Here is a 72,089-nt window from a genome sequence, read left to right on the forward strand (position 1 = left end):
CAACACCGGAAGCTTCCACCTTCCTCAGAACCAAGTCACCCTGCTTGAAGAACTTTTCTTTAACCCTTAGGTTGTAGTAGAATAAAGCCTTTTTCTGATATTCCACTATCTTCGCATGTGCGTCATCTCGTACTTCATCGATTAGATCCAAGGCTAATATTTGCCCCTCCTCATTTTCTTCATCATTAAAAGCTTGGATCCTGGGAGACGAATGTGATATCTCCACAGGAACAACCACTTCTGCCCCATATACTAACATGAAGGGAGTCACTCCAGTCGTGACTCTAGAAGTAGTTCTATAAGCCCATTGTATTGGGAGTATTTCATCCACCCAGTTATTCCTTGATTTCTCGATCCTCTTCTTCAATCCATCCAGGATTATTCGATTTGCCACTTCCGCTTGCCCATTGGCTTGCGGGTGAGCTACGGAGGTAAAGCGCAACTCAATATCATTCTCCTCGCAATACTTTTTGAATTCCTCATTGTTGAATTGTGTTCCATTGTCGGTAACCAGGATACGGGGAATTCCATATCGGCACATGATATTTTCCCACAGGAATTGTGCAACCAGCTTAGTTATGATCTTGGCTAAAGGTTTAGCTTCAATCCACTTAGTAAAATAATCAATAGCTATAATCAGGAACTTCCTTTATGCTGTGGCCATGGGGAAAGGCCCAAGTATATCCATTCCCCCCATGGCAAAGGAAATGGGAGAGTTGATGGAAGTCAACATCTCAGGGGATTGTCGAACAACCGATGCATGTTTCTGACAGCGATCACACTTCTTCACATATTCTTTGCCATCGACCATCATCTCTGGCCAATAAAAGCCTAAACGGGTTATCTTATGAGTCAGTGCTCTACCCCCAGGTGTTTCCCACAGATACCTTCGTGTACTTCTTCAAGAGCCAAGCATGCCTCATCGGTCCTGAGACATCTTAAGTAAGGAACCACATAAGATCTTTTGTACAAAATGCCATCGATCAAAAAATATCTCAGTGCTCGAACAACCAATTTTTGTGCTTTATTCACATCATTTGGAAGCCAACCAGTTTGAATATGGGCCTTAATGGGATCTATTTACGATGCCCACAACCCTATGGAAGCTACAAGTTTAACATCAATGCTCTGTGTCTTTAAAACACGGAAGTACACACTTCCTGAGCTCTTCTCTATCTCCGATGAAATGAACTTAGACAACGCATCTACCTTAGCATTTTCTTCCCTTGGGATGTGCTCAACATGGCATTCATTGAACTGAGTCATCACAACCCTTACTAGGCGGACATACTTAGCCATTGTATCATCCCTTGCCTCAAACTCTCCCTTGACCTGGGATATGACCAACATCGAGTCTCCATAGACTTTTAAGTTCTTGACTCTCAGTGTCCCTGCCAGGCCGAGACCAGCTATCAGAGCTTCATATTCTGTTTCATTATTTGTAGTTGGGAAGTCTAGCTTCATAGCATATTCAATCAAGAATGCATCTGGGCTTTGTAAAACTAGCCCTGCTTCGCTTGAACTTGTCTTTGATGCTCCATTAAAATAGAGAACCCAATATTCCTTCTCCTTAACGTCCTTTTCTTTGTCTCCTTTATCACCTTCTGTGTCTTGAGGTATAATATCTTCCTGCCCCCCGACTTCTTGGTTGGGTATGGTACATTCTACCACAAAGTCAGCCAATGCATGGGCTTTTATTACCGTTCATGGCTTGTACTTGACGTCAAATTCTCCCAATTTAATTGCCCACTTAATCATCCTCCCACTAGCTTTGGGACTATTAATGATGTTTCTCAAGGGTTGATTTCTTAGCACTTCAATTTTATGAGCCTAAAAATAAGGACGCAACTTCCTTGAAGCCATTACCAAGGCTAAAGCAAACTTCTCAATAGCCGAATAATTCAACTCAGCTCCATGCAGAATTTTGCTAATATAGTATACGGGTTTCTAGACTTTAAGTTCCTCCTTAACCAATACAGTACTAAAGGCATTTTCTGAAACGGCCAAGTATAAGTACAAAGTTTCATTCAGAGCTGGCTTGGCCAACAACGGGGCTTGAACCATATATTTTTTTAATCCTTCAAATGCCTCCTGGCTTTCCTCTGTCCATACAAAATCTTTAACCTTCTTCAGGGATTCAAAGAATGGCAAACACTTGTCTCCGGATTTAGAGATGAAGTCCTAAAGCTGTAACTCTTCCAGTGAGTTTCTGAATGTCCTTTATGGAACGCGGTCATTCCATGTCTAGGATAGCCTTTATTTTATCAGGATTGGCCTCGATTCCCCTCTTGGAGACCATCAGACCTAAAAACTTTCCAGATCTCACCCCGAAAGCACACTTTGCAGGATTTAGCATCATTTTATGATATCTCAGGACCTCAAAAGCTTCCCTCAAATGGGTTAGGTGGTCAGTCTTTACTAGACTCTTGACTAACATCTCATCAATATAAACTTCCATATTTTTGCCTATCAGGCCCTTGAAAATCTTATTCACCAACCTTTGATAGGTGCTGCATTTTTGAGACCAAACGCCATAATAAGATAACAAAAAACACCAAAGTCAGTAATGAATGTTACCTTTTGGATGTCATTCTTGTGCATTTTGATCTGATTTTACCCATTGAATCCAACCATGAAGCTCAGCATCTCATGACCAGCAGTAGCATCTATCAATGTATTTATCATTGGCAATGGGAAACAGTCCTTAGGGCATGTGTCATTCAGATCGGTGAAATCCACACACATCGTCCATTTTCCATTAGCCTTCTTTACCTTCACAGGGTTTGCTAACCATTCTGGAAACTGTATCTCCTCAATGAAACCAGCCTCTAAGAGCTTCTCTACTTCTTGCTTAATAGCTTTTTGCCTCTGTGGAGCAAAGCTTCTTTTCTTTTGCTTTTCAATCTTTCAATTTGGATCCACATTCAGCTTGTGAGTGATCAGTTCTGGGTCTATGCCTGGCATATCAGCTGTTGACCATGCAAACACATCACTGTTTTCTTGTAAAAATTTCACCAACTTCCCTTTAAGGGGCTCCTCTAGTGTTGCTCTAATAAAAGTCATTTTCTCAGGATCCTCGGGAGCCAAAGGGATCAGAAACAGATCTTCTGCTGGCCTCCCTCTTTTCTCATCATTCTCATGGATATCCAGGTCTTCAATAGGCAGAACCTGCCCCTAACTCCATCTGCCCTAAGAGAGGCCACATAACAACTGATTGCCATCTTTTGATCTCCTCTTTCTTCTCCAATCCCATTCCGGGTGCGAAACTTCATCAATAAATGGTAGGAGGAAGGGACTACCTTGAAGGCATGTATTCCTGTTCTTCCCATGATTGCATAGTAAGTTGATCCAGCCTTTACCACTACAAAGTCCAACATTTGTGTTGCTTGTCTTGGCTCTTAACCTATGGTCATTGGCAACTTAATTATCCCTTTGACGGGGCACTCCACTCCTGCGAATCCATATATGGGCATATTGGTCGGGGTTAATTGAGAATCATTATAACCCATCCTTAAAAAGGTATCATGGAGCAAGATGTCCACCGAGGCACCGTTATCTACAAGGACCCTCTTCACCGGGCTGTTCCCTATTATCAGTGTTATGACTAGCGGGTCATCATGAGGAAATTTCTCACCCTCCAAGTCAGAATCATCAAATGTCATTGTCACTCCTGTCTTAGCCCTCTTCGGGGCTTCCCCAATAATATGCATAACTTCTCTAGTATATGATTTCCTTAAATTCTTGGATAATCCAGCAGCAATTGGTCCTCCAAATATTGTATTTATCACAGGCCCTCGGGGTCGTGGTCCTCCAAAGATTACATTTATCACCGGTCCCATAAGCTGGGGATTTCGCCCCTGATCGTCTTGGTCCCTCCTACGATCATCAAAGTTTTTTCTCCCATTGTTATTCCTATCTCCTCCATCTTCAGTGTACTTGCTCAAACTTCCTTTTCGAATGAGGAACTCTATTTCATCTTTAAATTATCTACACTCATCAGTGTCATCACCAGCATCCTTGTGAAATCTGCTATATTTACTCTTATCTAGCTTGGTAGGATTAGCCTTCAGGGGTTTAGGCCAACGAATATCTCTATCTTTCTCAATTTCAATCAAGATCTGGCTTCTAGGAGCATTTAACTTAGCATATTCAGTGAACTTTTTCCCAGGTCCTCCCTTCTTCGGGGTCGAATCAGTGTTTTGCTCAGTTCTAGGATACTTGTCCTTAGCAATATATTCCAGATCAGTCTTTCGCTTCTTACCACCAGCGGGCTCGTTATTCACTACTGTCTTCCTCATGCTCTCCTCCACTTTAATACATTTCCCGGCCCTATCTTGGAGCTGTAACATACTTTCAGGGGGATGCTTGGCCAATGACATCTTGAAGAACTCGTCCCTAGTTCCCTGTTGCAGTGCTATGATAGCTACCTTGTCATCAAGGTCAAGGACTTTTAAAGCTTCCTTGGTGAAACGATTCAGATAGTCCCTCAAGGACTCTTTTGCTCCCTACACAATGCTCATGAAGGATCCTGAACTTTTCTCATGCACTCTCCCACTGATGAACTGCTTAATAAAATCTTGAATTAACTCTGTGAAAGACCCAATAGAATTCGGAGGCAAACGGCTATACCATCTTTGAGCCATTCCCGACAGGGTTTGTGAAAAGGCCCGACACTTAATAGCATCATTCACGGGCTGCAATAACATTACATTAGAGAATGTCCTGACATGATTGGCGGGATCTCCAGTGCCATCACAGGCTTTGATAGTGGGCATCTTGAACTTCCTTGAGATATGGGCATTCATTATCTCTTCAGTGAATGGTGGAGTAGGATCATCAGGATCTCCAAGGGGGAGAAGGTTTCTTGGATCAGCTCTTGGGAAAACAGTCCTTCTCTGTAGTGGACCATCCAGGTCTATGATTGGAGGAGAATTTCTCCCCCTTGGAGGTAGTGGGGGTCGGGAGGTCTGGTGCGCCTCCAAATCACGCTTCAGCCTTTGAATCTCAGCCTCGTGAGCCCTGATTATCTCCTGCACTTCTTGGGGATTTATCCCTCGGGTGCTCCAAGGGTGCTGGTTTCCATCAGGCATCGGCTCTTTACCAGCACGCCTCCTTCTTGGGGCCACATCATCATCCGAAGATTCGGAGTCTCTCTCAGTGTAAGGACCAGAGAATTCTTGATCCTCTGGGATAGGAGCCAAACCACGTATATATTGGGGCATCTGTCCTTGTACTTCACTCCGATTAGCATGTCCACTTCCTCCAACCTCGAGGTAAAGGGGCATCCCATAAGGGGGGTTAGTGGTCACAATATTTGAATACTCATACCCAACGGGTCAAGAATTCACAAGTATATGAAGCTGCTGAATTTGGGAATTCGTCCCTTGAAGAGCCAGGGGAATCGTCCCTTGTGGCTGAGGTGCAGTTGCCCCTACCTGGGATCCTCCTTGGGTGGTGGCATAGGTCGAATGTGGAGATATCTCCACCGTTGATGAAATTGTTTGGGTCGTTCCAGCTGGTGTACCTCCAAGGGCGCTGTTTTCACTCTGTGTTCTCGCCATGGTTGTTATTAAGTTTCCCATAGACGACGGCAAATGTTATGGATTAAAAACTAGGGTATATTATTTGCTGTATTTAATACTTGGGTTTGTGAGCTTCGAGGCTCGATTTGACTGCTCTTGTGTCTCGCGACTCGAGCTGCCTTAACAGGATGCCTACGTACCTTGCTGATTGCCAAGGATCAAGTCAAAAAACATAATTCTGATCTGTGGGGTGAGGCCCCTTATATAGATGTTGGGAGTCGTCTCTGAATTAGAATGGACTTTGGAGTCCTAAGAGGTAGGAAACTGATTCTTATCCCATGAGGTTCCTTGGAGGCCAATCTTCAAGGAATTGTATCCTTAACAGGACTTTATTTACCAGCTGATTTATCCCTTATTAATTAATTATGAAAATAATTAATATTTAGGGTTTTGGGCCCTTTCTAATGGGCTTAGCTGTCAGCCCAATTATGGTATAATTAATGCGATATTAATTATGCAGTCAGGGTTTATTTTATTCACTATCATTTTCCCCCTAACTTCTGGGAAACCGTAAAAAGATTTTGCACAAGTTAAGTTCATTCGTTCCCTTACAGGGTATCGTTTTTGCGTAAAGTGTGGAGCGACCTACACGTTTACAACGATTTGCCTTGTACACGGCTTTAGAGATATCTTGAAATTTTCCTATCACTTTTTCTTTACCTTTATTCCTATTATTTAGGAATTATCTAGTATTTTTCCTTTAAATCTCTCGATTTTCAGGAATTTTTCTTTAATTTTCAAGAATTATTCATGGAATTCCCTTAATTTACATAATTTATTCCTAATTTCTAGGATTTTTCCTTAATTTTTAGGAATTTTTCCCTAATTTATGGGAGTTTTCCCTTAATCTGGGATTTCTCCCTTAATTTACAGGATTTATTCCTAATTTTCAGAATTTATCCTTAATTTCTAGACTTATTCTTAATTTTTCAGGAATTTTCCCTTAAATCTGGGATTTTTTCCTTAATTCTCAGGAATTTTCCCTTAATTCTGGGGTTTTTTCCTTAATTTATAGGAACTTTTTAGGAATTTACAGGATTTTCCAGAAAATATTCATAATTATTGAAATTTTCTAAGGTATTTCTGTTTCTCCGGAAAATGTTCTTGCTTTTCTAGAAAATATTCATAATTTTCCCCTCTCTTTTTTTTCTTTTTCCTTTTTTTTTTCTTTTTCCATTCTTTTTTTTATATATAAATTCGACCATCGAATAACATACCATTATTTTCTAGGTCAACAGCAACTTCGAGCAGGAAACATCGATCAGGATCCTGACCGAAATTCGATAAGGATCTTTCCTGCTTTAACCGAATTATCCCCCCATTTCATCCTGGTCGAAGTAATATTCGAGTAGAAGCTTTCGATCAGGAATTCGGTCAGGATTCTGGGTTATTTTTCTGGTCAACTGTTTATTTCTATCAAAGTCTTCGACCAGGTACTGTCCTATACTTTGGTCAAAATTTTTGAAATTTTGACCGAATTACAAGTCTGTAACTCCTGGTCGTGACGCTTTTCGATCAGAATCCTTCGACCAGGACTAGGTCAGGATTTGTCTTGTTTTTGCATGAGCCTTTTTATAAGGCTTCTTTTTTAATTGGGCTTTTATCAACTCAACCCTTTTTTTCTGGGCTTTAACCATAATTGGGCCTCAACTCTTGTTCTTCCAAACATTTGGGCTTCCAATTGGGCTTTTTCTTATGTTTGGGCCCTCTTAGTAATCTTTTTTAGAAAATCCTGAATTCTGGGCCCTGATACTGGGCCTTTTTGGGCCCTTCATAATGGGCTTGTTATACCCTTCAGGCCTAAAAATCACTTGGGCTATTTTAGGTTTTTATATATTTTTTGTCTAGCTTGTTTCGGAAATCTTCCAGAATTTGGGCCCATATGTTGGGCTGGGCCTCTATTTTCAAATCCAAATTCAAGAACATTCTGGAATTCTGAAGCTTCTTCCATATTTATCACTTTTATTTCCAAATTTTTCTGGTTTCTTCCAGAATTTCCTCAAATACATATATCTAAATCAAATTTGTATTTCTATTATCCCAAAAATCCTCTAGACTCTTTTATATCTTTCTGATTTTTGGGCCCAAATGGGCTTTTTTCAGGCCCATTGGCTGGTTCGGGAGGCTATATAAGAGTGGAGGGGGAGTGTGATTTCACTCACACTTCTCATTTCGCATTCCTCACCTCTCAAACACTCCTCTCCTCTAGAAGTTTTCCGGCAATCTTTCAGCTTTTTCCGGCCTTCTTCCTCTCCTTCCCGGGTTTCAAGTTCTTCTTTTGTATCAATGGGAGACAAGAGTTCTGAGAGAGCGGCTAAGATCGCTTCTGCTTCAAAACGAGGTAATGATATCAAAATCCGCTTTTCTTATATGTCATTGCTAGACATGACTAGGGGGATGAATACCCGTCCAATGCTCATCTAGATTTATTCGATTATTATAACATATGGCACAACATAGATTTTGATAAAATGAACACACTTTATAATGTTCGTCCCACACTTAGCCTAATTCCCGCTGATGGTGGTGATCGTACTTGCCACTGGAACCCCGGCACTCTATTCATTTATACAGATGCCCTTAATTTTGGGCTTAGGTTTCCTTTCCATGATTTCATTCCTGTCTTACTAGCAGACTTACAAATTAATCCCTGTTAGCTTCCTCCTAATGCTTGGAGAAGCATTCTATGTTTCATGGTCTCGTGTCTTAGGGGAGGTTTCCCTTTGTCAATAGCAGTCTTTAGGAAAATCTTTCAGTGTTATAAGAGTTCTCAAAACACTTGTGGTTGGGTCTATATTAGACAAAGGCCCAAATATAAACATATATTTATCAGTGCTTCCATCCCCGACAATAACCAACACTGGAGGAGTAATTTTGTCGGGCTAAGGTGGGAGAATGGGGACTGGGGCACCCTCTTTAGATTTTCCTTTGGGAAGGTCAGCGACGGTAGCCTCAAATCCATTCACCTAACCCCCGAGGAGACTATCATCTATAACGAGCTCATTCGGGATGATGGTGCCACTCCAAGCTGGACTCTATTAGATGAGTTTTCCCTTATCCAATTGGGGCTCTCCTCAGTTTCTGTACAGGGTATTTTTATTCCCTTCTTGTTTTTACTTTCTTTCATGCATTATTGACACCACTTATTTTTGTTTCTTTTTTATCTTTGCAGCTGCTAAGGAAATCAACGAGGATAACGTGCCTGTCGTTGAAGAAACTGCGAGGATGACAAAGGCTCGGCTCGCAGGATTGGATACTCGGGGAAAGGCTTTGGAGCCTAGCTTCTCAATAAAGCACAAGGAGCCTATGATGGAGGCTTCTTCTGAGGGAACTGAAGCCCCAAATATTCTTGTTTCTGCTGTTGCTCCCACTTCTGTTGCCACTGGTGCCTTCCTTCCTCTTTGGGGGTTCCGTCGTGGGGATACTGTGGTTGGATCCATGAAACATACATAGGATTGGTCCTATCATGGTGTGACCCCCAAGGACTTTACTGATATTGTGGCTGGCCCAGACTTGGAGAGGATAAAGCTCATGGGTGCTCAGTCCTTGGCCTCGGTATGATCCTTTCTTAAAATCCTACTTCTTTTTTATATACTCGTAGCATCTGATTGCCTTACATCTTTGTTTATTGTTTCGTTTTAGTCTAATGCTTACTTCCAAGCTGCTGTGAGGCAACCTGAAATCGTGGACGAAGGCCTCAGATAACGCTGATAATGCTCTTAGGAGGCGGCAGAGGATGTACGCTTCTTTGGAGAGGAAGTTGAAGCGTAAAGAGGAGGAGCTTGGAGAATCAAATGCTGAGCTGGTCGTGCTGAGGGCTGAGAAGGACAGGGTGATCGATAATTATTTGGACTCGGAGGAGTTCACTCAGTCTATGAGGGTGAGGGACGACTCGGCGTTCCCTGGGTGTTTTAGGAGTGGCTGGGACACGGCCCTTATAACCGTGAATGAGGCTTGTCCCGATATTAATCCAGCGGACTATGTGTGCCCTGACGATGAGGATTTACTACAGAGGTTTTGCACCAGAGTGGTTGTTTCAGGCCGTACTCCTCAGGACCCACTTCTTCCTCATCCCGAGTCATCTTCTCGGCCTACAGCAGATGATTATAGCTCTTCTTCCTCCAAGACCACCGAAACATCCAGCGAGAGTGGCGGAGATGATGATATGGATGCCGAAGGGACCTCTGCTCCTTAAAGTTTTATTAGCCCTGCGTGGCTTATTTATCTTATTTTGTTCTTGACAATCTTATTTATCGAACTTTGTAGTGCTTATTCGAATCTGGCTTATTTATCAAACTTTTATGCTTCTATCTCATGCACTTAGTTTACTTGTCATGCCATATGGATTTTAAACACATTTCGGAAACTTTATAAATTTCATAAACTTTTGGGACTCATCCCTTACACAAGCCTTAATAAACTCCAAACTTGAAAGAGTAGCCTTATAAAATTTAAAACATAAAATCCTAAGCAAGCAAAGCTTCAAGGTGCTTTTCAACCTACTTGTCATCTTGACAAGTGAGAATCGTGCTCAACCATTTTACATATAGTAAATCTTTAGGTTCTGCGCGTTCCAGGTTCTTGGGACTTCAAAACCATCCATAGTCGCCAGTTTGTAGGTTCCACTTCCTTGAACACTTTTGACCTTGTATGGTCGTTCCCAATTTGGGGAAAGTTTTCCCTTCTGCCCAACACCAGAAGCTTCCACCTTTCTCAGAACCAAGTCACCCTGCTTGAAGAACCACCCTTTAACCCTTAGGTTGTAGTAGAATGAAGCCTTTTTCTGATATTCCAGTATCTTCTCATGTGCCTCATCTCGTATTTCATCGATTAAATCCAAGGCTAATCTTTGCCCCTCCTCATTTTCCTCAGCATTAAAAGGTAGGATCCTAGGAGACGAATGTGATATCTCCACAGGAACAACCGCTTCTGCCACATATGCTAACATAAAGGGAGTCACTCCAGTCGTGACTCTAGAAGTAGTTCTATAAGCCCATTGTATTGGGAGTTTTTCATCCACCCAATTATTCCTTGATTTCTCGATCCTCTTCTTCAGTCCATCGAGGATTATTCGATTCGCCACTTCTGCTTTCGCATTGTCTTACGGGTGAGCTACGGAGGTAAACTGTAACTCAATCTCATTCTCCTCGCAATACTTCTTGAATTCCTCATTGTTGAATTGTGTTCCATTGTCGGTAACAGGATACGGGGAATTCCATATCGGCACATGATATTTTCCCACAAGAATTGTGCAACCTACTTAGTTGTGATCTTGGCTAAAGGTTTAGCTTCAATCTACTTAGTAATAATCAATAGCTACAATCAGGAACATCCTTTGTGTCGTGGCCATGGGGAAAGGCCCAAGTATACCCATTCCCCACATGGCAAAGGGAATGGGAGAGTTGATGGAAGTCAACATCTTAGGGGGTTGTCGAACAACCGGTGCATGTTTCTGATAGCGATCACACTTCTTCACATATTCTTTGGCATCGTCCATCATCTCTGGCCAATGAAAGCCTAAATGGGTTATCTTATGAGCCAGTGCTCTTCCCCTCAGGTGTTGCCCACAGATACCTTCGTGTACTTCTTCAAGACCCAAGCGTGCCTCATCGGGCTTGAGACATCTTAAGTAAGGAACCACATAAGATCTTTTGTACAAAATGCCATCGATCAAAGAATATCTCAGCGCTCGAACAGCCAATTTTCGTGCTTTATTCACATCATTTGGAAGCCAACCAGTTTGAATATGGGCCTTAATGGGATCTATCCACGATGCCCCCAGCCCTATGGGAACTACAAGTTTAACATCAATTCTCCGTGTCTTTAAAACGCGGAAGTACACACTTCCTGAGCTCTTTTCTATCTCCAATGAAGTGAACTTAGACAACGCATCTGCCTTAGCATTTTCTTCCATTGGGATGTTCTCAACAGGCATCATCGAACTGAGTCATCACAGCCTTTACTAGGCGGACATACTTAGCCATTGTACCATATCTTGCCTCAAACTCTCCCTTGACCTGGGATATGACCAACATCGAGTCTCCACAGACTTTTAAGTTCTTGACTCTCAATATCCCTGCCAGGCCGAGACCAGCTATCAGAGCTTCATATTCTGCTTCATTATTTGTAGTTGGGAAGTCTAGCTTCATAAAATATTCAATCAAGAACCCATATGTGTAACGTCTGGGATAATTACGTTTGTATTATATCAAATTTATAATAAATATGTGTGTTAATATGTCATTTATGTGTAATTAGTTATAAAACCCTAAATGCTACGTGTTACGTGTACTCTGTATCATCTGGGTATTTTTAGGTTATTTTTCAGATATTTTATTTTGCATTTATAGCTTTAGTATCAAAAGTTATACGAACCGAATCATGATTTTATAGCTGATATTTCAAATAAAATAATGGGCTTGATTTTTCATCAAACGACTTGTACCATCGTGTTATTCCGAACATCTAGGCATTTTATAAATTTTCTCGTTTCGCGAAAAATGACTTTTCCGGACACAATTGGGTGTTAAAAGCCCCCACAAAAATCACATTTTTATTTTTATTAAATTACAGGACTTTCATTTATACCATTTCTTTGTATTTTTGTATTATTCACAATTTTTGGAAAATTTTGGCATATATATTGTATATATAAAATATTTAAAAATTAAATTTTAATACTCAAAAATTATAAAATTAGGGGCCAATTAATTTTAAAAGATGTATAATTATGGCCTTAATTTTAACTAGGAGTATTAATTTTACTAGTATAAATAGCCTAATTTTTATTTAATTATTATTAATTAAGTAATTAAAAATCAGAAAATTTGGGAAATTCTCTACAGTCGGGTTAGGGTTCGTAATTCGGGTCAAGAATTCGAGCAGTGATTCTGATCAGTTTCTGGAATCAATTACAGACATGTAAGTACTCAAAACGAAGCTTTTGATTTGTTCTCTCGGTTGGTATCATCAATTTCATGTTTAAGTTAGTATATTTTTTATTTCGATTCTAGGGTTCATAACTGGGATTTGGGGTTTTTATTTGTAGGGGTTATTGAATGATTTTGATGGCCGATATAACTTCCCTGTGTTGTAAGCAATCGATTTACACTAATTAATTTAACAAACGATACTTGAATCGATGAATTCGATTTCTAGGGTTTATGCCTAATTTTCAATTAGTCGTTTCAGATTTTACAGATAGCTGAGGTATATAGTGATATAGGGGTTTGATTGTGTATGTTTCAAACTTTATTTTAAGCTATAGATTATAATTTTTCATGTACAAATCTGTGATTTCGACTTTTGATCGGAAAACTTTGAAGTTTGGCCGGAAATATTGATTCCAGGATGATTACGAGTTATTTTTGCCAGAAATAGATTGCTGAAGTGATGAGAAACGATTTGGCATCGAAAATACTATCAAACGGTACACGTTTGGTCGATATCGGAGCATCGCCGGAGTCCGGGGACTCGCCGGATTCTGGGTTGATTCCGGCAAGTTCATCCCGACCCGGGATGTTCTTCCCCAACCCGTTTCAACCCGGTTTTGATCCTTAACTGTCAGAAATGGATTTCTGACAAATGATTCTGAGAATTATTTTTATTTTTATTTTATTTTAATTATAAAATCAGTTTTATTTATTTTATAAATTAATTATTTAATTAATTAATTAATATTATAAATAATTCTAGAATATTTTCTAAAAATCAGAATTATTTATTTTATTAATTATTTATTATTTAATTATTATTTATTAATTATTTAAAAATGATTAATTATTTTGATAATTAATCAAATAATTTTCAATAAATCATAATAAATTCAATTTTAATTCCAAAAATTATAGAAAAATCATTTTTAATTCTGATTTTTTCCAAATAATTATTTTAAAATATTTTTAGGGTTTAATAATTAGTAATAATTATTTATATTAAATAATAAATTAAATTATTTGTGTTTAGTTGATATTAATTGAACCGTTTGTCCGATTCGAGCGAAACGAAAGCCCTTTAACTCAGAAAAATGATTTATTTTTATTAAAAATAATATTAAATCCTAACTTCTTTTAGAAATTAGTTGACTTTTGATATTTATTTGATTATAAGATGAATCGCAAGTAGAAACGAGTCTGATAAATCCCAAAAAATAGCAAACGAGCCAGATAATGATCAGTTAAGCGAACAGCGAGTCGATTTTGATTCTAAAAATTATTTTAAACCTAAAAATGATTATGTGGCTTATGTGTATTATGTGGTTAATCGAGTCTTTCCTGTTAATAAATAATATACGAGTCGATAATACGCGTATGGGTAGATAATAGAAGCTACGTGAAGCCGGTTTGAGACGCAATTGAGATGCGAGATGATTAAGTCAGTCTATTACTTTGATAGAAGCCAGGCCAGCAAGGCGGGTCGAGCCGGTGATAGACGAAGGTGAAATATTTGGAGTTAATCGCGTGAAAGGCAAGTTTTTCCCCTATTCTAATTTCGGAATAGTGATGTTTCTTCAAATTCTTATCACACTTGCACTCTTTTGATTCTTATTCATAAACACTTATACACAATTGCTATTCTCTTGTTCATATCTCATTTCGATTCTTGATTTCTCCTTTTCCTTTGAATTCTCTATTCATATCCAATAGTTACACATACACATTGGTATATTCTGGTGATTAAAATATATCAAAGCATACCGATTTTTTCGGTTTCTCCTCCATGGACTGGATAGTGATGTTTGGGATTAAGTTTATACTTGATCCTAAGGACCGAGACATAACCGGATCCTTGATATGGGCCGTAGAGCCTGGGTACCCGACTGGATCTATATCGTGAGATATAGATCTGCATTGTATCCTGGCTTATCAGCAAGGTATAGGTGCGAACTTGTGTCCAGTTTAGTTTATTTGTATTCGCCAATAATGGCCTTCGTTCTTTTCTCGTGTGGTTATATCTTTGCAGATATAACCAAATTACCATTTCATTTAAATTACTTTAACAATGTTTATATATTGCGGACTTGTTGAGAAATTGTTGGATCACCCCTTTTTGTTGTTATTCACCTTATTGTTTTCAGTTAAGAAGGAAAATGAAACATATCGGACTCGAGTAGTAAAGAAGCGAGTCAAATTGCGGGACCCTCTCATACCCAATGTGTTGATTCCAATCCAGAAAGAAAACTTTTAGTTACCTGAACAGGTGGAGTGTAGATAGTTAATGTGTGTGTTTGAATAAAGATGAACTTAGCTTAAAACTGGTTAGACAATGGTTTGTAATAAAGAGAGTTTGTAAGATTTTGAATTTGGTTTGTAATAAAGTAGTTAGTGGTTCTTGTTTTCATACTTTAACCTAAAAAGATCTTGGTTAGTGTTAAAGGGGTTTAGATATATTTCATTATTATTGTTATTCAGGTTGTACAGGTTTGGAGATTAGCTAGTAACCCCCAGACTTATACCTCGGGTCTGGAGGGCGTTACAATCTGGGCTTTGTAAAACTAGCCCTGCTCCGCTTGAACTTGTTTTTTATGCTCCGTCAAAATAGAGAACACAATATTCCTTCTCCTTAACGTCCTTTTCTTTGTCTCCTTTATCACCTTCTGTGTCTTGAGGTATAATATCTTCCTGTCAACCGAATTCTTGGTTGGGTATGGTACATTCCACCACGAAGTCAGCCAATGCCTGCGCTTTTATTACCGTTCATGGCGTGTACTTGATGTCAAATTCTCCCAATTATATTGCCCACTTAATCAGCCTCCCACTAGCTTTGGGACTATGAATGATGTTTCTCAAGGGCTGATTTGTTAGCACTTCAATTTTATGAGCCTAAAAATAAGGACGCGACTTCCTTGAAGCCATTACCAAGGCTAAAGCAAACTTCTCAATAGCCGAATAATTCGACTCAGCTCAATATAGAATTTTGCTAACATAGTATACGGGTTTCTGGACTTTAAGTTCCTCTTTAACCAATACAGCACTCAAGGCATTTTCTGAAACGGCCAAGTATTAGTACAAAGTTTCATTCAGAGCTGGCTTGGCCAACAACGGGGCTTAAACCATATATTTCTTTAATCCTTCAAATGCCTCATGGCTTTCCTCAGTCCATACAAAATCTTTAACCTTCTTCAGGGATTTAAAAAATGGCAAATACTTGTCTCCGGATTTGGAGATGAAGCGTCCTAAAACTACAACTCTTCTAGTGAGTTTCTAAACGTCCTTTATGGAACGCGGTGATTCCAGCTGGTGTTCCTTCAGGGGCGTCGTTTTCACTCCGTGTTCTCGCCATGGTTGTTGTTCGATTCCCACAGATGGCGCCAGATGTTATGGATAAAAACTTAGGGTATATTTATTGCTAGGGTTCGTGAGCTTCGAGACTCGATTTGACTGCTCTAATGTTTCGTGACTCGATCTGCCTTAATCAGATGTCTACGTACCTTGCTGTGTACCAAAGATCAAATCAAAAAATGTAGTTCTGATTTGTGGGGTGAAACCTCTTATATAGATGTTGGGAGACATGGTGGGTAAGTCTCTGAATTAGAACGGACTTTGGAGTCCTAGTAAGTAGGAAGTTGATTCCCTATCCTATGAGATTTCTTGGAGGCCAATATCGAAGGAATTGTACCCTCATTTGGACTTTATTAATCAGCTGATTTATCCCTTATTAATTAATTACGAAATTAATTAATATTCAGGATTTTGGGCTCTTTCTAATAGGCTTAGCTATCAACCCAATTCTGGTATAATTAATGCAATATTAATTACTCAATTAGGGTTTATTTTATTTCCTATCAGCATATTATACATGCGTGTTCAGTTTTGGTTTTTAATGAATACGCATCACAAAGATGTGTATTCCTTTTTGGCCAAAAGTTGAACATGCACGTGTAGCATGCGTGTTCTTTATTAAAATTAAAAAAGTTGAATACGCATGTCTGTAATGCGTATTTTGTAGGTAGTTTGGGCGGAACGTACCATCAGTTAGCATTTTGAGCAGTTGGGGCTGAGAACTAGTGTATTTTGAGAATTCATTTAATAACTAATATATATTATTTTATTTAACTGGTTGAGTTATATTTTAATTTTAATTTTATTTTATTATGATAAATTCTATAAATTTTTAGACCCGATAAATAATATATATGTTATTTCGTTTTAGCTCGATGCTACATACCGACCAAAAATCATATCTAATTTTATTTTAATAAAACAACATAGATGTTACAGACATAGAAGCATGCATGTGCGTAATTTTAAAAAAAACTCTCTAGCGCACATCAAAATTATATATTATTTTATTTTAGTACAACGCTAATTACATCGACCAAATCCAACTAATTTTATTTAATTTGCTTTCAGCTCAGTTAACTATTATTTTATTTTAATGCATATGAATAATATGTATTATTTATTTTACCCAACGCCATTATACAGAGTAACGAAATATCTTTTGATTAAAATTTTGTTTTATCTCGGTTAAATATTATATATTTTTTTAATCAAATTAATAACATTTATTAGTTTGTTTAGCCCAAAATCAAAGATAAATCAACTGATTATGCTTTATTTGTTGTTAATCTTATTCTAACTCGGTATAATAGTATAATTTTGTCTTAGTTCAGATGAATAATATATATTATTTTGTTCAATTCTGAGATCGTTAAACCGACAATTGGGTTTAAAAAATAGTTTGAATAATATAGATGTAGAAATAATATCATGAATACAAAAAATTTGAAAAAACCCGCTAGGTCCATTATACCACCAACAAATTACCCGGTTTGTCTCTAATTTTGTATAAACTGTGATTTGTAATGCACATTAATTTTTTTATGGTTAGGCACATCATATCAACCAATGGAATATATTATCTCTTATTTTGATTTTAACTTCGTTTTAATCCGGACCCATAATTACGTTAATTTTATTTTAATTGGATAAGCCTGTAATATGCGTTAATTTTATTTTAATCTCTTAAGCTTATTTTTGCTGTTGTAAACCTAAACCCTTATTCTTGTAAATGTGCGTATGTGACCGAGGGAGGCTTAATAACAAAAACAAACTGTGGAAGCGGTGGTGTAGTAAAATTGGTTGGCCAGGGAGAACTTTGCTGATAACATGTCATATGCGAGTAAAAGTCTTATTCGATCGAGATATACATATAATTTATAAGAGTTTATAAACGTTTATAAGTAAGGGTAATAAAGTAATTTCAGCAAGTATTGACCGACCGACTATCAAAATTTTCAATATTTTATTTTTTATAATATAAATAGATATAGATTTCTCAATCCGGACCATCATTAAAGCAAGTATTTTCTAATATTGCAAGTTCTCCATATGTTGAGTGAACCTATATTGACATATGGGGTTTATATAATCATGTGGCATTGATCAGATTTTCACTAAGTAGTGAATAATATATATGAGTAGAAACATAGCACTTTGATGAGAAACAAATTTTAAGAACTTGCATGAGAAACATCAAAACCAAAAAACTTAATGCAAGATCAACATACATAGTTCCAGACCCCGTCCTTGCATAATCTTTTTACCTCTGAGATTGAAGGGGAAAAAGACACTGATTTGGCAACTCCATTTAAAGCCTTGAAATTCGAAAGGTGCTACTGTAAGATTTTATATATGAATTATTTTAAATAATACATGTATAATCTTCTCGAGTAAATTTGACTCTTTTCAAACTACTTATTAAAGAGTGATCTATTATTTTGCAACTCATTTGAGTGCATTTATTTGAGGATCCTTGACCAGTTTTTTATTTTTTGAAATTAGTGTTCACGTTCTTTATATAACGGAAATTTCTATTTAATATAGGAGTAGCCTTTAGCTTAATTTTTGCTTGGCTTTGATGTCATTTTTTGCTATAAATAGATGAGGAGTTTTGTTATGTAATACACATTCTCTAGCACGTTTTTGTTTATTATATATTGTTTATCTCTCACTTCTCTTATATGCTAGAAAAGTCAGTGCAAGCTACAAGTATCACAACTAGATACTCCTGTATGTGTATGCCTCTGTGGTGTTCCACTCTTATACCTTTTTATATCTTCACCTAAACATCTCTTGTGCTACAACTATATTTGCGTTAGTCTCCTAGAAGTCCTACGAGAAGGCTCCGAGTATTATACATATATTTTTTCCGGTTCTCTTTTTTTTAAAACATTTGAGCAGTCTTATTTGAGATGTAATTTGATTGATAATCTTTTGGTGCAAAGATTAGTCAAATAAGAAAAGAAATTTTTCGGGCTGTTTTATCTTAGGGGCGTTGTGGCATACGTGATTGTCATGCACTCGGAGTATAGTCGCGAAATGTGTTAAAGAAAGCGCGATATGTGACTCATCTCAGAAAAAATTCGGTAAACACGTTTTACTTTCGGTTTTTTAATAATCATAAAATATTCTTTCTCCAACGTATTTGTTTTTTACAAATATTTTATAACAATTTTAAGACGTTTCGGAATTTTGCGATTATTAAAAAATTGCTTGCCATGTCTATCGTAGATTTTTCTGGTAATGTAGCTTTTAATATCCTGTTTTGAGGGTGTGCACTTTAAGCGTTGGAAACAAAAAAAGTTATTTTTATTACCATGCGTAAAGTAGCTTCTGTTTTATCGACCCCAAAACCTGTTATACTCGCCCCTGGTAGTAGTGAATCTTCTGAAACTGTGACACCCGCTAATACTGAAATTGCTAAGGAGATAGATTTGTGGGTAGAAAATGACTTTCTTTGTAAGAATTTTATATTGAACAGCTTATCCGGTAATTTGTACGATTACTATAATTCTGATAAGTCGACCAAAGAAATTTGGGAAGCACTCCAAAAAAAGTATGATATGGAGGAGGCTGGCGCCAAGAAGTATGCGGTGAGCCGTTATCTCAAGTTCCAAATGACCGATGATAAGTCGGTGGAGGAACAATCACATGAGCTACAAAAGATCGCACACGAGACCATCACGGAGGGGATGCCAGTGGATGAGCAATTTCAAGTAGCTGTGATAATAGACAAGTTGCCACCAAGATGGAAGGACTTCAAGAATATCCTAAGGTATAAGACTAAGGAGTTCTCCTTACAGATTTTTATCACTCGCCTCAGGATTGAAGAGGAAGCTCGGAAGCAAGATAAGAAGGAAGATGTGTTGGTTATGTCCAACAATAAGCAAAGGAAGAACTCTGGTGCGGGTCTGAAGCCTAAGACGAAGAATTTCAAAAAGGCCAACCGTACAAGGAAACTCCCAACCTCCGAAGAATCAGACAACGCAACAACCACCCAAGAAAGCCGTTGGAGTGTTTCACAGTTTCAACTGTGGGAAGTCAGGACATATGGCGAAGAAGTGTAGACTCAAGCGCCAAACTCTCCCGCAAGTTAATAACACTGAGGAAGCCTTTGTAGCTATGATCACGGAGGTTAACTTTGTTGGGGGAGCTGATGGGTGGTGGGTTGACACTGGTGTTTCCCGTCATGTCTGCTATGACCGTAAAATGTTCAAGACATATACGGACACTAAGGACAAGATAGGAGACTCCCGCACCACCAATGGTGCTGGAATTGGAAATGTGGAGCTCAAGTTTACCTATGAAAATACCCTATTATTGAAGGACGTCTTGCACACTCCAGAGATGCGAAAGAATTTGGTGTATGGGTTTTTACATAATAAGAGAGGGTTTATCCAGACTATAGGTTGTGATTTGTACACCATTACTAAAAATGGTACTTTTGTGGGTAAAGGGTATGCCGTAGATGGAATATTTAAGTTGAATGCTAAAGTTAATAATATTTCTATTTCCTCTTACATGTTGACTCATTTCACAACCTGGCATACTAGACTCTGTCACATTAATAAACGAAGCATAATAAATATGAGCAACCTAGGATTAATTCCCAAGTTGTCTCTCTCTGATTTAGATAAATGTGAGTATAGTATTCAAGAGAAAATCACAAAGACTCCCCATAAGTCAATGGTGATTAAGAAACAGAACCATTAGATCTAATTCATTCTGATACATGTGAATTATATGGAGTTTTAACTTAAAATGGTGAGAGGTACTTTATCACATTTATCGATGATTATTCTGATTATACTTTTGTTTATCTTATGAAAAACAAAAGTGATGCATTTGACATGTTTAAGTTATTTGCGAATAGAGTTGAAAATCAGTATAATAGGTAAATCAAGAGACTTCGTAGTGACAGGGGAGCAGAGTACGAATCAAATCTATTTACCAAATATTGTGACTTTCATGGAATTATACATGAGAGAATTGCTCCTTATTCACCAGAAATGAATGAAAAAACCGAAACAAAAAAATAGAACTCTAACAGAGTTGGTAATTTCCATTATGCTTGGTTCTGGTGTTGCATCTCAATGGTGAAGAGAAATCATATTAATAGTCTGCCATGCACTTAATAGAGTACCCAAATCCAGAACTATGATAACTCCCTATGAGATGCTTAAGCGTAGACAACCCGGTATTTCCTATCTGAGGACTTGGGTTGCTTAGCTTATGTTCGGATCCTGATCCTAAAAGTCTTAAACTTGCGAGTAGAGTCTATGAGTGTGTATTTTTTGGATATGGCCTCGATCGCATAACCTACAGATTATTTGATTTAAATGCATGAGTTATAGTAGAATCAGTTGATATTGATTTCTATGAAAACAATTTCCATTTAAATTGAGGAATAGTGGGGGTGCTTCAACGAGTATTACTCCTATATTAAAGGAGAAAGAACACACTGAGGATTCAGATATCGAACCGAGGAGGAGCAAGAGAGCTAGAGTCGCCAAAGATTTTGGCCCCGACTTCTATGCTTATAATCTAGAGGAAGATCCTACCAGTTTTATAGTAGCCATGACTTCTTTAGATGTTGATCTTTGGCAAGAAGCCATTAATGATGAGATGGATTCTTTAGAATCCAATAAAACTTGGCATTTGGTGATTTACCTCCTGGCTGTAAGTCGATAGGATGTAAATGGATCTTTAAGAAGAAGTTAAGACCTGATGGTACTGTTGAAAGGTACAAGACTCGTTTAGTAGCCAAAGGCTTTCGACAGAGAGAAAATGTGGATTTCTTTGACACATTTTCACCAGTTTCTAGGTTGACGTCCATCAGAGTTTTAATTTCTATAGCTGCCATCCAGAATCTAGTGATTCACCAAACGGATGTTAAGATTGCGTTCTTAAATGGTGAACTAGAAGAGGAAATTTACGTGGATCAACTCGAAGGTTTCGTGATTCATGGGCAGGATAGACAGGTGTGCAAGTTAGATAAGACTATATATGGTCTTAAGCAATCACCTACTTTATGGCATGAAAAGTTTGACAAACTTATATTGTCCGATGACTTTAGAGTCAATGAAAGCGACAAATGCATTTATTACAAATTTGAAAATGAAATTTGTACTATTATCTGCGTGTACGTAAATGACCTGCTGATATTTGGTTCAAATATACATACAGTAAATAAAGTGAAATTATTATTGAATGCCAACTTTGAAATGAAAGATCTTGGAGAAGCAAGTGTATTTCTTGGTGTCAAGATTACTAGGTCAGAAAAGGGACTTTCTTTAGATCAGTCTCGATACGTTGAAAAGATCTTAAAGAAATACAATTACTTAAAGATCTTAATAACAAGTCATGAAGTGATATGCGAAGAACATGAAATATTAATTTGTTAGAGCATATTTCCTGAAATGATGAAAGGCTAATTTATTTAATATTCTTAATGAGATCTATATTCTATTTGGAGGGAATACCTAACTTCAAGTCTCTTGATAGACTCATCAATGTGAATGTAGAAGTGGAGGCCGCTCCTTACGAAATTTCGGGCATGAATTCCTAGAGCGTTCACATACTGGGATAGACGTGCATGGCCTAAAATGCACGGGCTAATTGAATAAACCTTGAAAGGTTGTGCGTGGTTTGATGCCTGGGATAGAGTTCAAGACTTCAGGTCACTCTTATTTAACTCAGGATCTTATTCACTACATAAAGGTTCAAGTCTAAAGACACCTTTATTTATGTGCAACCTTATTTTCTCCATATACTGCTCAAAATACATTTTTTTTATATATTTAAAATATTCAAGTGGGGGATTGTGAGATTTTATATATGAATTATTTTAAATAATACATGTATAATCTTTTTGAGTAAATTTGCTCTTTTTCAAACTATTTTTATTAAAGAGAGAGCTATTATTTTGCAACACATTTGAGTGCATTTATTTAAGGATCCTTTGTCAGTATTTTATTTTTTAAAATTAGTGTTCAGGTTGGAAATTTCTATTTAATATAGGAGTAACTTATGCAGATTTTGTAGCCTTTAGCTTGATTTTTTCTTGGCTTTGATGTCATCTTTTGCTATAAATAGATGAGGAGTTTTGTTGTGTAATACACATTCTCCGACACTTTTTCCATATTATACATTGTTTATCTCTCACTTCTCTTCTATGTTAGAAAAGTCATTGCAACCTACAAGTATCACAACTATACTTGTGTATTCATATGTCTATGCGGTGTTCCACTCTTATACATTTTTATATCTTCACCTAAATACCTCTTGTACTACTATACTTCCGTTAGTCTTCCAGAAGTCCTACGAGAAGGCTCCAAGTATTATACATATATTTTTTCCGGTTTTCTTTTTTTTAAAAACATTTGAGCAGTCTTATTTGAGGTGTAATTTGATCAATAATCTTTTGGTGCAAATATTAGTCAAATAAGAAAAAGAAATTTTTCGGGTTGTTTTATCCTACGGGCGTTGTGGCATACATGAAGTTCTTACACTATTCGGAACTTAACCGGGAACGTCTTGAAGAAAGCGCAATCTGTGACATACCCCAGAGAAAAAATTCAGTAAACTCTTTCTATTTTTGGATTTTTAATAATCGTAAAATATTTTTTCTCGAAAGTATTTGTTTTTTTACAAATATTTTATAACAGCTACTTTTAAAACACGCCTTGAAATTCGAATGGTTCAACATTGAATTATTTCAATTTCGCAGAAACAAAGGGGTCATTTGATTCCTAAGTTAAGCTTTTCCTGTAAGTAATTATAGTATGAGCATGCATGCCTGTCAATATAAGACATCAAATGCTTTGGAATCAATGAAGTAAAGCAACTGCACTCGTAAAAACTGAAAACAAATCGAACATGTCAATTTTCTATTTCAGCATCAAAACAAAATCTTTTGAGTTTTCTTATACAAATTTCTTTTCTATATACATTAATAGCAAGCTAAAAACCTCACATCTGCAATCTATAACAAGATAACATACAGTTTATATATATATTTAAGCTAAAATTCATATAGATCATGTACCTAATAAACATCTACTATTATAATAATTATAAAGATGAAGTAAGGAACGGTAGATAGTCCATTGAGACGCCTGAAGTTGCAGAGCCCAAGATGACGGAGAAGTCGAAATAGGACATAGCATTCACCAGGGACTCCGGTGAGCTGTTCTTGATTCATCAACTTTATAAACTTTATAATTGTTTAAATGATTTTGCTTATTTGGTATGCGATTAATATGATAGGATACTTAAATATATAGAAATAACTGTTATGTGAACTACACCCTGTAAAATTGCTATGAAATTTATGTAAAGGTAAACATATCAAAGCTACGGAATCAAGAAAAATTAATCTTTAACAAACATGTACTAGCGTGTTAATGCATTGTGACAGTGCCCTTTGGTAGTTAAACAATTCACATCCCAATAACCGCATCCATACGAGGCCATGATTACCACAATCCAGACAACTAGAATTGTTATACATTCTGCATTATGATGTAGGCTAAGAACATTTAAACTGTTGGCACTTTAAACAAAAAGCTTTTCTTTGTGGAGATATATTCAACACTACAGTGGTACAGACTTGGGGGCTAAAGCAACTCCATTTTCCAAATATGGATTTCACTTATTTCGGAGTCTCTTCCTTCTTCGTTTCTTTGACATGTTGCGAATCACTTCAGCATAGAAAGACCAAGACGGATCCGATTTTATAATGGGCTTTTGACCAAAGGGATTTTGCTCTACATATTCCTGAACATCCTCTGCCAAAGCTAAACCCTCCAAATAAACACGAAGATCGCCTCCATGTCCTGCTATGAAAAATATACAACAATTAGTAATTGTACAAAATTTCCAATTGAATAAGTACAAAAACCAAAGTATAAAGCTTCAATAAGGACAACAAAATAGAAAAAAAACCTTCATCACTATCCAGGAATCAGAGGACAAAAGAAAAAAAGCCTCAAATTGAGCAATAAATTAGAATTCCAGCCGCATGCGAAGTCAAAGCTCTCTCAAAAGTCATCTAAAACTCTCACGTAAAAATTAAGTGCATTTCTTAGGTATTGAACAAGGAAACTTTGGCCACAGGAATATAAGCTTCAGCACTATTTTGATAAACTTAAACAAAACCCAGAAACATGTTATTTGAGGTTTACAAATGATAAATTAACAGTTATATGTGAAACTAGGCATATTAGGTTACCCAATAAAACTTACTGCACCAAAGTCCATACAAATCTTAGAAAGAAGGAACAACTGATTTGATTATAAACCCATATCCCAATCAGGAAAGGCCCCACGGTTCATTGAAATAGCCGAATTGTTAACCAAAATACCCCCAGTAATTTGAAAGCAAATAATAAAACAAAGATTTATCAATAAGAAATGAATTATACGATTCCCAGGAATAAATATTCAACATTATTCCCAAGAACAGTGTATAATCAAAGCTTTGTACCAATGTGGGGATTAAAATACTTATATAGGAATAGAAACCCTAATAAATAACCTAATGCACTAAGGCCTGTAACAACTGGGATTTATTTTAAATAACCTATTTTCCAGCGAACCGTGGTTTCTGTTCCGACGACTGTAAATGGAGAAAAAAATGAATAAAAGATAAGTGTTTAGTGTTTCTTGGGTTATAAGGGTGATAAGTGATGGGTGATAAATGACGACTCAGGTGTATATATGTATGTATCTATCAATTTTTCTGCAGAAACATAATCAAGAAGAGGGCTACGCGGAGAAGACAAAAGGAAGAAAGCAAAGAGACGCACACCGAGGAGTGATTGACAAAGACAGATGTATATTTGTATTGTAATTTGTAAAAAAGTAAATAGTAATTTTTCCTTCATTTTTTCCTTTTTCCACCGTTTATATTGAAACTTAAAATATAATAAAGGAGCATCTTTTATTTCAAGAAGACGACTTTTGTGTTTTCTATAACTAATTAAAAATTAAATAATTTATAATTGATATACACTTAAATCTCGATAATAAATATTATTAGAATCGAAATATTTTATTCATTAATCGAGATTATTTATTTATCGAGATCAAAAATACTTTATCTCTATCATGTTGGAACCGAAAAAAAACTTATTTGACGAGATGATTCGTTTATCAAATCTTCATTTATTGCAAACTTACTGTCATTTATTTTAAATGAAAATGGTGCAACTAACAAAAGATGATTTCAAAAAATATTCTAAAATGACTATATATAATTTCATTCGTGATACTAATACATATGTACGAGGATTCTATATAATTAAAAAGTCAATAATCAATAAGATATCAACAATTAAGTTTAGACCGATTTTTAAAACATTTTTTTGGGATACTAATATTTCTCATAAAATAAATTGAACACATAATTTGTGTAAAAATATTTGTCTAAAAAATCAAAGATTATTTTTAAATTGATTCTTACTCAATTCATGTTAGCTTTATATTAAATTCATTTTTAATTGATTGCGGAATCTTCGTAAATTAAAGGAAAATGTTATTTTTAGCACATTTATTTTATGACGTATATAAATCAAAAGCATACATAAATGCAACTTAAAAAATCAATAATTATAATCATCTTGATCGTTCACAATTTGCACAGACTAAATTAAATGTATGTAAAAAGAATTTTAATAATTTTTCAAAAACATAAAAAAGATCGTATTCGATTACTTTTTGATATATGATCCCACATTCGGTACATTGTTTGATGTTCAGTTTGAAAAAAGTACAACTCAAATTCGGTTTGATGTATAAATAGATTTTACGAGCATGTGGTCTAGACTGAGTACAGTTTATATACAGGTCGGTAAACTAGCTTGTTGATAAATTTTGTAAATCAATAGATAAAAATACTATTATATATATACACATGTATAGGGGGTTACTCCGATATAAACCAATATTACAATGGAAACTAGAAACCAAATATATTTTTTTTAAATTACTTTGAAATATAACACATATGGTATGCAAATCGATCATTTAGAGATGGAAAAAAATACAGTGAAGTCGGATTTTAAAAACAAATTACGGTTTGACAGGAAAAATCAAATTAAAAACGGAGGGAAAACAATGAAATTGTGTGCGGAAGGGTGTAGCTTAGTTGGGTGTAGTGCTTTAGGGGCGACCATTAGATAAGAATAATCTAATGACTTAAGATTAGTTCTTAGTTTCCATTTTAATTTTAGTTTTTATTTGATCATTTCCTTATATATATATTTATATATATATATATATATATATATATCCCTGAACAGATTTTACGAACATATGGCCTAGCTAGACTAAGTACATTTTATATATAGGTCGGTAAACTAGCTCGTTGATAAATTTACAAACATATGATATAGTCTGAGACTCTGAATACATTTTATTTATTAGTGAAAAACCGGATCGTTGATATAGTTTGTAAATAATAGATTAATATTCCACTTATACATAATGTTACTCGGACTTGGTTACAAATATCCGAGTGTCCATTTCCGACACGGGTACTCGAACATAAAATGAAGAATTAGAGTAACATAGGTTATATATATATCCTTTAACATATTTACAAACATATGGTTTAGACGGAGTATAATTTATATATATGTCAATAAACCAAAACATAATAACCGAACAGGGGTATAATTTGTAGTTTGGTTAACCACTGTGTTTGGTTATCCCTTTCGATTACGACCGTCAAATCTTTAGCCAAATGATCATAACCGTTAGATCGAATACTAAAAAAATATACCACCCAAGCTTACAGGTTCGAATCCCGCCAACAACAAACATTTATATTATTATTTATAAAATTACAAATAAGTTTCTTGGTTTGGATCCCACCAAGAACAAATATTTATATTAATATTTATAAAATAAAATACACTAACCACTCTAACATCAAACATTTAATTTTTATTTATGAACTAGGTTAATCGTTCAAATCTCATCAACCATATACTATTTTATACTATATTATTTAATTTAACTTAAAGTTATACATAATCAAATTTTAATTATATAGTTGTTAATTTAAGTATTTAATTATTTATATTAGAATTTTAATAAAATTATATAAAATAAAAATAAAAATATATAAATATTAACGGGAACCCGTCCGATAAACTAGTAGTTTGTAAATAATAGATTAACATACCAGTTATATACTAGGTTACTCGGACTCGATTAAATCATTACTAACTTCTTTTCATTTGATTTGTTTTGTTTAAATTTAAAAATAATAATTTACTTCCTTTTTCGAACAAAACATATTGTTGTACATCTCATTAACCAAAATACAAAAAAAATTAAAAGGGAATCAATTTATGCCTCTGTTTCTCACTAGTATTGAAAATAACGTTAATTTTATTATAGAATGTGAATCAATTTTGTCTATTACACTTCTGTGTCCAGCCTCTATACACACATAAAACCCTATAGCTGCTGCTATATATACATATCAAACTAAGCTCTACACTGTACAAACATACAATCAAAAATGGCTTTTGGAAGCGGTAGTAAAAGGCGCTCTGAACAAATCTCCCAAGATGGTGAGTTTAATGAGCAGGATCAAGATGAAGAAGTACATCCAACAGAGACACCCACAGATGATACTGATGAGCCAAATCCAACCCTTAAACCACTACTCTGTGAGGTAGAAAATCAGGCAAAGGCTACTGGAAAAAATCCCGGAGGCTCGAAAAATGGGTTTGCAAGCATTGCAAGAAATCTTATACAAGTTCTTACACAAGGATCCATTATCACTTTCTTGGTGCTCCACCTGGGAAAAAAGCACAAATTCCCTTGCATACCCCTGGAGGCCTTCAAACTTTTCACGGACATCCCCCTCCTTGACCGTCTCAAGGAGGGAATTCTTCAAAGAGTACATGCAACAAATATGTTAGTAAAAACAATCTTCATTCCTCTTTCCATGCTTGCCCTGTCCTCAAGATATCCTGGTCTGCCTTGTCTTAGGTAAAGACCAGCCCAACTCATTGAATAGTATGCATCTCCCAACATCAGGACGCGTCCTCTATGTTTCAAATGCACACAATTCCCTTGCATTGCAACTTTGTCATGTGGATAATCCATCTTGCCAACTTTACCCAGGCAAGCGCGCGCCCTAAATTCCAGACGCGTCCTAGTCCCCTTGGCATGGCAATCTTGGCTTCAAACAATTCAACTCACACAATGCACTACAGGTTGGACGCGTCCCATGTACAGAAGGCGCGTCCTCCCTTAGTACATTGCAGCCCACAACCTTATCCTTCATCTTTTTGCCCCAATCCTATTCCAATTGACCCGTTCCTGACCCGATATGACCCAATGCCAAATTTTGGGTATAACAACTACCCCAAATTCCATACTCAGTTGAAAACAAAGTTGGAATTTTATCCTTAAAATCAAGCAGCAAAATTTGGCTTTCAATCACAGGACGTGTCTTTGGAGGTGGACGCGTCCTTCCTTGAACCAATAGCCACCCAAACGCCCTATAGTCGTTGCGTTACAACTATTGCATACGTCATTATGTCCATTCCCCTATAAATACCCCAAAACAAAAACTACATCATCATTTTACTCTCTCAGCCATCGTCGTCGCCGCCATTCAAGCAGAGGCTTTAAGTTCAAAATACAGTTGTTTCTTCGTTCATTTTCAGATTTCTTCAACTCAATCGATTCCCCAACTCACAAGGTATGTAGATCCCTCTTTATTTCTTCATTTCATCGAGTAAATCGACCGTAATAAGCATATATGTATGTATCTGTTCGTATACTTCTTTTCTCCCTGAACTGTTCTTCATTTTTGTATGCATATATGTATGTATCTATAAAAGTGCCATCTTTTGCTTTTTTGATTCTCAATTAAATATTTTTAGGGTTTAATGAATTTTCCCCAAATTGACCATGATCGATTGAACTTCTACTGTGTTTCAGTCTTTCTGGACGCGTCTTCCTTATAGGGCGCGTCCTATTGTTTGTTTATTGCATAGTTCAACTGACATAAGCTAATTTGTCCCAACTAGAACAGAGTAGACACACTATCAGACTATGATGCGTTTTATGCCATATTTTTCTAGACCATTAGCTATTTCCTCGCGACATATTCTCTAGGACACGTCCTCGCACTTCCCCTATCTTTATACCTTTTTCTACGTAATGGACGAGTCCTCAAAAACATTTCCCTTCTTGTTTCAGCTGGAGGACGCGTCTTCATCCTCTCCGTTTCATCCTTTCAAAGCTTTCAATACACGTCTTGGGCTTGATTCTCCACTTCCCCTTACTTTCAGTCCCGAACTACCTGAATATCATAGGACAGACTCTTTCCCTGAAGCAGAATCTCGCGTATTTGAATCTCTGAAATCAAAAACTTCAATCATGTCAAGCTCAAGCTCTGAATCCATAGACAATACCCCCCCTAAGTGCAAGAGTTGGAAAGTAGAAGCTAAAACGCAAGAGAACTTCCCAGACTACACGCAGCTTGGCAATTGAAGATTGGACTGACGATGAAATTATCCCATCATCCAGTAAATCTCACGAACATAAAATCAACTCTGATGAGGGCGCGTCCCCATCTGCTCAAGATGCATCTCCTGTTCAAGACGCGTCTCATGTTCAGGACGCGCCTTCTCCTCACAGTGAGAGTGAGTTTGAGAAAAGAGCTCCCGAGCCTGAAAAATACCCCATCTCTCCTCAACAATTTGTCTCCCCACTGGAGCATTGGGAGCCAAGCGATGTAGAGCTTGATTTCGACCGGAAAGAGCTCGAAGATCTACCTAAGGCAGAAAAGAATGTCTGGAGAAAGAAAGAAAACAAACTAGCTTGTGTTGGCATGAAATCTAGTGCAACAGACCTGGAGATTGGATGGACCATGAAATATTACGACATGGAGACATCTGGGTGCGTCCTCTTAGAAAGATGAGGCCCCATATTTTCAACATGGAGAATCTGAGGATCCCTAGGATGGTTCTTACCCTAAAACTCATTTCTTTGGGTGTGGGTGCGCCCTTGCACCCATACATCAAGAAAATTCTAAAGTGGTACGACGTTACTCTAGTTCAATTGTCCCCAAACTCATACAAGTTAGCGTGGGCCTTATATATCATGTACCACAACCTGGGATTGGGCGCGCCCTCCATGAGTTCAGCTATTTTTTCAGCCTTAGGAAGTCCATCCCTGGTTACCAATTCTTTGTTGTCAACAAGTGGCTAAATAACAAGGGCTTCAATGAGAGCAAGGTGAGTCACGAGAAAGACAGGAAAGAGCCATTTTTTAACATCTATGATGTTAAGAGAGCTCATGTACGCTTTAATCTGGATCCAAGTAAATGTTGCCTTCAGGACGCGTCTTAGCATTCCGGACGCGTCTACTACTTCACCAAGCTTTTTCATTTTCTTTCTAATAACTCTCATTTTTCCTTTCTTAGATAAAAGAACTCAGAAAGAACTTATAGGGAAGAGGAAAAAGAGAGCAGAAAAAGTACTAAAATATGTTGAAAATCATTTCAATCTCAAGGAAATGATTACAGAAGCCAATCTGAAAAAGGTTGGAGCCTTATCATCGAGAGTGGGTTCCATTTGTAAGTTCCGTGAGTTTTACAATGGAAAGCCCGTTCTCACAGCTTCTGAAAAAGCTAAAGGGCTCAACGCCACGGAATTGGTCCAACTTGACATTAACAGACAAGTGGACTTAGAACAGGGTAAGATAGGACGCGTCATCAAAGTAGGACGCGTCATCAAAGTAGGACGCGTCATCAAAGTAGGACGCGTCATCAAAGTAGGACGCGTCATAGTTGTACTTTAACGTGCATAGTTTTAACTTAGTCTGATTCATATATATGTTTCCAAGCCCGTATATTTGCTTTGGACGTGTCATGGCTTTAGGACGCGTCTTCCTGTTATACACATAATATTGATGTTCACACAAAGTTGTTCACTGTCCTGCAAGACTTCATAATGCTATTAATTGTAGTAAACCTTGATGTCCATATTCTATCCATAGGCATATAAGTTTCCATAATTCATATAGGACACGTCGATATACCCAAGACGCGTCCAATATTCAGAAATTTGGCCAGAATTATAATATGCCTATTTGTCATTTTCCATATTGCTACAACTTTTATCTTCAGCAGGGCGCGTCCTCTTGTCTGGGCGCGTCCAGGACTAATGTTTACTATGTCATTCCACAGATATGACTTCTCTTCCTAAGGGATTTGCAATTGGTGCCTCTAGAAGGCTGAAAACTGGGAGAAGCAAGCCTGCTGCTGCAAAAGACTGATCCCAAAGCTAAAGATCCTCCAGCTGTTGTGGCCCCCTCTCCTCCCCCAAAAATGATACCACTGTGGTGAACATTTCAGACAGGGAGGACGCGCCCCCCAAACGCCAGAAGACTGTCCCGGATGATCAGTCTTTCATCCTTAGATATCTGGGCGCGTCCTCTTCTGGAACTTTTACTTAGGAGGAGATAAGGGGTTGGACTTTCAGAACAGAGGAGCAAACTGAGCAAAGCTATGGTAAAAGCAGCAACTGAGCTTCATTTGCACACAAGGCAAAGTGCTAACATGGCTGCCAAGCTGAGGGCGCGTATTGCTGCTACTGACACCGCCAAAAGTCAAGCTGAAGATATAATTAGATTATTGGAGAAGAATCTGAACCTTGTTGTCAAAGAAAAAGATGCTGAGATCCTGCGGTTGCAGCAAGACAAGACGCTTCTTGAGGGTGAGAAGGCACAGCTTGAAGGCAATGTTACCTCTGTGGAGAAGGCTGTGGAAAGCGTAGTTACTCTGAATTCCACCATGCAGTTGGAGCTTGACACCATAAATGATGACAGACTGCACGGCTGGAAGGAAGAGAAGAAGCTGGTATATCAAAATGGGTTTGCAACTGGTTTTGAAGAGTGGTGTTCTGGGTTCATAGCAAATAACCCAGAATACACGTTTTCCAAGTTTGATGAGGATACCCAAAAGTGGGTGAATGATTTCAGAATCAGGGCTGCAGATTCCATAAAGAGCAAAAGGATCATCCTAGGCTTGGAAGAAGATGACGCGTCCCCTGTGCCTTCTCCACTTCAAGCCCAGCCTCCACTTTCTCCCCCAAAAGATCAAGATAAGCCTCAGGACGCGCCCCCTGCCTAGGACGCGTTTTCCTTGTGTTAATGAACTTTTTCTGAACTATTCCAAGGGAGCAGGTTCTTTTAAGCCTTGCAAGTTGTATTCGTATTTTGACTTTCAAACTTTTGGATGATGTATTTATGCGCTTTAAGTTTTTTCCAATATGATAGCCCGTTTTTACATACTCAACTTTTCCTGTTATGAAACGCACAATATATGGGCCCGTCCTCATAAATGGGCGCGTCAACCTTTACTTTTAGAAAACAAGTGCTTCAAGATAACCCAAAGTAATACAATGATTGATATCAGTCTGGATGCGTTTTATGAAATGCTAAAAGTGGAGCATTGCTCTAAGAGGTCGCGTCCTATTGAATTACTTTCATGCATATTTTTGCTTTACTGGTTATCTTGTTTTTATAATTTCATTTGATAAGTTATATAATGAGCGCGTCCTTAGCTCAAGACGCGTCCTCGTTTCACCTGCACCTGATTTTATCTTGTATGGTCCTTCCTAAGATTGCTTTTATCTTGTATGGTCCTTCCCAATTAGCTCCAAATACTCCATGCCGAGGATTCTTTGTGTTTGGCAGCACCTTCCTGAGCACCAGATCCCCTACCTTCAGCAGTTGTCCCTTTACCTTATTGTTGTAGTACCTTGCAGCACGCTGTTGGTATGCCGCGAGCCTTAACTGGGAATTTTCTCTTGTTTCTTCCAAAAGGTCCAAGTGAAGCCTTTGGTTAACTTTTGCATCCTCCTCCGCGTAACGATCTCTACGAAGCGATCATGAACCAACTTTCATGGGAACCATAGCTTCGTACCCGTAAGTGAGCATAAACGGAGATTCTCCCGTAGTAAATCTTGGAGTAGTATTGTAGGACCACAACACTTTTGGGAGTTCTTCGGGCCAATTCCCTTTGCAATCCTCTAGTTTGGTCTTGAGAATATGCTTTATTATTTTATTGACAGCCTCTGTTTGTCCATTACTCTGCGGATGATAGACTGCCGCGAATTCCTTCTTAATCTTCAAATCCTCGCACAGTCGTCGTAATTCCTAGCTATCAAACTGCTTTCCCGTTATCAGAGACAAGCTTATAAGGTATTCCGAACCTACACACAATAGAGTTGAAGACAAAGTCTTTGATTTTCTTTGCGATGATAGTCGCCAGCGGCATGGCTTCCGCCCACTTAGTAAAGTAATCAACCGCAACCACTGCATACTTGACATCTCCTCTAGCCTTGGGTAACTCCCCATTAAGATCAATCCCACACATGGCAAATGGCCATGGACTCACCATAGGTGTCAAGAGCGTTGCTGGCATAGATGAGTAGTTCGCAAAACATTGGCAGCGATCGCATGCTCTAACGAAGTTCGCAGCATCCTCCATTGTAGGCCAATAATAACCTTGGTGTAAAATTTTCATCGCCAACGAGTTACCCCTGAGTGATTACCACAAATTCCTTCATGCACTTCCCTCAAAATATAATTTCCTTCTTCGTTGACACATCTGAGTAGCGGTTGATTGAAGCCTCTTTTATATAAAACTTCATCATACACCACATACCTCGTTGCCTGGTATCGGAGTCGCCGAGTCTTGAACCCATCTTCAAGGAGTACTCCCTTGTGAATGTAGGCAAGAATGGGCGTCATCCAGATTTCCTTGGGAGCATCATCTACTTGCATCACTTCGACCTCTGGGATACTAGGAATTTCTTGGAGTTCCGAGGGTATAGATCCCAACAACACGGCTTCCTGCTGGGATCCCATTTTTGCCAGAGCATCCGCGTTGCTGTTCTTTTCTCGCGGTACACATTCCAGTCTGACCTCCTTGAACTTTAAAATTAGCCGTTGCGTGCACCTCAAGTATAGTTCTATACGCGGTCCTCGCGCTTGAAATCCCCTATTCACTTGGTTTACCACCAACTCCGAGTCACTTTTTGCAATTAGGTTCCGCACTCCCATTTCCAAAGAAATTTTTAGGCCATTAATCAGTGCTTCATATTCCGCATCATTATTCGTAGCATAGAACTTAAAGTGGATCGCGCTCATCAGGTGATGGCCTTCTAGAGGTACAAGCACTTTACCCGCGCCTATTCCTCCATTGTTAACTGCTCCATCCACATGCAAAATCCACCAGGGATGTGGAAACTCTTCTAAAACTTCAGGATGAGACGGATGCAACGCCACCAGAGCCTTATCATCAACTTCAGAATCAAATTCTAACAAGAAATCAGCTAAGGTCTGCCCTTTGATTGCTGTGCGAGGCATGTATTCCAAGTCAAACTGCCCCAACTCCACAGCCCATTTCAACATCCTTCCCGATGATTCTGGTTTGTGAAGGTCTTGCCGCAGAGGATATGCTGTACAGACTTCAATTCAATGCGCTTGGAAATATGGACGCAGCTTCCTTGATGCGAGAATTTAGGCATAAACCAACTTTTCCATGCTGGTATAGCAAGTCTCAGCATCATGCAGCCACTTACTCACATAATACACTGGTGACTGTTGCACATCCTTTTCTCTCAATAAAACTGCGCTGATTGAATACTCCGAAACTGCATTAGAGACTCCCCATCCAATGGTTTTGACAGCATTGAAGGGTTCCCCAGTTGCTCCTTGATCCTCCTAAACACTTCCTCACATTCTAGTGTCCACACAAAGTCTTTCTCTGCCCTTTAATCGCCTTAAAGAATTCCTTACATCTGTTGGATGATTTAGAAACAAACTGATTCAACGCAGCAATTCTCCCAGTTAAGCTTTGCTCCTACTATACACTTGTGGGACACTATGTCTAGCAGTGCCTTGATCTTCGCAGGGTTAGCTTCAATTTCCCTATGATTGACAATGAACCCAAGAAACTAGCCCGACTCAACATCGAATAAGCACTTCTGCAGATTCAACTTCATGCGAAACCTCCTTAGAATGTTAAACATCTCCATCAGGTGCTTGATATGATCATTCGCCTCCTTCGATTTAACCAACATGTCATCTACATATACCTCCATGGTCCTTCGAATCTGATTTTTGAACATCATGTTCACCAACCGTTGGTAAGTCGCGCCTGCGTTGATTAATTCAAATGGCATCCCTATGTAACAATATAACCCTCTATCAGTGATGAAGGATGTATGCTCTTGATCGGACCCGTACATCGGAATTTGATTATAACCGGAGTACACATCCATGAAGCTTAACAAGGCATGCCCTACTGTCGCATCGACTAACTGATCAATTCATGGGAGTGGAAAACTATCTTTCGGGCAGGCTTTATTAAGATCTGTGAAATCTACACACGTCCTCCACTTCCCGTTCGGTTTTTTCACAAGCACTAGATTTGCGAGCCACTCGGGGTAGAAAGATTCCTTAATTAACCCGAATTCCAACAGTCAATCTACCTCCTCCTTCAATGCTATCGCCCTTTCTCAGCTCACCGGGTGATGCTTTTGTCGCACGCCTGTGCAGTTAGGGAAGATATTCAAACGATGACACATAACTCGCGGGTCGATCCCAACCATGTCTGAATGACTCCGTGCAAAGACGTCGAGATTTTTAATTAAAAAGATGGATGAGTCTTTCTCTCATCTCATAACTTAACTGCGATCTCACTTTCAAAATCTTGCTTGAATCATCTTTATCGATTGGAACAGATATTGTGTCCTCAGCTGGCCATGTTTTCTCAGCAAACATTGGGATCCTAGGATCTAGATCGAAATCAAAGTCCCGGGGGTCTTCTACTTCCATTCTTGCACGTGAGGGTGCGTCCATACAGCTGGGAGCATCCACCTCAGAACAAGGCATAGTTTCATGCATTGCAGGTGTGGAGGACGCGTCCTCAGTTAGAGGACCATTATTTTTTGACATTGCCAACATGAGGGCACATCCTTCTTCTAAGGAGCATCAACCTCATGCCCACTTTCACCCTCCAAGGGCCCGTCCTGTTTTTGAGGAGGCTCTACCTTGGGGTTACTTTTCAGGCTTTGTAAGATTTCACTTCTTCCTTCCAACTTTTCTCCATTGATTTCCCTCTGCATAATATCTCTCAAGATTCACCATGACTTCCTCCACATTGCGAATCCTCGAAACATTCCCCGATATCAAAGCAGGAGCTTTGGTTATACGAGTCTTTTCTTCCTCTGGATCCTCCACAAAATAATGGGCGTGAACTTCTCCATTTGGTTTCACCTGAATGCCCGTCGAATCCTCAACAGGTAGAACTTTTCCTTCATACCTTGTCCTGCAAAATTCTTTAACAGCCTTGTGATAGCAGTCGCGTGATTCGTATTGCGACCCCCTCAGACTGCCCACTCTGTTAGGTGTCAGGAACTTTATCATCAAGTGATGTATCGAGGTTATCACTTTGAATGCTCGCAACCTAGGTCTTCCCAACAGCACATTGTGCACGGACTCCTGATCCAGCACTTTGAAGTCTATCATTTGAGTAGCAGACAAAGCTCCTTCCCCAAGTGTGACAGGAAGTCTAATCGAACCCATAACCCTTACTGCTTCTCCAGTAAAGCCGTAGACGTGTACATCTTCAAAATTCATGCCACTATCTGGGAAACCCAACTTCTTGTACGCGCTATAATACAAGATGTTCGCAGAGCTCCCGTTGTCCAAGAAGACCCGATGCACGTTCATCGTCCCGATGAGCATAGTTACCAACGCGTCATTATGAGGATGATGTACCCATGTTGACTCTCTTTCTTTGAACGTAATATCGTCGGATTCCCCTTTGAATATTTTCAGAGGTCTATCCTCCAAGCTTTGAATGTTGGTAAGTGGTAGGTGTCGTGCCTCTCTAGCATTTCTTTCCAACGCCCGATAACCATCACCAACAAATGGATTCCCCTGAAAATTTCCCTGATACTCTCGCCTCTTTGGAACTTAACCTCAGTTGACTTCTCATCAACGTCTGCTTGTGGGGAATGCCTTTCATCTATCCCCTTATCATCGTTTTCTCTACTCTGCCACGAGGTCAAGCGGTCTAGTTTCTTTAAGATTCCTTTGTCGTCGTTTACTTCAAAGATGTGATCAATGGACGCCGCCAGGGGAGTATAATTACTCACTCACTTTTCATAATTCGATGGGGGATTCTACTCTCTCCGTACGTTCACGGCATTCACCCTTTTAGGACATCGAGCAATCCGCCGATACTCTGGACTCGCAGACCTATCTCTCCTCTTAGTTCGCCCCTTTGAGTTGTGGGTATTATCATTCTTCTTTGTTTCTGCAAGCGATTGCTCAATTGCTTTGAAGGACTCAGCCTGTGCCAGTACATCAGCTAACGACACGTCTTTTCCTTGCAAATGTTTCCAGAAATCTATTCCCACGCGAAGACCAGCTATAAGAAGTATTTTCAGTATTTCGTCGGTTGCGCCTCTCACCAAGGTAGACTCTGCATTGAACCTTTTGAAATATGAGGTCAAGCTTTCCCCTTCCTTCACATTGGCCAGTGTGGTAACAGGCGGTGTATACTTCACCGCAGCCTAGAACTGAGTCAAAAACAAGGTTTTCATTTGTTCCCATGACGTGATAATCCCCGGGCCAAGTTTTGGAACCACTGTTGAGCACCTTCTCTAAAAGTTGCTGCCAAAAGACGGCATCGTGCCAAGTCAGGTACCTGGTATACATCCATTTCAATGTTGGAGCGTCCCAAGAATTCCACGAGGTCAGAGTTTTCATGAATGCGCAAGTCATTGGTCGTGTTTCTATATCCAACAAGTAGTTGCGCTTCCCTTACAACAACAAAGAAAGGGGACGGGGCTTGCACAGTTGCTGTAACCCTACCTCCTTCAAGATGGTTGAGCAACCTCTTAAGATCATCCAAATTAAATGTCCCTACTCCAGGAACGGTTTGAATGTTGAGCTGTTAGGGTTGCTCCACAACCTATTGTTGTTCCCCTTGGTTATCCCCCGGTGTACCGATGGATCTCGCCGCCCCTCGCCCTTTGGCTGTGGCTGTGGTATATTGTCATCTTGATTTTGAATATTCTCCTGTGCGCGAGGTTCCTCCTGGTCGTGCCTCGGTACATCATTGTTTTTTTGCAACCCTTCTTGCATTCGGATGTCGTCCTGGTCATTCGGACGCGTTCTGCAACTATTGCCCGTAGCACTGTGAGAAGCCACGGGAACAATGACAGGGGCTCCTTCAGTTGAGGGCGCGCCCTCTGGTCTCCCATTAATAGGGCGCCCTCCCATGCTGTTATCCCGTTCCTCCCCGTCCATTCCTTTGATAACCTCTGCCGTAACTTCCAAATCTTCCCACGTGGAGAGGCACGCTCGTATTCGCTGTGCCGCACCCTATCATCCCTTGGATACGTAGGGGCACACGCGTCATATCACGGGGCCTCACTTCTTCACCGTTTCCTTCCTTTTGCCAGTCTGGAAACATCCTCCTCAAATCGTCATCTTCCAGCCTTATGCCAAGTCTCCTCTTTAGAGTTGAAAATATTTTCTTTCCTCATCTTGATTCTGGATATTCTCCGCACGACGACATTCGTCTATCGTACACCCAAATCTATGCGGGTGTGGAACAACCTGATTGTCGATTCGAGGGCTCTCTTCCATCGGTGTCCTCATCGATAAGCTCTACAATAGGCTCGACATCATCTGAGTATTCCAAGCGTCGTGGAGTAATTCGTAGGTTTCCTCTATCGGCTTGGCCGCGAACATCGTGGGTATCTCTTTCGACCATGGGCACCTTCTTCACAGCGTGGCCATGGCGGGGAAAACGACGACCTCTCCTGGTTTTGCGACACTCCACCGTGCTCAACCTTGAGTTGAAGTTGTTCAGAGTATCCCTTATACGATACAATTGCTCCAATATATCAGCGTTGCTGATGAGAACTGGTGGCGTTCCTCCCACATCTGGAGCTCACGGAGGATCCACTATGTTTTTGGGCACGTAGGGTTCATGGCGAGTGTAACATCCCTCGCCCTCTCCTTCAGATCTGCTATCACTTCCATCGTAAAAACTTCCATCATGATTGTAAGACATCTTTTCCTTCCAAGACTATGATCTTAATCAGCACCCCTCCTAGTGCCAATTTGTTGACGGAGGAATCTGGTAACAACAAAGTTTGAGGTTTCTCGCCGGAATTAAGATCTACGACGGTGGTTCTTCGCCGGAAAATCGAGTAGTGTACGGTGGTTGTATGTTAATTGGTGGCTGAGATTGATTATGGCAAGTTGTGGCTCTTTTTTAGCTCTCAACTACCTACCCCTCTCAATGTGCCTACGTACCCTTTATATAGTATTCAATCCTGACGTAGTTATTGGGGAACAAGAAATCCAATGGACTTAGACTTCTCATTCCTAGGCCCGGTAGAAGTCCTTCCAGAATTCATCTTCCGCTAGTTTTAGGAATGTCCAACTATGAGACCAAAGACTCGTCCGTAATCGTAGGACTTCACGGATAGTGCATCTCCCTGCGCAGGGATAACACTCCGCTACAGCTATTTCCCTTGATTTACGAACGCAGGTATAGTCACGGTTCACCCCAAATGCTGGACGCGTCCCTGTCCCCTCCCCCGAATGAGGATAACCCACCAGATAACAGGACAGGTGATCCTAAGCTCTTGGGTGCAAAGTGCAAGATGACTCCAAAGTTCTCCAACGAGGACACCCGTTGAATGCAAGAACAGAGTTCCCAAAACACACACCAAAATTAATCCCGCATCCCCGATGAGGACAACCGTTGACTACAGGAGGAGGCCTTCAAGCTTTTCACGGACATCCCCCTCCTTGACCGTCTCAAGGAGGGAATTCTTCAAAGAGTACCAGCAGCAAATATGTTAGTAAAAACAATCTCCATTCCTCTTTTCATGCTTGCCCTGTCCTCAAGATATCCTGGTCTGCCTTGTCATAGGTAAGACCAGCCCAACTCATTCAATGGTATGCATCTCCCAAGACCAGGACGCGTCCTCTATGTGGAGAATGCACACAATTCTCTTGCATTGAAACTTTATCATGTGGATAATCCATCTTGCTAACTTTACTCAGGCAAGGCGCGCGCCCAAAATTCCAGACGCGTCCTAGTCCCCTTGGCATTGCAATCTTGGCTTCAAACAATTCAACTCACACAATCCACTACAGGTTGGCCGCATCCCATGTACAGAGGGCGCGTCCTCCCTTAGTACATGGCAGCCCACAACCTTATCCTTCCTCCTCTTGCCCTGATTCTATTCCGATTGACCCGACATGACCCAATGCCAAATTTTAGGTATAACATGTAAAAGGGCTAACGATTTAGTTAAGTTTTTTATTAATCACTCACATGCCCTAGCCATGTTTAGAACAAATTCTAATCTTGAATTACTTAAAGTGGCTAAAACTAGATTTGCAGCACATCACATGTCAAGAAGAGTAAAAAAGTGTAGGGAGTCTCTTGCTACGACAGTGGTTTTAATGGCTTGGAAGGAGTGAGTAAGGAATAGTGAAGTGGGAGTGAAAAATCTTGGGGAAGAGATCGCTGCAACTATTGGGGATGATCAGTTTTGGGAAGAGGTTGATAATATATTAGCCATCACCAAACCAATATATTTAATGATTAAATTTTCTGATGGTGAAGGGCCGAAAATGGGAGAGATTTATGGGATGATGGATTGCATGTTAGGAGAGATAACTAATGCTATGAAATATAGTTACCATGTTGCCGATCATCATAAAGTGTAGGAAATTTTAGTTAGTCGCTGAGAGAAAATGAATGTTCCAATGCACTGTTTGGGATTTTCACTCAACCCTCATTTTTATGATGCTAATTACTTGAGAATCGAAGCTCCAGGTGGTATCCCTAGGCGCCCTCCAAATCAAGATTTGGAGGTTGTTAAAGGGGTAATGACAGTCTTGGAAAAAATTGGTGAAGATGCAAGTGAAAGAAAACTTTTACGTGAACGGCTTTCAAAATTCCAAGCAAAAGAAAGGATTTTTGGCTCTCTCGCAACTAGAGTTGATGCAGTGTCCATGAATCCAATTTCCTGGTGGTCTACATATGGTTCAGAAACTCCACAATTGGCTGAAGTTGCTTTTAAAATTTTGTCACAGCCAATAAGTAGTTCTTCCGCTGAACAAGTCTGGAGCACGTACTCGTATATTCATAATGCAAAAAGGAATAGGCTCAATGCTGCAAGGGCTGATAAACTCATGTTTATTCATTCCAATACTCGTCTTTTGCATTGTTCAGAAAGCTATAAAAAAGGGGCCATCAAAGAAGTGGGATGTCAATCCGGAGAATTCACTGTTGGAGGAATCTGCTGTAAGACTAGAAGATACAAACTGGGAGTAAATGGGTGGATCAAATTTATTTTATATTTGATGATTTGATGATGTATTTGAGATCTCTATGACTCTGTTTTGGTTTTTATTTTTGGAATATTGTTGTGGTTTATAAAGTTTCTAGTCTTGTCTAAACTCTAAACTTTGATGCTTTGATTTTTAATATTACTGGAAGATGTTTCGGTTTAATATTACTTGGATTCATGATTTACTGTTAGTGTATATTCTTGTTGTTGTATAATATATTGTCCAGGACCTCCCGGTTTACAAGGCTGTAGTTTGTATAATTAATAAGTTACCAGAATGTTAATGTGAATCAATGGATGACTTGCTCACTTGCAGCCTATTCTTGCTATGTATAAATAAGTTGAAGGGCAGAATACAAATCATGTCAAAGAAGTCAACTAATTTGCTGGAAAAATTTGGTAATACATTTATGTTTTTCATTTTTTATGTACAAAATATCTAATAAAATAAATAAATAAATAAATAAAGGGTTCCTTGTATCGACCTGCGAACCCGATTCCTTTACATCCACGTCCCACGTACCTGAACTCGTACCCCGTCCCGGAACGACCCACGTCCCGTGCAACACTGGTACATACAGGTACGTTTTTAGTAAGTCAATAGGCTCAATTTGCGCCTTCTACGATGAGGACTAATATAATACACACAAAATTCATCTTTCTCACTACGTACATCTGCATCCCTGGATTTCTATCTCTCTCAAAATCTAAGTTTCTTTCTCTAATTTGTACAACCAATCTCCATCTCTCCCCTGTAATCTCTCCCTCCCCCTCTATATATATAGGGTTGTTCACAAACCGAGCTATTCGTGAACAAGCTCGAGCTCGACTCGTTAAAAGCTCATTCGGCTCGACTCGTTAACGAACACGAACTCGATCTCGAACAGACAAATGTGTTCTTTAAGCAAAACGAGCTCGAGCCGAGTTTTGGATTGTTCGGCTCGAGCTCGAGCTCGCTCGTTAAAACTCGAAAAAATTATAATATATCCTGAATATTTTAATGATATAACCAGAGTTTCAAATCAAAACAATTTTATTTGATTTTCTATTTTAACGGTCAAGACTAGCAACTCTAATTAGTGTTTAGTCCAAATTTGTTGTTTCGATTATTTTAAAAATACTTTATATCGATCCAACCGCATGGATGTCATAAAATATATATTTTACTGATATAACCAAAGTTTCAGATCAAAATAAGTTTATTTGGTTTGCTATTTTAACAGTCAAACATTAGTTTGACTAGTACTAGTAAATAGTGTTTAGTCCTATATTGGTGTCTCGACTTATTTAAAATTATTTCTAATTGATCCAAGCGTATGGATGCCAAAATAAATATATTTTAATGATATAACCAAAGTTTCAAATCAAGATAATTTTATTTGGTTTGTTATTTTGACAGTCAAGCATTAGTTTGACTATTACCACAAACTAGTGTTTAGTCCTGATTTGTTGTTTTGATTATTTTAAAAATACTTTATATCGATCTAACCGTATGGATGTCATAATATATATATTATTGATATAACCAAAATTACAGATCAAAATAATTTTATTTGATTTGCTATGTTAACAGTCAAACATTAGTCTGACTAGTACTAGTAACTAGTGTTTAGTTCTATATTGGTGTCTCGACTTATTTAAAATTATTTCTAATTGATCTATAAGCGTATGGATGTCAAAATAAATATATTTTAATGATAAACCAAAGATTCAAATCAAGATAATTTTATTTGGTTTGTTATTTTAACAGCCAAACATTAATTTGACTATTACCGCTAACTAGTGTTTAGTCATGAATAGGTGTTTTGATTTTTTTTTAAATATTTTCCATCGATCCAACAGTATGGAGGTCAAGATATATATATTTTAGTGATATAACCAAAATTTCAAAAAAAATATTTGATACGTTATTTTCACAGTCAAATAACGGTTGACCTGAATTTTTTCTGGCTCGGCTCGTTTATGTTCGTGAATAAGCTCGTGTTCGGCTCGTTAGTTAACGAACTCGAGCTCGTACACGATTTTTGTTCGATAAGAAAGCTCAGCTCGACTCGGGGATTTATACTACTCTTTCCGACGAATACTAGAAATTGTAGGCTTAAATGGTTTATAGTGTAGTAGAACACAATGTTATATTTTTATAATTATATACTCGTCTAAGAGTTTGGAAAGAGAAAAGAAGACAATTTTAAGTTCAGGGGATTAAAGCAAATAACAAGGCTAACTACCCCACAGAAAAATGTGTAGATAAAACTAATACTTCTCTATGTTGACAGAAATAAAATATTACTTAACAGACATCATTATAATTATCAAACATGTAATATCATGCGATAACAACAGCTTTAGCGAGTCCTTGTTTCTTTGCTACACATTAGACTATTTTGTAAACGAGTTTTTATCAACATGATGGGATATATATAATACAGGCACACAATAAGCTTAAACTATGAATTAGCACAACAAGCTGAATGAAGTTGTAGACACAGATTTAGAGACTTAAAAATTGAGAGATGGAAATTCACCTAATCCAGCATCATTTTGATCCTGGTATTGGTATGGAGTGGGAAAGATTGCTGTGTATGGCTGAAAAGTGAAAATCAAAGTCTGTAAGAAGACTTAAGCAATCAACCAGTTTCAAAGTACACTAAATTTAAGAAAACAAAGAGTGGTTGAAGTAGAAGGATAAACATATGTGGCAGAAGAACAAGAGTACGTAAATTATGACTACTTACAGGGTTCAGCAAGGCTTTATACGGAGAATCATCCAGCAACAGTGTGTTTGATTTATCATAATCTACAACCTTGAATGAAAATTTTCTATTTTCAATTTTCCACAGTTTCGGAAGTTCCTTCAAAAACAGAGGCTTGTCTATGTTTTCAAGAGTTTGGAAACCTGTCCGAGTACAGTGGCTTTGATTCTGCAATAAGCACATGACATTAATGTAAGATTAAAGCTGCCCTCACAAAAACAAAGATTTGTTACAGATGAATTTGTCTTGTGGCATATATTACAAAATGAATGAGAATGAGACTATAATCTAACTCCAGTAAACACACAAAGCCACGTAAATGCATTAGGTAAGTACATGTATTCACATGTCCTGTCCAATGTACATATACGTGCAGATTTGGAATGTCAAAATAGAAAGGAAAACAAATATATGCCAAAATAACAAAAATCAAAATTCAACATAAACTTTGGTGGCGCCTTCACCAAGCAGAAGAAAATGTGAATTCTTATCAAGGGTAACTATACATGTCCGCAAGAAATAGATATGGATCTAGGTTCCAAGATGGAGGTTTACCCGTTCTTAAAGATTGAGTCACCAAGAACTCGACATCTACCTGATGGATCTTTTGTGTACTCCCTCCATCCTACATACTATACGTCCTCATTTCCTTTTTCTTTCTTTTTTTTTGCTAAATCCTGATTTGCATTTTGGATTTCACAAAGTAAAAATTGAGTAGTCCTCCCTCTGTCCCACCCATTTGCTTACATTTGGGTTGAACATGGAGGTTAATAATTATGTAAAGTAATATTACATCTCACTCTTCCTTCTACTTACTTCTCCACATTCCCTCTCTCAATTAAACTAAAGGTTCCCCGAATTTCTTCTTTCAATTTCATTTCACCATTGAAATTCAATGTTTGGATTATAAAAAAAGTAAAGCACCATCACACCACTACCAAGGTAAACAGTCTGCAATATTCATAGCATGCAATGATACCTCGCAGAGTTGGCAAATATATTTAATATCTTTACCATGTATTCCATGAACATATGAACATATTAGTGCAGTTCATTTTCAGTCCCAAATTGAATTCTTAAAAAAAAGTCAAAATTCTAGAATTTGTCTTGTATTTCAAGACAAGAACAGCTTATAATTTAGTGAAATGACTGCTTACCATTTTAGGTGTGTTGGTAGTTAGTAAACTAGATAATATCAAAGAAAAAATTAAAATGTTTCCTAAATGAGTCCATCCTTGTTATAATTTGACATGCTACCTTGCCTTCGAATACAAGTATCGACTCACCTCTTCCTAGGTGACTATACACCTTGCAATGCATTAGCGCCCAACATAAAATCTTCGTTATCCAGACTCGGCTAAAGTGTTCAACACAAATAAGTGCCCCAGTGTCAGACTCGACAAAATTTTGAAAATTATATCTGGTTTTTGGCCTAAAAAAGTGTCCAAGTCCACGTGCTCATGACTGAGTGTCGAGTGTCTAACACGGGTACTTGAGGCACAATTAAGAGTCTGACCAAAGGCTAATGCTTCCTAAGTTCCTATATTAGTGTATGCTTGTTACCATTTGAGATACTACCTCACCTTTAAATACATGCGGTCACATCATTACCAATCCGTAGTGATTAAAATAGTCCATTATTACTCACTACTGATTGCATGTACCATTACCTTGCACAACTGGCACCAGAAATCAAGACTTCTGCTATATATGCAAACATGACCATTTCACATATTATTATTGCAGTTCATAATTACTTCAAAAATTTGTCGAAATTCCAAAGTTTGTCTTATATTTTAGATACAAGTGGCTTATAGTCTAGTAGGGGTGATAATTAAGTGCAATTCGAGAACTGCTCATCTTGCTAGGGGTATTAGCACAGAGGAAAATATGATGAATACATTTCCCCAAGGGTTTACATTTTCTAAATTAGTGTGTATGGCTGTATGCTTATTACCTTATGACATGCTAACTTGCTTTAGAATAAGTAGATTCTTATTCTTTTGGCATTTGAACTTTGGTTAGTATGATAAGAGTTTAATAAGATGTCTAATGATGAATTCATATCTTAGTTCCGAACCAGTGTACTTGACCTTTAAACGCATTGAATATGTATTGACAAGTCCTGGTCTTATAGCCCATCTCAGCATAAATACCATATACCTAAAAGATTTAAACCAACTTTACTCTCAAATAGTAAGAGAATTTTCAATCCCATCTGAAACCCATACTCCAAGATCCAAGCAGTTTAAGATGCCTAATAGTCAGCAAAGCTGCAAATATCAGTAATTTATTATTTATCTCATCAAGGCTTTATGCTTTTCAAAATAAAGGAGAATTTATGCATCTTAATTCTAATAAACAGTAATAATAAGGCTTCAGAATTTCAGTATTAACTTTAGGACTTTTAAGATTTTTATTAGGACTAACCAGGATTGTTCACTTAAAAGCTGCCTCTTAATTTCACTGGAAAATTAGTATAACTAAAACTGCAGCAAGTGTATCTTAATTCTCGCAAGCACATAGTAACCGTAACTAGACTAGCTTTATCAGGAACCAATGTGACCCCGGGGTAATGACCACACAAAGGTACAAACACAACCAACTAATTCAGCTGCTTACCCTCAAATTAAAAATATACGCCCCAATTTGACGTCGATAATCTTTTCTCTAATTATAAATTGTATATCTTACCACAGATCAAGTGACCTATTTACTAATGAAAGTGAAATAGAACTTTGGTAGTCTACAATTAAATAGGTTATAGGCAGGCAATATGGACTATGACAATGAAAAAGTGAAGGACGGTGGATTTAACAATTAAGCTATGGTGCAAATTTCTTACCCATACAAAAGCCAGTTTTGACCTGTCCTCTTCTGGCATAAGAACTTGGAGAACCTTATCCACATTTTCCCTGTAAAATGACATAATTCAATTAGATATTTCCAGTAAGACAAAACTGAAAGATACGTAGAAAACTATATAAAGGCTATATACATGTAGAATACTGAAAAATTGAAGGTAGAAAAGTACTTTCTTCTAGATGACCAAACTCCTACAGTAAATCTGTTGAAGCAAAACTGCAGAAAATCCTCACAGAAGGGCCTCTTGAATACTACAGAACAAGTACCAGTGATGTTAACATAATGTTGGACAACAAATATGATGCCTATAACAAGAGCGTAATTAGCGAGAACAATTCTCACTTTTTTTCCCCGCTACATGACCGTCAGCTTTGATTGTTACTGAGTTATCCCCAACAACATCAGCAAGAAGCCCATTCAAATCAAGTACAAGAAGTTTTTTTGGAACAGAACCAGGAAGCATTCTTCCAATGCCCACATTTTGGTCAGCATTCAGTTTAGCCCTTTTAACATGCTGCTCTTCCGAGAGATCATTAGAGGAGATTACAACCTCTTCAGGTTCCAGGATCACGTTATTCCCTCGGATCTTTCTTTTTCTTTTCTTCCCTTTATGAATATTGCCCACAGCTTTTCCTGGAGATACCGAGAGCTCATCTACTTTACCATCAACTATGCCAGAGCTATCCTCACCATTGCAATTTTTATCCTTAGTTTCACACTCATTCTGGTGGATTCCTTGTGATACTCCCTGTTCTGTGCTATGCTGCATCAATTCAGGATCAGCCATATCATATGTACTGGGCATAATCACACTACTTACCAACGTATGCAGATTCTTCTTTTTCTTTTTTCTTTTAATTTTCTGTGCCTGCAGCGGAACCATGACCATTTTTCCACAGATATCAGCACCACGTGCCAGGTAATCGTCTCCTGCAACTTCATGAACTGGGTTCATATCCTGTGATACTAAAATCTTATCTACTTTAGCATTATGTATGCTAGGGCTATCCTCGCCACTGCAATTTTTATCCTTAGTTGCATATTCATTTTGCTGGATTCCTTGAGATATCACCTGTTCTGTACTATGCTGAATCGATTGTTCAGTGGATTCCGTAGGAACTACTTCCGGAGCACCCTTTACAGAGTTACTGGGTATAATCACACTACTTACCAACATAGTCAGATTCTTCTTTTTCTTTTTTCTTTTCGTTTTCCAAGCCTGCACCGGAACCATGACCATATTTCCGGTTTCAACACCGCAAGCCAGGTCATCGCGTCCTGCAACTTTATGAATTGGGCCCATATTTTGAGATACTGAAATCTTATCTACTTTAGCATCAATTATGCCAGAGCTATCCTCGCCACTGTAAATTCTATCCTTAGTTTCATATTTATTCTGGGGCATTTCTTGTGATACCAGCTGTTCCGTGATATGCTGCATTGATTTGGGATCACCCATTACAGATGTACTGGGAATTATAATACTACTTACCAACGTATTCAGATTCTTCTTTTTCTTCTTTCTCTTCTTCTTGTCCAGTGGTGCATCCAAACTTAACTCCTTGGGGCCATTATTAGCGCACACCTGGTCCTTGTGTTCCCCAATGATAGATACAGGGTTCGCATTAGGTACAGGAACTTGGTTAACTTTTACTTGGAGAGTAGTCCTAGAATCAACTATTACACCACTAATCCTACCAGTGATGTTACTATCATTACTTAAAGACAAATTACTAAAACTTGTCTTTTGGATATTGTCACAATCATCAACTTGTATATTACACTGCTCTAATCTAGAATCTGTCAGTAAACAAGTAGCATCGACAGGCTGCTGAATAAAATTAACATCTATGAGGGCATTCAAGTTCTTGCCACCTCTCTTTCTTTTCTTTTTCTTTTTCAAATCGTTATCAGAAGGTACCTTGTCCGAACCTGTCGAATTTCTTTGCAGTGTAACATCATTCACAAGGGAATTGGAGTTGTTTGTTTTCTTCTTCTTTTTCTTTCGTGGATTTGTCGAAATAACCCAATCGGGGTGTAACATTGGCGAACTTGATGAATTTTTTTGCAACGTGACATCAGTAGCTTGTAAGGCCTGTTACAAGTAAACATCATTAACAAGTTGAAAGCCACGGACATGAATCACAATATTTTCACAGACAAAATAATTCCAAGTGTGTTAATTTTCCGATAAAATCAAATTAAGGGAATCAATTAATAACGAGTGACGGATAACATTAACAACGGAAACAGAAATAGTTTCTAAGTTATTTAAAAATAAACAAAATTAGGCCACATCACTAACCACACTATGCTCCATATGTACATTACCTCCATTTTCGTACAAATTAGAGTTAATCAATCATATTAAGCGACCAGAGCAATGATTTTAAATAAATATATCAATAATAATACTATTAATCATTCTACATAAAGATATAGACATGTATATACCTCCATTTGTCGCAGCTTGATTAGAGATTGAAATCGGAGTTATTCCCCTTCAGCCATCAACGCCGCATAACTAACTGAACCCTAGTTTTATTGTTTCTTCCCTATTTTTTGTAAATATATATTTTTTTCTATATGTAACTAAACTCTGTTATAGAAATCGGCAGATTTTTCAAAAATTGCCGATAAATCGCTAAAAAATCGGTCAAAAATATTTGTCCGATTTGACCAATTTCTGATAAATCGCCAATAAATTATCCGACTTTTTAAAAATCACCCGATAAATCGCAAATCGGTGCCTCAACCGAATAGGTCCGATTTCCGAAATCTGTAACACGTGTAAGATTTATTTAATCAACACAAGTTTTTTAAATGTCACCTTCAAACCAAATCGGAACAATTAATTACCAAATTTGTGTCCAAAAAACAAACAAGTTTTTAAAATAAAATCTATAACTATCTATATTATACTTTTACGAGGAGAACATTTATGTATTTATACTATATTATTATGAGCAGAACATTCTTTATTTGGTTGTTAATCGGTTGTTCGGTACAGCTTTTTAGTACGGTAAATAACAATCGTCAGATCTAAAGGATAGATGGCAATCGTTGGATGCAACAATAAAATAATATTATATTAATATTTAAACTGCTCTCATATATTAAGGGTTCGAATCCCGTCAACAGCGTGTTATATTTAAACTTTTATGTTCTTTGTTTTAACAATTTCTACGGGTTCAGGTTCAGTCTCATGAACAACCTATTATATTATAGTTGTTGTTATGACAAATAACAATCGACAGATCTAAAAATAGATGGATGGCAACCGTAGGATGCAACAATAAAGTACTATTATATTAATATTTAAACTACTCTCACAGGGTTCATGGTTCGAATCCAATCAACAGCGTATTATATTTAACATTTATGTTCTTTAATTTACCGATTTCTACAGGTTCAGGGTTCAAGTCCAATGAACAACATATTATATTATATTATTTATTTTTAGTGAAGTCTCAGATTATCATAAAACATATATTACTATAATTTATTATGTTCTTCAATTTTATTTTCCAACTATTGAAATATATTTTAATTTTATATATAGGATAAAATATATATTATTAAAAATTGTTAAAGGCAATCTATGCATTGCACAGGTTATATGCTAGTAATTTGTAAATCGGAATAATAAAATATATATACCAAGGTTGTAAAAAACAGAAAGGGGTTCGACTCGTTCCGGAGAAGCGAGTACTTGGAACTCGGAGAGTAATCAAATTAGTACTCGGAAAATTAATTGATATGATTTTTTTTAATTGTTCTCCCTTATATATTAAATTCATTTTATTTAGATTTTAATATATATGCTTCAAAAACTTAAAACTCACTATAACTTTGGATAATCGTCGTCAACCCTAGTTTTGAGTGATATTCTAGAAAAATATTTTCAACCCGAGTACTCGAAACTCGGATCGGGTTAGGGTTGAAAACGAGTACTTGGATTCAGCGTTCGGCCGAGCTTCAGGAAACTCGGATCGGTAGGCGCCCTGAGCTTCAGGAAACTCAAGGAATGATATCCCAGACTTTTAAAAAAAAAAGATACGCGCTCATGAAGCAGAAATTCTAAGGCTTAAGAGAGATGTGGAGATTAGTCAGGCTAAGCAGCCATCAGAATCAACCGAGTTAGAGGAATTAGAGGCGCTACTCAAGTCATTGACTTGGAGGAAACTCCCAAGAGGAAAATGTTGAATGTCCCTCAAGGAAACCCATTTGAATTTCTCCCCCTCGGAGACCCATATGATCCAGCCCCACCTTTTAAAGCAAAAAACATGAATACCCATCTCACAGGAAAGTTCAAGATGCCCACTATAAATTCCTACAATGGGACTGCGGATCTAACGAATCATGTCAGGAATTTCTCTAATGCACTATTGCTGCAACATGTGAATGATGTAATTAAATGTCGGGCTTTTCTTCAAACCTTATCAGGGATGGCTCAAAGGTGGTACAACCGTTTCCCCCGAATTCGATTGGATCCTTCAGAGATTTGAGTCAGGATTTCATCAAACAGTTCAGTAGCAAGAAGGTGCATGAAAAAAGCTCAGTTTCCCTCATGAGCATTGTGCAAGGAGCAAATGAATCTCTTAGGGACTACTTGAATCATTTCACAAAAGAGGCTTTGAAGATCCCAAATCTTTATTATAAGGTGGCCATGATTGCTTTGCAATAGGGAACCGAGGATGAATTCTTTAACATGTCTCTGACAAAAAGACCACCAAAGAATATGTTACAGCTCCAAAGTTGAGCATGAAAGTATATCCAAGTTGAGGAAAGTATGAAGAGTATAGTAATAAGCAACGAGCCCGTTGGTGGCAAAAAACGGAAAACAGATCAAGAATACAACGCAGAGAACAAGTATCCTTGGGTTAGCAAAGATACTGATTCATCACTAAAGAAAGGGGACTCGAACAAAAGTTCACTAAGTATGCTTGACTGAATGCTCGTAGAAGTCAAATCTTGATGGAAATTGAGAGAGATGGATATGTTCGCTAGAGAAAGCCTCTGAAGGCCGATCCTGCCAAGCTGGATAAAAGCAAGTATTGTCTATTTCATAATGATGCTGGCCATGACACCGATGAGTGCCGATAGTTGAAAGACGAGATTGAGTTCCTTATTCAAAAAGGAAGACTTAGTAAGTACACTTGAGATGGTGAGAGGGGAGAAATGAACATTAATGGGAGAAGAAATTTGAAATTTCGATGACCGAAGAAGGGATCAAGATGATCAGGGGCGAAATCCTCAACCACGAGGCCCGGTGATTAATATGATCTTTAGAGGGCCAACTGCGGCAGGCTCTTCTAATAACTCAAGGAAGGCTTATGCACTATATGTCATGCACATAGTTGGAGAAGCCCCAAAAATGGCTAAGATCGGAGTGTCAATGACATTCGATGACTTTGATTTGGAAGGTGTTAAGTTTCCTCATGATGATCCCCTAGTCATAACACCTATCATAAGAAATAGCCCTGTAAAGAGAGCCATTGTAGACAATGGAGCGTCAGTTGACATTTTACTTTATGATACCTTTATAAGGATGTGATACAATGATTTTCAATTAACCCCGAATGTTATGACGATCTATGGGTTCACTGGAATCGAATGTCCTGTTGAAGGGATAATTTAACTACCTTTGACAATGGGCCAAGAGCCAAGGTAAGCTACGCAAATGTTGAACTTTGTGGTGGTTAAGGCTGGGTCAACATATAATATAATCATGGAAAAGACGGGCATACATGCCTTCATGATAGTCCCTTTGTCCTACCATTCAGCGATTCCAACAAGGAACAGAGTAGGAGAAGAAAAGGATGACAAGAAGATGGCAAGAAGCTGTTATGTAGCCTGGCTAAGGGCAGATGGAGTTGGGGGGCAGGTTCGACCCATTGAAGATATGGACATCCGTGAGAATGATGAAAATCGAGGGAAGCCGGCTGAAAAATTTATCTCGATTCCTTTGGCTCCCGAAGATCCTGAGAAGATAACTTTAATTGGAGCATCGTTGGAGGAGCCCCTCAAAGGGAGGTTAATAAAGTTCTTGCAAGAAGATGTGTTTGCATGGTTGGCGGAAGATATGCCTGATATTGATCCTAAGTTGATCACATACAAGTTGATTATTGATCCAAATTGGAAGGCTATAAAGCAAAAGAAAAGGAGCTTCGTGCCTGAAAGGCTAGAAGCCATCAAGCAAGAAGTTAATAAGCTTTTAGAGGATGGTTTTATTGAGGAGATTGATAAGTGGCATTTATATCCCCTTAGAACGCTTTGTAAAGGCTCGAATTGGTGTTTTGTACTCAAGTTGTTTGTGTTTTTGATGTATTGCTGTAGTGCTTTGCATTTCAGGGCATATTCGAAAGAAGGAATGGATATTGCATGTTTTATGTTTAAAAGAGTGTTAGGATGAAGCCTCGGTCAATTGCGCGCAAGAAACCAGCACGAGAAGTCAAGGAAACAAGAAAAATCGGTTTTTTTCTAGAAGCTCGGGGCGGCCGAGCTGGTCTTAGGAGCGGCCGTGCCCGTTTGGCAGAAACTCAGGGCGGCTGCGCTGGTATTTGGGGGCGGCTTTGCCAGGTCATTTTCTCGGAATCCTGTTTCTACTTGAATTTTGAGCGTTTGAAAGCCCAGGTCATCCAAAAGCCTATATATATAAATAAAAAGATGTTTTTCATATAGAAGAGCAAGGAGATAGCAGCAAGAAGACCTAATAGCACAATACAACGAAGGAGAAGAATATCTTGTTTTTACTTGTGACTCTTTACTTAAGTTATAATCTTGGATGCTTGTTTTCTTTGTCGTTTAAACCTAATACTCTTGTTAACGTACTTTGTTATTATTATTCAGTTATTTCAGACTTAGTTTATCTTAGTTTATTTACCATGCTTTCATTGGAACCCATGGTGACGATGAGTTCGGTTATGAATGTTAGGGCGAAAACACGCGCTAATAACACACGCAAGTATACGCGTTCGCAAGTAATATAGAATACTTTCTAGTTCGTTCCCACAGAGACTTGGACTAATTATGTTCAATTAAACTCACTCACCAATGTATGATTATTTCTAAATGTTAAGACAATAACACTTAGATTTTGATTAACTAATTATTAACTACAATTAACTACTAAAATTAACCACTTTATTAACACTTCGAATTAACAATATTAAAACACTCATGAGATCACAACTTCATTACTACTTCCTTCAATAGTCATTGTTATTACCCTTAGCATGCAACAGTGATGATATTAATCGAATAACACGAAACTGATAAAAGCCAACTTTCATTGTACTAATACCATTCTACCAAACATCCACAATTAAGATAGAAGTTGAATAGGCATCAATTATGTTGAGTCCCTATATGTCTACAGAAATTGACAACATAATGATTTAAGCACAAGTTATTCCTTTTGATTACACAGGGCGAATAAAACGGTTAGAGTTACCCACTAATCATGCAACATCATACATGAACCTATGCTAGCATGGCAAGTTCTAAATCTCGAGATCCACCGTCGCTTCACAAGAGATTAACACCCTATCTTATATGTTCGCGACGCACATAAGATGAATACGCACAACCAATACTAGATATCATACAATCATCACACACTAAGGTATTAAACAACTAACTAAAGAATTCCATAGTAAATCCTTTACGACCCCATGATCACGATTAGCCTATAATAGCACTTATCGTCATCATGGGTTCATATGAAAACATGATAAATAAACACAAGAGAATAATAACTAAACTAATTATATTAAACCAGAGTACGTCACAAGAGTAAATAGGTTCAAAGAAAGAAAACTAGCATCCAACGTTACAACGAAATAAAGAATCACAAGAAAATATGCTTCCTCTTCGTTGCGGTATGCTAAAACAGTCTTCTTCCTTATCTCCTTCTCTCCTTGCTTAATACAACGATTCCACCCCGTGAAAACGTCTCTGAATCTACTTATATAGAAGTCCCATAAAACTCAGATTACAAAGAAGTTGGAAGCCAAACAGAAATAGAAGTCTAAAATAAATATTCTTTTTTCCCGACCCTGCACGGCCGTTCAGCATAGCTGAGCGGGCGCTCAGACCCTTACTGGATTTTTTCTGAGTTTGCTCCGTTTCTTCGCTGTAATATGCTCCTCTCTTCCCTCTCGCAATGCTAGACACATGCCAATGCTTATTCTTGATGATTACTCCCCCAAAATGTAACTAATACCCTGAAATGCACAAACACTAGAAAAACGCATCAAATTCACTAAATACTTGATTTCAAGACACCAATTTAAGCTATTTTAAGACGTTCTAAGTGGTATAAAATGCCACTTATCACACCCCCAAACTTAAATCGATGCTTGTCCTCAAGCGTCACAGACTCAAAAAAAACAAATAAAAATATGCATGAATGCAATCTATATGAAATGCAGCGATCCCCCTTACTACGAACAAACCAACCAACTTACAACATCTCAACAAATGCAATTAGGCGATTAAAGAGATATCAAATCATGCAAACGAACATACCGCCAAAAACGTGGTGTGTGCAGATGCTTAATAGATATGCTTCGGAACTAGACCAATTATTATGACTCAACTATCATCAAGGCAATCACATGATTATACAAAGAATAAAAATTCTAGGCACAAAGTGACTTATAACACTACAAGAATTCTGGAGCTTATTACGGAATCATGCTTTTTATTCATAACAGCAATGCTTATTTGACCGTGCAATGAGTGAGGTCCACAAAAGACTTATACAATGGTATCCATGTAGTGAGCGTTAGGTTAGCGGATCCCAGACTCTAAAAGCCTAAGGTCACTAGGCACAAAGTCCCCTAAGAACTTAATAACTCAAATACCAAAGAGCCCACTCGTGATCAATTATGCATAAACACATACTTTTTTTTCTTCTTTTTTTTTGCTTTTTTTTTTCTTTCTTTTTTTTCAAAATTTCTGAGCAAGTGCGTTTCGCTCCATCTTGCTCAACCCTAGACTACTCGCATAACATACGAGCCGGCTACTAGCCAATTGACGCCTAGCCACAATTAGCAACAAATTCCATTTTTTACTCCATTTTTTTCTTTTTCATGCCTTTATCACTAAGAACCTATTATAAATTTCTAAGCATAATAAATAGATTAACCTCGAAAACAATCAGACCATAACAACAATCTAGTCCTTAAGCATACTCTAAGACTTAGTGAAAATACAAGTGCTTCTAGCATGCATATCAACCTACATGCCTCAACATCACTTTAATGCTATCACTACACTCGCATCAACATCACAAATCAGTCCGTAAATCATCGCAAAAGGGATTATGGTATATATGCATGAGCTACATGACATGATAAACAAATAAAAAAACTATATGGCAAAAATTATGCAACTATATGAACTAACTATCATGAATATGCAGCTATATGACATACACACAAAATATTCCTTAACTACCACCCCCAAACTTAAAATCTTCACTGTCCCCAGTGAAGGTAATAGAAAGAAACACAGGGTATACCTACTCGGAGTCATCATCATCATCACCCTCAGTGGGTGGAGTATCAGACGGCGGATATGCAGAGTCCTTACCAAAAACTGGCCACTGGATGTCAGCTCCAAGGCCTCGAAAAGCAGTCCCTAACGCAAGGGTGAGTTCCTGAGCAAACCTGCTCTGTGTCTCATACATAGCATCCATCCTCCGTGACAGCCTCCTATACTGGGCATCAGCCATCCCAGCACCCTCCTGAGCTCTCGAAGAACCAGCCTCATCACGCCTCAGCCTCGCCATAGTAGCACCTCGTGCTAGACGCCCTCCTGGAAGATGATAACCCAACCCATGCTCCTCGGGCTCACCACCGGTCCACTCCTGCATCCTATTCAGAGTCCCAGAATCAATAGGAGCGGCCGGCAACTGCAACTGCTCATGAGACGGCCAGTTCACTCCCACCGCTCGGTAAAGCTTCGTAACCGTGGATGCATAAGGGATGTTCATGTACTTAGCTCCCCTCAAAAACTTCAGAATTCTTTGGTAGATGAACTCACCAAGGTCCACATAGTACTCCTCATTCAAAATTCCCCACAACAACTGTGCTCTCTCAACTGTGACCTCATGTGCATGTGAAGACGGCAGAATATTAGCACAAATAAACGCATTCCATGCACGGGCATACCTGTTCATCGCGATCGCCGGAAAGTGACGATACTCATTAGTTCCAGTCTTGAAGGTCCAAACTGTGCCCGGCCTACAGAGAGTAGCACAAATCAAATCCAAGTCAAAATCTTCAGCAGTTTTCTCGTTTCAGTTCTCCTCCGTGGGCTTCCTCTCTCACTGCCCAATCACACGGTGAATCGCCGCTGGGTGATAATCAACCGTCATCCCCCGGACCACAGAAAACTCATTCTTCTGGGCTTTCGCGTTCGCATAGAACTCGCGAACCACGCTCATAGGCACTGCTTCAGGTGACTCACAGAAAGCTATCCACCCCTTCTCTGCAATCATAGGTAGCAACTCACCATCCCTCCCCGATGGCAAAAATCCTCTCTCCTTCAGAATCGGCTTCCCCAAAATCCTAGTGTACTCCTCCTCCGCAGCCCTGTCATTCAACCGAGGCCTCACAGCAGTACCCCTCGAAGAATTAGCAGTAGGGACTGTGCTGCTGCTATCGATAGTTCTTGCTCTCTTGGGTGCCATTGAATCTGAATAAAAGTGCTTGAGAACTGTGTTTGGGAGAGAGTTTGAGTGTAGAAGTTGTGTGGGAGATATGTGGGATAGGTGTATGTATATATAGGGAATGGATTAGGGTAGAATTTGATTAGGAGTGGGTTTATGGGTAAAAATCATGGGAAAATGGGGAATAGGTCGTGGGTTTTATGGGCTGAATTTTGTGTTTTAATTTTCTGAATTTTTTTTTATTTTTATTGACTTAAAAAAATTTCTGGCAGCCGACCCCTGAGTGGTCGCTCAGCAAAGCTGAGCGGGCGCTCAGCTTGCTAAGCGGTCGCTCAACTTGCTAAGCGGTCGCTCAGCAGAGCTGAGCGGGCGCTCAGGGGGTCACTGGAATTTTTTTTTAAAGCCCGGTTTTTCTGATTTTTTTATGGTTTTGGATAGGTTATTAACTTCTAAGGGTTCTTGTAACAACAAATTATGGGTTGCCTCCAATGCAACGCTTCTTTTTCGTCATTAGCTTGACGTTGCGTACCTTTCTCAAGTTGACAATAAAACGGCACTAACCACTTCTCAGTTTGCCGTGTCCCCATAGTAGTGCTTCAAATGCTGACCATTAACCTTGAATGCTTGGTCCAGATCATTCTCAAAAATTTCCACCGCTCCATGTGAAAACACAGTTTTGACAATAAAAGGCCCAGACCACCTTGATTTCAACTTCCCAGGAAAAAGTCGGAGACGAGAGTTGAATAAGAGAACTTGTTGCCCCGGCACGAATAACTTAGGATGTAGCTTCCTATCGTGCCACCTCTTCACCTTTTCCTTGTACATTTTGTTGTTCTCGTACGCTTGGAGTCGAAATTTATCAAGTTCATTAAACTGAAGCATTCGCTTCTTTCCAGCTGCATCAAGATCCAGGTTCAACTTTTTCAATGCCCAATAGGCCTTATGCTCAAGCTCCGCAGGTAAATGACATCCCTTACCATACACAAGTTGAAACGGGGACATACCAAGTGGAGTTTTGTATGCTGTCCTGTAAGCCCAAACAGCTTCATCGAGCTTTAAAGACCAATCCTTCCTTGACGGACAAACAACCTTCTCTAGAATGCGCTTGATCTCTCTGTTAGACACTTCCGCTTGACCATTTGTTTGTGGATGATAGGCAGTAGCAACTAGATGATTCACATTATAACGCTGCATCATAGAAGTGAACTTACGGTTGCAGAAATGCGACCCTTCATCACTTATGATTACCCGAGGCATTCCAAACCTTGTGAAAATCTGCTTATGAAGAAAATTCAACACTACCTTTGCATCATTTGTCGGTAGAGCTTTGACTTCTACCCATTTTGAGACATAATCGACTGCCAGCAAGATGTACTGATTGTTGCAGGACGAGATAAAAGGCCCCATGAAATCGATTCCCCAAACATCAAAGACCTCGACTTCAAGCATCACATTTAACGGCATCTCATCCTTTCTCGTCAAATTTCCCACTCTTTGGCAACGATCACACCTTAAAATAAACTGATGAGCATCCTTAAACAAAGTAGGCCAGAAAAAACCTGCTTGCAGAATACGGGCTACCGTCTTCTCACCACCATAGTGTCCACCATAAACTGTGGAGTGGCAGTCTCGTAATATCCCCTCCGTCTCACAGAACGGGATACATCTCCTGATGATCTGGTGAGCTCCCAGTCCAAACAAATATGGTTCATCCCACATATACCACTTCACCTCATGCAGAAACTTCTTCTTTTGAGCTGAGGTCAAACTAGGAGGCATTATATTGCTGACAAGATAGTTTATAATATCTGCAAACCATGGCTCTTCCTCCTGAACTGCGAACAACTGCTCATCCGGAAAAGACTCATTGATCAATGTCTTATCCTGTGAAGTAGACTCGGGATTCTCCAATCTAGAGAGATGGTCAGCTACTTGATTCTCAGTACCTTTCCGATCCTTGATCTCTAACTCAAATTCCTGTAGTAAGAGCACCCAACGAATGAGTCTCGGCTTCGAATCCTTCTTGGAAACCAAATAGCGAATGGCCGCATGATCAGTGAATACTGTCACTTTTGTCCCAAGCAGATAAGATCAAAATTTCTCGAAACCAAAGACTATAGCCAAGAGCTCCTTCTCAGTAGTGGTGTAGTTCATTTGGGCCCCGTTTAAGGTGTTGCTAGCATAGTAGACCACATGAAAGAGATTATTCTTGCGCTGCCCAAGAACTGCGCCTACCGCATAATCACTCGCATCACACATCATCTCAAAAGGCTCTGTCCAATCCGGTGCTGTAATAACGGATGCAGTGATTAAACTCTTCTTAAGAGTCTCGAATGCCGTCAAACATTCATCATCAAATTTGAAAGGTACATCTTTCTCAAGCAAGTTGCATAACGGCTTAGATATCTTCGAAAAGTCCTTGATGAACCGCCGATAAAAACCCGAATGACCAAGAAAACTACGGATTCCTTTCACAGAAATAGGTGGTGGAAGATTTTCAATGACTCTCACCTGGGCTTTATCCACCTCAAGACCCTTGCTAGAGACCTTATGCCCCAGAATAATGCCTTCACGCACCATAAAATGACATTTTTCCCAATTGAGCACCAAATTAGTTTCCACACACCTTTTGAGCACAGCACGAAGATTATTCAAACATTCATCATACGAATGTCCAAAGACGGAGAAGTCGTCCATGAACACCTCAACGTTATTTCCAATCATGTCAAAGAATATAGCCATCATACATCTCTGAAAAGTGGTCGGTGCGCCACATAACCCAAACGAAACTCTACGAAAAGCAAACGTGCCAAATGGACAAGTGAAGGTAGTCTTTTCTTGATCCTCTGGTGTAATACAAATCTGATTATACCCGGAGTAACCATCCAAAAGATAATAATACTCATGACCAGCCAATCTGTCAAACATCTGATCAATAAATGCAAGAGGGAAGTGATCCTTCCTCGTGGCCTTGTTCAACTTTCGGTAGTCCATGCATACTCTCCATCATGTAACTGTTCGAGTGGGGATGAGCTCATTCTTCTCATTTGCTACCATAATGATACCTCCTTTCTTAGGCACACATTGTACGGGGCTCACCCAAGAACTATCAGAAATAGGATAAATGATGCCTGCATCCATCCATTTCAGAATTTCTTTCTTCACCACCTCCTTCATGATAGGATTAAGTCTGCATTGTTGCTCAACAGTTGGCTTACTACCCTCCTCTAGCAGAATCTTATGCATGCAATATGAAGGGCTGATCCCTTTGATGTCTGCTATGGTCCATCCAATAGCCGATTTGAATTCTCTCAAAATCCTTAAGAGCTTGTCCTCCTCACTACCTGAAAGGTCAGATGCAATAATAACAGGTAAATTAGATGCCTCACCTAAAAAGGCATACCTCAAGTGTTCAAGTAATGGCTTAAGCTCCAAGGTAGGTGCTTCCTCAATTGATGGTTTGAGCTTTCCTTCAGCATTCTTGAGGTCAGAAGTACCAAGAGATTCAAACGGCATATCCAGCTTTTGCCTTCAGGGAGAAGCATTAAGATATTGTAATTGCTCGTTGCCATCTTCATCATCACTGTCGAAATCCCCCACTAAGGCCTTTTCTAATGCATCAGTCATTAGCATATGATCGAGTTCTGAAGTAACCGCAGAATCAATCACATCCACTTTTAAGCACTCCTCATCTTCTGTAGGGAATTTCATTGCTTTGAATACATTGAAGGTCACATCCTGATCCTGCACCCGCATAGTAAGTTCACCTTTCTGCACATCTATCAAGGTACGGCCAGTAGCCAAGAAAGGTCTTCCCAAGATTATGGGAATCTTCTTATCTTCCTCGAAATCCAGAATAACAAAGTCTGCAGGAAAGAAGAGCTTATCCACCTTGACTAGCACATGCTCCACTATTCCTCTTGAGTAAGTAATAGAACGATCAGCCAATTATAGAGACATGTAGGTGGGTTTTGGATCAGGCAAATCCAACTTTTTAAAGATCGACAACGGCATCAGATTGATGCTTGCTCCCAAATCACAAAGGCACTTGTCAAACGACAACTTGCCAATGGTGCAAGGAATGGTGAAGCTACCTGGATCTTTAAGCTTTGGAGGTAACTTTTGCTGCAGCACAGCGCTGCATTCTTCCGTTAGAGCAACGGTCTCAAGGTCATCCAGTTTCACCTTCCTTGAAAGAATACTCTTCATAAACTTCGCATAACTAGGCATTTGCTCCAGAGCCTCAGCGAAAGGTATATTGATGTGAAGTTTCTTGAACACCTCCAGAAACTTACCGAACTGCTTATCCAACTTTTGTTGTTGCAATCTCTTAGGGAAAGGTAGTGGAGGATAGAGCTGTTTCTCCCCTGTATTACCCTCAGACAGAGTGTGTTCAACAGTAGTCTTCCTTGGTTCCGCCGCTTTCTCCTTTTGCTTAGCTTTTTCATTTCTAATTTCAGCTTCTCCTTCTTTTGCCTTTTCAGCATCAGCAACTTTCCCAGACCTTAAGGTAATAGCCTTGACTTGCTCTTTAGCTTCCTTCCTGCCAGGTACTTCCGTGTCACTAGGAAGTGTTCCAGGCTGACGATTGAGCACTGCATTGGCTATTTGACCGATTTGATTCTCCAAGGTCTTGATAGAAACCGCCTGACTCTTGCACAACAGCTTAAGTTCCTCAAAATCAGCACTAGTAGGTGCAGCTGCACTTCCCTGTTGAGGATATGATTGCCTTTGAGCATATTGCTGCGGTTGCTGGAATCCAGGTGGATTGAACTGTTTACTCACACCTTGCTGATATGGTGGCTGAATAGCATTTTGATTATTACCCCAGCTGAAATTTGGATGATTTCTGTTGTTAGGATGATAAGTAGCTGGCACAGGCTGCTGTTGTCGCTGATAATTATTCACATACTGAACAGATTCATTGACAAGAGAACACTGATCCGTAGCATGAGAACCTGCACAAAGCTCACAGACCATAGCTATTTGATTGACTCCATAGGTAGCTAGAGAATCGACCTTCATAGACAGCGCTTGGAGCTGCGCTGCAATAGCGGTGGCTGCATCGACTTCCAAAATACCTGCTACCTTCCCAGGCATCATCCTCTGAGTTGGGTTTTGATGCTCATTTGCAGACATGGTCTCAATAAGATTATAAGCCTCAGTATAGCTTTTGGCCCACAAGGCGCCTCCAGCTGCTGCATCGAGCATGGGCCAGAATTGGGCCCCCAAACCATTATAGAAACCAGTGATCACCATCCAATCGGGCATTACATGATGTGGACACTTTCTCAACATTTCCTTGTAGCGTTCCCAAGCTCCGCACATAGATTCTGTTGGTTGCTGCGCAAACTGAGTAAGAGCACTCCTCATAGCAGCAGTCTTTGCCATTGGATAAAACTTCACCAGAAACTTTTGTGCAAGATCTTGCCAAGTAGTGATGGAACCAGCTGGTTCAGAATGTAACCAGTCCTTAGCTTTGTCCCTCAGTGAGAATGGGAAAAGCCTCAGCTTGATAGCCTCATCAGTCACGCCATTATATTTGAAAGTACTGCAGATCTCGACAAAATTCCTTATGTGCATGTTGGGGTCTTCAGTCGCAGCACCTCTGAAAGAGACAGAATTCTGCACCATCTGAATAGTTCCCGACTTGATTTCAAAGGTGTTAGCTTGAATAGCCGGATGAAGAATGCTTGACTGAATGTCATCAATTTTAGGCCGAGAAAAGTCCATAAGAGCTGGATCGGCCGGAACAATACGATCACCCATGATTACTCGTTCTTTCTACTCACTTCCTGAATCCGAATCTTCAAAATCTATCTTCTCCAGAATATCAAGAACTTCGTCTGTCTCCTCAGCTATATCTAAAGTCCTCTTGCGAGTACGAGAACGAGTTTGCATAAACACTCGCTAAAGTACCTGAAACACAACCAGAAATAATAAGTAACAAATACGTCTTAATCACTGAGTCCTAACGACCAATGATGGTAAGTACATAAACTAAACAAATACGCCGAGTCCCCGGCAGCGGCGCCAAAAACTTGTTAGGGCGAAAACATGAGCTAATAACACACGCAAGTATACACGTTCTCAAGTAATATAGAATACTTTCTAGTTCGTTCCCACAGAGACTCAGACTAATTATGTTCAATTAAACTCACTCACCAATGTATGATTATTTCTCAATGTTAAGACAATAACACTTAGATTTTGATTAATTAATTATTAACTACAATTAACTACTAAAATTAACCACTTAATTAACACTTCGAATTAACAATATTGAAACACTCATGAGATCACAACTTCGTTACTACTTCCTTCAATAGTCATTGTTATTACCCTTAGCATGCAACAGTGATGATATTAATCGAATAACATGAAACTGATAAAAGCCAACTTTCATTGTACTAATACCATTCTACCAAACATCCACAATTAAGATAGAAGTTGAATAGGCATCAATTATGTTGAGTCCCTATATGTCTACAGAAATTGACAACATAATGATTTAAGCACAAGTTATTCCTTTTGATTACACAGGGCGAATAAAACGGTTAGAGTTACCCACTAATCATGCAACATCATACATGAACCTATGCTAGCATGGCAAGTTCTAAATCTCGAGATCCACCGTCGCTTCACAAGAGATTAACACCCTATCTTATATGTTCGCGACGCACATAAGACGAATACGCACAACCAATACTAGATATCATACAATCATCACACACTAAGGTATTAAACAACTAACTAAAGAATTCCATAATAAATCCGTTACGACCCCATGATCACGATTAGCCCATAATAGCACTTATCGTCACAAGAGAATAATAACTAAACTAATTATATTAAACCAGAGTACGTCACAAGAGTAAATAGGTTCAAAGCAAGAAAACTAGCATCCAACGTTACAACGAAATAAAGAATCACAAGAAAATATGCTTCCTCTTCGTTGCGGTGTGCTAAAACGGTCTTCTTCCTTATCTCCTTCTCTCCTTGCTTAATACAACGATTCCACCCCGTGAAAACGTCTCTGAATCTACTTATATAGAAGTCCCATAAAACTCAGATTACAAAGAAGTTGGAAGCCAAACAGAAATAGAAGTCTAAAATAAATATTCTTTTTTCCCGACCCTGCGCGACCACTCAGCATAGCTGAGCGGGCGCTCAGCTTCCTGCGCGGCCGCTCAGCATAGCTGAGCGGGCGCTCAGACCCCTACTGGATTTTTTCTGAGTTTGCTCCGTTTCTTCGCCGTAATCTGCTCCTCTCTTCCCTCTCGCAATGCTAGACACATACCAAGGCTTATTCTTGATGATTACTCCCCCGAAATGCAACTAATACCCTGAAATGCACAAACACTAGAAAAACGCATCAAATTCACAAAATACTTGATTTCAAGACACCAATTTAAGCTATTTTAAGACGTTTTAAGTGGTATAAAATGCCACTTATCAATGAACTAATCATTATTGTGGGGTTCTAACGGATTTACTTATGAATTTCAATAGTTAATTTATTTCAATATCTTAGTGTGTGGTGATTGTATGATATCCTAGTATTGGTTGTGCATATTCATCTTATGTGCGTCGTGAACATATAAGATAGTTTGTTAATCTCTATTGAAGCGACAGTGAATATAAAGGTTTAGAACTTGCCATGCTAGCATAGGTTCATGTATTTATTATGCATGATTCGTAGGTAATTTTAACCATCTTATAACTTGCCCTATGTAATCACGATTGATAACTTGTTCATTAAACCTTTATGTTGTCAAATTCTGTAGACATATAGGGTCTCAACATAATTGGTGTCTATTCAACTTCTATCTCTTTTATGGATGTCTGGTAGTAAGGTATTCGTACAACGAAAGTTGGCGTTTACTAGTTTCGTGTTATCTGATTAGTTGTTGTCACTATTGCATGCTAAGGTTAAGAACAATGACTTTGAATGAAGTATTTAATAAAGTTAGAATCTCATATTTGTCTCATATAGTTATATCAACTACGGCTGAGCATAAATTACCCAAACCGACCGAAACCGCCCAATCCAAACTGACCAAACCGAATTTTACGGTTTACTAACGGTTTGGTTCGGTTACGGATTGGCATTTTAAAAACCGAATTTTTCCGGGTTGGTTTCGGTTTTTACCTCCAAACCGACCGATATAACCGAACCGAACCGAATATTTAAATATATTAGTAAAGTACAATTAATAATAAAATTATTATGTACAACATATGTGTAAACTAAAAAATATAAAAGAACTAATCATAATATATTTTATTCTAAGATATAAATATTCATGTATGTGCTATATTTTCTCTATTTTTATTTTTATTCAATAAAAGCATAAGAATTGGTCGCATCTTTTTTGTACGTTTTCTTGCCTTTTTTATTTTTCAAAGTCATTATTTATATATATATATTATTTTTGAATATGATTATAATAAAAAATATAATTCTATAATATGGTACAAAATTTCGATTCTTATTTACAATTTCAAGTTTAATTTAATTTCTAACTTTGTTTTATAGGAAAAATGGTTTAAACCGAAACCAAACCGAACCGAACCGTTTTAAACGGATTGGTTTGATTTGGTTTTTTCATATAACAGTTTGGTTTCAGATTGGATTTTAAGGAAACCGCTAATTTCGGTTTGGTTCGGTTTGGACCCTCCAAACCGCCCAAACCGACCGATGTTCACCCCTAATTTCAACCCTTTTAATCTCTTAGTTAATTGCATGTTAGTTTAATCTTAGTTATAATAAATCTCAACTTGTTATTGTCTTAGCATTGAACGATAGCCATACCATTGTTGCATAAGTGCATAAATTGAAGTTAACCTAAACCAGTCTCTGTGGGAACGAATATGATTGATATCTTATACTAATTGCGAATGCGTATACTTGCGTGTAATTTTAACGCGTATTTTCTCCTTAACAGTTATCCCTTTTTGTTAAGATCAAGATTTAACGATAACTCATCCAATCGTTTAATTAATTACATAAACGAACTACCTATAAGCTTCACAACCTAAACATGCCTTCACTTTCAATTTCTAAGCAATTTAAAAACTTAAATCACTGTAGCATATCATATAAATCATGAAAAATGATCAAGTTATGGTTGGTGGTGGAGAGAGTGGTTACCGTAGATGCGTAGAGCTTGTAAAGGGCTTCGCTTTGAGTGTAAGAACGCAAGAAACGGTCATGCCTAGCTCAATCTTTTTCTTCTCTAAAAAATGGGGGGGGGGGGCTGCTGGTTCTTTATTTGTGAAAGTGAGGGTGTGTTTGATTTTTATTTAGGTTAACTTTGCCAAATTGCATATTAGCCCCTCTAGTTTGCTTAAATTATAAAGTCTCCTAATTCCAAGTCTATTGCATTCTCTTTTATAAATCGTCTCTTTTATCTATCGTTCCACGAATTCTTGCCTTAATTTCCAAATTGTAATCACACACTTAGTAACCATTTATTATTTTGGAATTCCGCTGTAATATGGAATCGATCGGAGGCCAAGAAAATTTACTATTCGTTGGGCACTATTCATCATCGTTTTCAACTTACTTTTTTCCATTTTCCGACGAACCCAACTTACGTTTATTTAATTCCTAGATTAATAATATCTCTTTGTAAATCCATTATAAGGAGTTAAATATTCATACACTTTTTTGGTTACCGAAACAGTTCGATTTTCGGTCAAAATCCAAGTTGCCAGTCTCTGTGAACTGACATGATTTACATACACTTATTTATAGTATGGATCACTAATACGGATTCTGAATTCGCTTCCGGGTCCACAACATAGGTGGCATGATATATTTACTTATACTATAAAGTTACTATTCATCAATTTTACACCCAAAAGACTGATCCTCAATTACCGATAAAATACGCATTCATCCTAATCCCTAGTTATAACACCAAATGTTTAAAATCCTCAATGGCATTAATACTACTGCGAATACAAATTATATCTCCTTTATAATCCTTGGGTTTATATACTTCAACCTTAGCGCTTTATACTTAATTCCTCCGGTGTTTGGTGGAATTTCGGGAAAAATCAAAGTACTCGTTTTTCAATTCTGATGACTTTTACATACACTCATTTTTTTTACTGAACACTACTACGATCTCATAATTTCAATATTGGAACTCGTACGTCTGGTCGTTTGAAAATATGCCCAATCAGCAAGATTAATATTCATCCAAAAATTTCAAATTACTCCAAAATTTCGGGTTATTACAGTTTTCCCTCCTTAATAGGATTTCGTCCTCGGAATCTAATCAGAATAACGAAAGTACTTTTCTAATGCAACACATTTTTATTCCCAAGTTGACTCTTTAACCTTCTTGTTCTCTCATAGCACACTCGCTAGCGCTATAATCTTATTTCTGAATACTTGTTCCTTTCGGTCTACAATTGCTGCCGATTAATCCATACCAAAAAATTATGGTTGAACTCCTAGACGTTCATATTTCCTCATAAACCTAGCTTTGGGTTTTAATGTTCGTTACATGGACACGTGAATTATATCATGACACGTTTCCAATTCGGAGGCAATTTCAACTTGTATGACATTGCAAGAATTCAAAAGGTCCAATAATTATCAATTTAGCTTTCCCTTTCTTACTAAACTTTATCGATTATTAAAAATTGTTAAAGGCAATCTATGCATTGCACATGTTATATGCTAGTAATTTGTAAATCGGAATAATAAAATATATATACCAAGGTTGTAAAAAAATAGAAAGGGGTTCGACTCGTTCCGGAGAAGGGAGTACTCGGAACTCGGAGAGTAATCAAATTAGTACTCGGATAATTAATTAATATGATTTTTTTTAATTGTTCTCCCTTATATATTAAATTCATTTTATTTAGATTTTAGTATATATGCTTCAAAAACTTAAAACTCACTATAACTTTGGATAATCGTCGTCAACCCTAGTTTTGAGTGATATTCTAGAAAAACATTTTTCAACCCGAGTACTCGAAACTCGGATTGGATTAGGGTTGAAAATGAGTACTTGGATTCAGTGCTCGACCGAGTTAACGATTTTTATACTACAAATAAGTTATTATTTAGTTAAATTTTATTATGTCCTCATTTTGTGTAAAGTCATGTAGTCTACACACGTTCTGTAATAAAAATATTGCAGAATATATTATTTTGTGAATCATAAATATCAATATTTAAATAAAAGCAATACACATACACTTTATGAGTAAAAAATTGCAAAACATAAAATTATATAATACATGTTAGTTTGAAGAATATACATCTTTACTTTACTGAACATATATGTTCCACTTGTAAAATATATGAGATTTGCAAGATTTTTATTAGAGAAGTGATGTTTATATAAAATTATTCGCAAAAGAACATGTTCTTCTGTAATATTTTGTATAATATTTTAATAACAAAACATAAGTGGACTCCAAGATTCCATGAAAAATAAGGACTCCGTAGAATTTTCTTCAGTTATTATTATCTTGTGCCTGTTTTGTAAACTAACTTATAACCGGTGTAATGCACAGTTTTTAAAATTTTACCTTTATATTTTTTTAAAATTTTTTATGTACATGTATTGTTAATAATAAGGAATAAAAATAATCTTAATTGCGTAATTAATAGCGCATTAATTATTCCTGATTTGGTCCGATAGTGAAACCCGGTTAATAAAACCCGATTATTAATATAGAATTACTTGGGTTTTAAGGGCCCACAGACCAATGGTTTATTATTAAATTTGTAGGTCATAAATCAGCCCAGATTGTAGCTGAGAAAATAAGTTTAAATCATACTCAAAATCTAAAAAGTGTAGTCCTCAAACCACACAATTCCATAAGGAAGCAAATCCCTACTTCTAGGACTCCAAAGTCCATTCTAAGTCTGAGACTTACTCACCAAGTATCCTAACCCTAATCTAACTCAAGGCAACCCATGCATATAAAATGGGTCTCACCCCCACCATTCAGAACTATATTTTTTGAGATCCTTAACATACAACAAGGTACGTATACATCTTGTGAAGGCAGGATTGAGTCACGAAATACGAGAGCAATCATATAGGGTCTTGAGCTCATGAACCCTAGTATTAAATACACCCTAGTTTTTTATCCACAATATTTGGCACCATCTGTGGGAAGCAGACATCAAAAATGGTAACCACACGAAGCGGAAATAACGCTCTTGAAGGAGTATCGGCCGGAATTACCTAAACAATCTCATCCACCATTAAGATTCCACCTTACTCAGCCTACTCTCAAGGGACGGCGAATCCTATCATCCCCCAATTCGGATCTTAGTCAATCCCGACTTTAGGGGCGAACCCTTAAAACTCGAATTTGAACGCTCATTTGGGGACATATCTACAGATTTTAAGATGTCAACTGTGGTGCACCATAGGCCAATGAACCCCATATATGGGATGCCATTGTACTTTAAGGCTAGAGGAAGTAGGCTACCCCCACTGCCTCAACCGCAACCATGTAATGACCCTAATTATATTAGAGGTCTTCCACCAATCAATAATGAATGAGATGTCTCTGGACCCTATACAACTAAGGACAACGGAGAGTCAATTGACGAGGATGTTCATCACAGGAGGAGACGTAGGGACAAAGAGCCCGTTGGAAGCAGGTGCCCCGAGCCCATTAAAGGTAGGCGCCACGAGCTTCAGGAAACTCAAGCAATGATATCCCAGACTTTTAAAAAAAGGATACGCGCTCATGAAGCAGAAATTCTAAGGCTTAAGAGAGATGTGGAGATTAGTCAGGCTAAGCAGCCATCAGAACCAACCGAGTTAGAGGAATTAGAGGCGCTACTCAAGTCATCGACTTGGAGGAAATTCCCAAGAGGAAACCCATTTGAATTTCTCCCCCTCGGAGACCCATATGATCCAGTCCCGCCTTTTAAAGCAAAAAACATGAATACCCATTTCACAGGAAAGTTCAAGATGCCCACTATAAATTCCTACAATGGGACTGCGGATCTAACGAATCATGTCAGGAATTTCTCTAATGCACTGCTGCTGCAACCTGTGAATGATGTAATTAAATGTCGGGCTTTTCTTCTAACCTTATCAGGGATGGCTCAAATGTGGTATAACCGTTTCCCCCGAATTCGATTGAATCCTTCAGAGATTTGAGTCAGGATTTCATCAAACAGTTCATTAGCAAAAAGATGCATGAAAAAAGCTCAGTTTCCTTCATGGGCATTGTGCAAGGAGCAAAGGAATCTCTTAGAGACTACTTGAATCGTTTCACAAAAGAGGCTTTGAAGATCCCAAATCTTGATTATAAGGTGGCTATGATTGCTTTGCAACAAGGAACCGGGGATAAATTCTTTAAAATGTCTCTGACAAAAAGATCACCAGAGAATATGTTACAGATCCAAAGTTGAGCATGAAAGTATATCCAAGTTGTGGAAAGTATGAAGAGTATAGTAATAAGCAACGAGCCCGCTGGTGGCAAGAAAT

General features: G+C 38.3%; 1 protein-coding gene and 1 non-coding gene across 5 annotated transcripts; one reads left to right on the forward strand and one right to left on the reverse strand.

Moving 5' to 3' along the window:
- Positions 1-24,228: 24,228 nt before the first annotated feature.
- On the reverse strand, positions 24,229-50,488 carry LOC141717944 (uncharacterized). Of its 4 annotated transcripts, XM_074520222.1 has the most exons (8): positions 50,379-50,488; positions 48,267-50,019; positions 48,094-48,175; positions 47,905-47,974; positions 45,042-45,227; positions 44,832-44,892; positions 42,792-42,874; positions 24,523-24,702 (listed from the first exon to the last, which is right to left on the reverse strand). In XM_074520222.1, exons 1-8 carry the CDS (start codon positions 50,382-50,384, stop codon positions 24,664-24,666), a joined length of 2,280 nt encoding a protein of 759 aa, XP_074376323.1. In that variant the 5' UTR covers positions 50,385-50,488; the 3' UTR covers positions 24,523-24,663. The 4 variants fall into 4 exon arrangements, with proteins under 4 accessions (XP_074376322.1, XP_074376321.1, XP_074376323.1 ...); XM_074520221.1 differs by lacking the exon at positions 42,792-42,874 and having other exon boundaries at positions 24,229-24,702; XM_074520220.1 differs by lacking the exon at positions 42,792-42,874 and having other exon boundaries at positions 24,229-24,705.
- A 13,386-nt stretch (positions 50,489-63,874) lies between these two features.
- LOC141722714 (small nucleolar RNA R71) lies at positions 63,875-63,981 on the forward strand. Its single transcript, XR_012575719.1, has one exon. It is a non-coding gene; the product is annotated as a small nucleolar RNA R71 (small nucleolar RNA).
- The last annotated feature ends 8,108 nt before the right edge of the window (positions 63,982-72,089 follow it).

The sequence above is a fragment of the Apium graveolens genome, chromosome 4 (genome assembly GCF_009905375.1).
Source record: "Apium graveolens cultivar Ventura chromosome 4, ASM990537v1, whole genome shotgun sequence".
Classification (NCBI taxonomy): domain Eukaryota; kingdom Viridiplantae; phylum Streptophyta; class Magnoliopsida; order Apiales; family Apiaceae; genus Apium; species Apium graveolens.

Coding starts and splice junctions, on each gene's coding strand:
- LOC141717944 (XM_074520220.1), bottom strand. Junction 45,228..47,904: donor CAAAACTGGCTTTTGTATGG/GTAAGAAATTTG, acceptor TGCTTATTGCAG/AATCAAAGCCACTGTACTCG. Junction 44,893..45,041: donor ATAAAGCCTTGCTGAACCCT/GTAAGTAGTCAT, acceptor TTCACTTTTCAG/CCATACACAGCAATCTTTCC.